The sequence below is a fragment of the Hibiscus syriacus genome, unplaced genomic scaffold, assembly GCF_006381635.1.
Source record: "Hibiscus syriacus cultivar Baekdansim isolate YM2019G1 unplaced genomic scaffold, ASM638163v2 tig00110319_pilon, whole genome shotgun sequence".
NCBI lineage: Eukaryota > Viridiplantae > Streptophyta > Magnoliopsida > Malvales > Malvaceae > Hibiscus > Hibiscus syriacus.
Genome location: NW_024062678.1, coordinates 1,786,637 through 1,847,500, shown reverse-complemented (window position 1 = coordinate 1,847,500; position 60,864 = coordinate 1,786,637). Strand labels below are relative to the sequence as shown.

General features: G+C 32.4%; 1 protein-coding gene and 4 pseudogenes across 1 annotated transcript; 3 read left to right on the top strand and 2 right to left on the bottom strand.

The window, feature by feature from the left end:
* Nucleotides 1-15,059: 15,059 nt before the first annotated feature.
* On the bottom strand, nucleotides 15,060-22,132 carry LOC120117195 (annotated as a pseudogene).
* A 1,124-nt stretch (nucleotides 22,133-23,256) lies between these two features.
* LOC120117239 lies at nucleotides 23,257-24,876 on the top strand (annotated as a pseudogene).
* Nucleotides 24,877-31,521: 6,645 nt separating this feature from the next.
* On the top strand, nucleotides 31,522-35,263 carry LOC120117344 (annotated as a pseudogene).
* A 1,145-nt stretch (nucleotides 35,264-36,408) lies between these two features.
* Nucleotides 36,409-37,846, top strand: LOC120117107 (ATPase family AAA domain-containing protein 1-A-like). The gene is made up of 4 exons (XM_039137443.1): nucleotides 36,409-36,568; nucleotides 36,723-36,739; nucleotides 37,052-37,330; nucleotides 37,599-37,846. Exons 1-4 carry the CDS (start codon nucleotides 36,514-36,516, stop codon nucleotides 37,818-37,820), a joined length of 573 nt encoding a protein of 190 aa, XP_038993374.1. The 5' UTR covers nucleotides 36,409-36,513; the 3' UTR covers nucleotides 37,821-37,846.
* Nucleotides 37,847-39,508: 1,662 nt separating this feature from the next.
* On the bottom strand, nucleotides 39,509-59,425 carry LOC120117194 (annotated as a pseudogene).
* Between the last annotated feature and the right edge of the window lie 1,439 nt (nucleotides 59,426-60,864).

The following is a 60,864-nucleotide window of genomic DNA, read 5'->3' as shown; positions in this document are numbered from 1 at the left end:
ATCAGATCAGAAGTTCTTACTACTGTGTTGGCATGAACACTTTTTAAGACACTATGGACTCCGGTTTATGCCGAGAATCGACTAAACCGTAGCTCTGATACCATTAAATGTAACACCCTCAACCCGTATCCGACCCGGATACAAGTCTGAGGTGTCACATTGACTTTTCAAACTTTAATCTTTTAACGAAAACCAATGAATTTAAAACTTTGATTAAAATAACATTGTCACTGCACACGAGTTAACCAAAATAAGACAAAACTAATCAGAGCATTTGAACTAACACTGTTCTTACATGCCAACACACTACATACAACAAAATACCTACTGTGACTTTACTTCTGATCTGATCGCTGAGTAGAGATAGGTTGATCTGCAAATTCCTATTCTTGATTCTCCTGCTCTTCGAAACCTACGTGTAAAAACACTTACACGCTAAGTCATAGACTTAGTGAGGCATAATTACATCATAAAGAATTATTAAAATATAAACATGTCGTCTACTATCCAAACACAATTATATTATCATACCATCATTTATTATACCACATATGAGCCAATACAAATCGTAATAATACCATATTAAGATACAACTATATACATCCTCGTTATGTCTTATTTAAGTCCATATACACTATTGAGAACCTAAGGTATACGAGTATTATGAGATTGTGCACACGTATGCTATCCCCACAGCTCCATGAATTTTCCGAAGGACCTATCCAGAGGTCATAAAGATCCTCGGTAACTATCCAGAGGTCATAAAGATCCTCGGTAACTATCCAGAGGTCATAAAGATCCTCGGTAACTATCCAGAGGTCATAAAGATCCTCGGTAACTATCCAGAGGTCATAAAGATCCTCGGTAACTATCCAGAGGTCATAAAGATCCTCGGTAACTATCCATAGGTCATAAAGATCCTCGGTAACTATCCATAGGTCATAAAGATCCTCGGTAACTATCCAGAGGTCATAAAGATCCTCGGTAACTATCCAGAGGTCATAAAGATCCTCGGTAACTATCCATAGGTCCCGAAGAACCTAGGTAAACTATCCATATGTTCCTTAGAACATAGGTATACTGTCCATATGTCTCGAAAAACATAGGTAGTTCTTTGACTCTTGGCATACCAACTATACTTACAGTTCTCATAACTCATATCATAGCATTGTCTTTTACCTTATTACATATTCATACATCATATCACATTTTTCTTTTTCTATAGCTCTTTATCACATGTTCATATGATCATCTTATTACCTATACCTTTTCATATAACCATTACATACATACATACATACATACATGTCATCCCTCATATGATTTCATATTCATATTTTGTATATTTCATATTTTTTCTTATGTCATTTTCATACTTCTTATTTCATATTCTTATGAAATCATATTGATCATTTTAACTATTTCACATATTTAACACATTTATCTACATATTTACACAACTCATATATATATATATATATATATATATATATATATATATATATATATATATATATATATATATATATATATATATTGTAACATGTCAATACATATGCTCATTCATACATATAAACCATAACAAACACAGCACACTCACTTCATATACCTAATATAGATATCTCGTAACTCATTCATATATAAGCTCTAATCTGGAACATAGACTTACCACAATCTGCATAGTATATCCCATAATGTATATGGTATGAATTCATATCATATTTAATAATATTGAATGAATCATGTATCAAGATATTAAATCTAAACTTATCGCAGTTCTAAAACTGAATATACTAACATAATCATGTTATGCACATGCACTCACCTTAGCCTTGTTTGAATTGAATCAATTATAACCCTTCGTTTACTTTGAAACAAAGTCACGTTCAATATCTACATAAGCATAATTTTCAAGATGATTATCAGATGCCCAAGTCTTGAAATTAACCTCTAATATCTTACCAATTTAAGGGATTAATAGTTTAGTCTCTCTTCTTTCTTCTTTTTTTTTCATTATGGGGGAATCGGTTCCCCCCTGGGGGTATCGATTTCCCTCTAGCATTCTGGAATTCATACTCGTTTGAGGGGGAATCGATTCCCCTTGAATGGGTACCGATTCCCCTAGCCCAGAAATCTCATTTTGAGCTCGAAAATCACCTTATTTCAGCTCAAACCTTCCTATTTCACTTCCTTTAATACTCCTAACTTTAATACACATACTTAAACTTATTCTTATTCCCTAATCACTTCTTTAACTTCAAATCTAGTCATTCCTATGTAATTGCAAAAATTATACTAGTTTTGCAACATGTTCAAATTCCTATTCTAACACTTCCTATCCCTTAATTGACTTGATGACAAGTCAAATTCAACTTCCAATTCTCAATATAAACTTTATTTCGATATTTCATTCAAAAACTTCAAATCTTTAAATCCTCATAAACTCTTCATTTTGTTGTTTTAAAGCAAATTAATCCTTCCTTAATCTTACTTAGCATCTAATAATCAAAACTAAACTTAAATTTCAGCACATAATTAGCTCAAGAGAAAACTCACCTTTGCTTGGCTTCACACGTGGAGAAGAGAAAATGAAGAAGAAAAGAGAGAAGAGATTTTTCTGGAAAATCTCCCATCCTTATCCATATATATATATATATATATATATCATTTAATTATAATTTTCAAGTCTAATGACCATTTTGCCCTTTAATTCTTTGGATAATTACTATAAACTTTTAGGAAATATTTCCGAACAAATCATTAAACTATTAAACTATTATACTTTAATCACCATATTCTGAAATTTTACACTTTTGGTCACTAACCCGTATTTTGGGATGTTACAATGACAATGTTACCCCCAATTACATTTCTGAATTGGAAAAATTGCTGGTCAAAGTGGTGGCAATTGGGTGAAAGGAATGTCTTAATCAATTGCCATTTAATTAATGTTGACTAGGGTATATATATATATATATATATTGGAATAAATTTAGGGTAAACTACATATTTAGTACCTAAACTATTATTGTTGTTTCATTTTGATACTCAACCTTTTATTTTTTTCAAAATAATACATAATATTTAGTTTAGGTTTCAATTTGGTACCGTCATGGTTAAAACTTAACAGAACTGTCGACGTATCACCATAAGGTAATATCATGTCATCATTGAAAAAAAAATCGTCATGTCATTAGTTCTATTAATTTCTTAACGATGGGTACCAAATTGAAACATAAACTAAATATTAGGTATGATTTTGAAAAAAATAAACTTTGAAAACCAAATCAGAACAAAAATAATAGTTTAGATATTAAACGTATAGTTACCCATAAATTTAAAAGGATAAGTATTAAGTTTTGTCACATTAATCATATAATTTTCTTATTAATAAAAGGTATAATCGAGTAATTTGTTGTTTTCTAATAAGAAAATAATAATTTGCTGTTTTGCTTAGTATCGAGTAGGAGTTCACTTAATCGATTTAGGTTAAATATTTTAATCTTAAAATTACTGCGAAGGAAATGAATTACAAACGGGGTTGGTTCAAGTGATAAACAACTTGATATCATTTAAGTAATTTTTAAGTTCGAATATTTGTGTATGGAGAAAATCCTTATTAAAAGACTTATCTACCAAAATCATTTATACGACCCGAATAAATCCAGATTACACGATAAATTGATTCAAATCCAATACTCACTCCTACCATGAGAGGTGTTACACTTAACCACTAAATTATATTTAACATTGAGACACTGTTTGATAAGATATAAAAAAAAATGTAATCCGTTGGTGGGGGGGGGGAAATCATTATTAATAATTTCAATGTGTTTGATAGTGCATTTTTAAATCAATTTATTTAATTTTTTAAAAATAAAAGTTGCTAAAAAAGTAAATAATGACAGATTATAATATAGAAAATTTTAAATGATAAATTTATTTATTTTTAAAGTATTCACAAGGAATCCTTGAAAAGTCGTTTTTTATCGTTGAATCGTAAAAATTGCTATGATCAAACAATGTATAAGTTTTAGTGTTTATTATGATCAAACAATATAATTAAATTCAATGGTTAATTTGTATTTAAATAATCCTCTTTAACAATATAAGTTGTATATATATACATATATATTTATAATTTTTTCATGTGTACGTAATATTTTTATCATTTGTACGTAAGATTTGTAATGTTATTTAATAAATTAAATGTCATCTAAAATTATATAATATGTTCATAATGTTATTTTTTTAAAGTAGAGATTTTGATGACAAAGTACTGATCTGAGCATAAAAAGAGTCAATAAATTGATGAGAACAAATAATTTACAAAGAGTTATTGTCGGGTGACCAATTGAATAAAATATAAAGTCAAAGGACTAAATTAAAAATATAAATTTTTGTCTAGAAGAAGAATTGAAGCTATATTGATATTCTAAGTGATTGAAGAGTATGTGATTCAAATTTAGTAAAATATGAAGCTAAAACAAATGATGAAATGAAGATACAGGGAATTCATGGACCAAATTACAAACAAAAAATAAAATTATTTAGTCTAAGACTAAAAATACATCGTATTAATTTTTATTTTTCGGTTTTGAACTTTATAAATTTAAACTTGACTTGAACTCGAAATATAAACAAAAGAAATTAAGTTGTGACTATAGGATGATACTTTATTGAGCTCCCTAACTATTAAAAGTTACAAAATGATCTCCTTATTATATGGTGTTGCTTTATTGAGCCCATTGACTATTAAAAGTTACAAAATTGTCACTAATTATTTATATGTTCCAAACTCGTTCTTTTTTGTTAAAATTTTTACAGTCGTATGAGTTGAACGTTAAATTGCTATTTGAGATATGATAAAATAATATTTTAATGATGTCTACTAGCACTAATTTGAAACATAATATTTCAAGCACTAGTTCAATGGCATAATATAAACAGAGAGTCTATCCACAAAATACAACTTAAATATTTTAGGATCAAATTTTATCATATCTTAACCAATATGTTAACATCTAACTTAGACGATCGCCAATTTTTTAACGAGAAAGGTTAAGTTTGGAACATATGAATAGTCGAGTAACCATTTTATAACTTTTAATAGTCAAACGACTCAACAAAACATCATCCTATAGTTAAAGAATCATTTTATAATTTTTAATAATAGATAGTGAACAAAACATCACCCCTATAATCAAGGGACGATTTGTAATTTTTATGAGATGTATGGGTGTGAGAATGGAGACGTGATGTATTTGCATTTAAATTGGTTTTACATAACGTTTTATATTCGATTCATATAAAATTCTTTTACATATTCAAATACGTAATAAAATAATTATTTGGAAATAGCATATGAGACAAGCTGACACCAATAGTTAGTTGATCTAGTGATATAAAATATTAAATCTTTTAAATAAAATTAGGAGTTTGAATTTCATCGTTTGTTAATAGAATAAATTAGATTAAGATGGTTATCTTTGTCTCTGTAATATTGAATCCGAAGAAATTGATCAATAGAATATATATCAAATAATTACACCAATATATATATATATGAGACAATCAGACAAAGAGATGGAGCAGTGGCTGTAGCCGTTGCCATAGAAATCGCTGATTTTCAAAATTATATATTTTTTGTATTGCCGTATCGATGGAGTTGTTTGAGGCTTCTCGAGAGCGCACCTCAATTACCTAATATTTATTTATGTAATAACAGGACCCTTTTAGAAATACATGAATTATTATATTAATATATAAAAATTATTTTTTATATTTTTTAATAATTTGTAGTGATTACAAGGCAATATATGTTCATATTTTTTAATCATTGACAATTCACACACATCATGCAAACACAACTGCTCGAACTCATAATCTCAGAGAACAACACTCTCTTTAATCATTAAAAACCACTTTATGGATTCTTGAGTTAAAATTCTTTGAATTTTTATTTTTAAAAAATTATTACTCATAAAAAAGTGAAAAATATATTTTAAAAACTTTTAATTCAATAATTTATAAATATATATTTTATACAATTTAATTATTTAAAATAATTATAATCAAATTTTTATTATGTTTTAAGATTTTACTTCATATATATATATATATATATATATATATATATATATATTAAATTGAATTCATTGAGTAGTTTAGATTGTAAAAGAAATTGTTGTTTTTTTAGAAAACTCATAATCAAGTAGTTGTATTTGTAAGATATGTTTGTATTCTTAATAACTAAGAAAGATTTTAGATAAATGCTAATATATAATCACTTTAAATTATTTAAAAAATAATATATATTAAATTAAATTTTGATTAATCAAATAAATTTATGAATATATTATAGTTTTTATTAATATGAGGTGAATACGATTTATTATTTAATTAAAGATTTCTAATTATTTGATATTATACACTTTTACACCCTTACTTACGTAATGTTCAAACTCAAAATTTTAAAAATAATAATAATTTTTTAATTACTAATATAGTTAGATTCGCGCATGAATTATGGAAATAAATATAATTGATAGGTCGACATGTTAAAATCATTGCTGGTCTCCACATGATAATAATAATAATATTATTATATTAAGAGGTGCAAATCTCAAATTGAAGTCTTATTGGGCAATTCTTCTTTCAAAAAGTAATTTCCACCATAAATAGCGAGAAAGAGACGGCAGGGTCCCCGCTCCCCAGTTGTGATCTCCCTCGGATGCTATTCACAATAAGAACTCAATGAATACAAAAGTTCTTAAAACCAAAATTATTTCATTAAATTAAATGTTTTTTTGCAACGAGAATTTGGTACAATTATTAGAGGTTGAAGTTTTGGATTCTTTTTAACTACTTTGTATTGATAATACTCAATCCCATATATTATTGAGAATACTATTGGGGATTGATATTTATGATTTGGATTTCTCACTTTCTTGTTGAGTGAAAGAGAATAAGGGGGACTCTCGCGCACCACCGCCGTCTCGTCTCGACTCGAGTTGTGATCGTGGTAATACGTATTTTCGACACGTTCGCGCGGATATTATCTCTTAAGAGAAAATTCTTGAGGAATTTCTCTTTGAAAGAAACAAATGGAAAAATATGAAAGATTTCAACTGATATTTATAGGCTGCTAAGTACTGTTTAAATTTAAATGATAATAGCTGGTTTATGAGAGTTATCATAAATTAAACAACTTTTCCTAAATTAAATCAAAAACGTTAAGATGTATCTGGACTGATTTCTAGCTTTATACAAAAGGGACAAGCTGTTAATATCAAGAGTTACAGGAGTTATTTGATTTAATTTCAGGGGTTACATGATATCATTTCGGGAGTTATAACAGCTTAATAATGATGCAATGAACTTGGACTATTTATGAGTCAGATTCATCTAGACGTTTCAGCTGTTACAAAGAATATATTTAATCCTGAAATTTTATGGACGATTTTAACCCTATTTCTAGCATATAAATAGAGAACTATATTCAGCTTCTCAACTCACTCTCAACATTCAGAATCCACTCTCCAAGTATTTTCTAAATATTCTCTCTGTGTGCTTTCCGACAAGAAGAGTAATACCACCGGCAGTCCACTCCGATTTTGGATGTACGAAATTCGGAGCGACCGTGTTAACCTCGGGAGACAGTCCGTCTACTGCAGCGATTACACACATCGGGGCAAATTCGTTTCTAAGGCAGTGGTTATACCACGACACGATTTACGAATCTGTTCCTTTTAATTACTGTTTATATTTCCAGTCAGTGCTAACGGTGTAGTTTTGCAGTTCATATATACAACACTTTGATATATATATATATATATATATATATGTATGTATGTATTGTAATTACAAGATTATTCAATTAAGAAAAAAATATTATATTTTTAGAAGTTTTAGATTCAAACATTTACGTATGTAAAGTGTATATCGAATTTAATGACAATCACTTAAAATTGTAAAATTAAAAAAGTTAAACATATATTTTTAATAAAATAATTCTCTAAACACTTAAAATTAATTTTAAATACAATTTGGACGTGGTTTTACACTAAATCCTTTTCATTAAAGCTTTGGCATCAAATGTAGCATGGTCGAGTAATAGTCACGCGTCCACTTGTCTCCTTGTCAGTTGCCTGTTGTTACTTTCGAGGTCCACGTCATCCTGGATTCACTTTTCATACACACATTAATTTTACCGGAAGTTATACCATACCATCTCTTTAATACATGATTAAAAAAATATGTTATTAGAAATGTTATTATTTTTTAATATTTTTGGTAAAATATTATTTAAAATATTATTATTTTTATAAGAAATATTATTATTGTGTGTTTTATTGAGTTTGATAATATATCTGGTAAAACGTTACTCAAATATATTTTTTTTATCGAATATATTATTAATCCGAGTAAAACGCCCAATAATAATATATTCAGTAAAAATAATAATATTTTAGATAATTTTTATCAAAAATATTAAAAAAATAATAACATTTCGTGTAGTGCCTTACCTTGTATATTAAACTCCAACACGTGAGATTTCCCTAATTTTACTTTGTTGTTAGTTGTTACCAACTCCAACTTATAAGCTACCAAAAAGGGAATAAAAATTATTATTATTATTATTATTATTATTTGATGTCATTTATTAAAGGGTAAACTACAAGTTTAGTATCTAAACTATTACTTTTGTTTTATTTTGGCATCAAACTTTATTTTTTTCAAAATCATATCTAACATTTAGTTTAAGTTTAAGTTTAGTACTCCACCGGTAAAATTTAACGTTGATGTTATCTTGTCACCATAATATAATGTCACGTTATCATTTCAATTTCTTAAAAAAATATCACGTTAGTAATTCTGTTAATTTTTTAAAGATGGGGTATCAAATTGAAACCTAAACAAAATATTAGGCATAGTTTTGCATAAAAATTAAATTTAGATACTAAAATGAAATAAAATAATAGTTCAGGTACTAGACATATATTTTACCCAATATTAAATCTAAACCTAATTAACTATACAAATTAGGGGATTTATAAGATACTCAAATATACATAGCTTTATCATAATACATTAAATAATACGTGCTGATTAATTTTTCTTACTTGTTATGCTTGAATATCGGTTAAAATCTGCTAAAGTTTTTTCGTATTCTAAAAAAAACCTTTTATTTGATATTTTAATACTTGTATGTATATGTGAATCCGTTAAATGATTTTAGTGGTAAAAAGATATGATTGTGGAACTTATTGAGTGTTAGCGGTAATTAAAAGAAGTATGTTCTCTCTTGAGATTTTGGGTTCGAGCAGTTGCATCTACAGTGCGCGCGCATCGTCAATGGCTAAGAAAGATTCTGAACATATACTACCTTGTAATCACTTCAGACTATTCAAAAAAAAAAAAAACAGAGAGTTATTCTTTCTAAAAATCTCGAGTTCCAATAGCTATATCTATAAAATATATGTTTTGTTAATAGTTAAAAAAAATTCTAAGCCAACTTATATTCCTATCATATTATTTTGGGTAACTATAAGTTTAGTATTTAAACTATCAGTTTGGATCCGTTTTAGTACCTAAACTTTTAATTTTTCAAAATCATACCTTACGTTTAATTTTTGTTTTATTTTAATACCCTATCGTTAAAAACTTAAGGCGTTTAGTACCTAAACTATCAATTTTGATCCATTTTAATACTTAAACTTTCAAATTTTTTTCAAAACTTAACATTATGCTTTTAACGGGGTACTAAAATGAAAAAAAAAACTAAATGTTAAGTATGATTTTAAAAAAATGAAAGTTTAAGTATTAAAATTGATTAAAACTGATAATTTAAATATTGAACGCATAATTTACCATGTTATTTAAAAATAATAAGACTTATAGGTGGCGATGGTGGAGAAATAATCTGTTACAATCGTAACGTTTCAAGTTGAAAAGAAAAAGTCAATCTTTGGAAAGCTGCATTTTCGGTACAAATGCTTTATATATTCCATGATTCAGAATCAGAACTTCTCCTTATTCGCCGTGAAAAAAAGGATGTGAAGGGAACCTTCACTTTTGTTTTACAACATCCTCTTCCTCTTGTTTTCCTCATGTATCATTTGAATACAGTATGGAGAAATTATAAGGGAATAGATATTCAAAATTTTTCTTAAATTCTCAACAATGCATACAGGGGCATATCTAGGTCTAGGCCGTAGTCCACCCTATGTCTAAAACAGGATAAATTGCACTTACTATACATATACATACAATGATGGATGCAAGGTTTGTATAGGGTGGGCAGTGTTTATTCTGGAATTCGAATTTTTTTATATTAATTGTCTATTTTATTATTGGTGTCCACTTGAAATTTTATTTGTGTCCAGCCTATACGAAAAATTTATATTATTAATATATATGTGTCTACTAAAAATATTTCTGAATTTATTACTATATACATACATCCTACAAACGTAACTGCTCCTTATTAGAGTCAACAAGTTTTTTGAACCATTAATTGGATGTCTCAAACTTGAACAATATTTCTTTTTATTATCAAGTCCAAGGTTAATATTTCACTTCATACTTAAATTAGGGATATAAAGCATAACTATTCCTTATTAGGCTTAACAATTTTTTTGAACCATTCGTTGGATGTCTCGTGTTATTTTTAGGTAAACTACATTTATAGTCATTAAAATTTTAGAGAATTTTCACTTTGGTCATCAAAACTGAAAAACTTTCAATAAAAACCCTAAACCAAGTCGTCAAATTAATAAAGGAAACTAACATAACATGTTAAAAAAAATCCTAAAATCCGACAATTGTTTCTCATCCTTTGACCATCGTTTGATCATTTCTCTGGTCGAACAGATCATCGGACTACTTTTCTTCATCTTTTGTTTCATTTCTTCAGTTTAAACTTGAGAAAAACCCTCCAATCTCTTCAAATCTCAATCGGAACTAAAAGTTAAAACTTTATCATCTATCACTACCAACTATCAAATCAGCTTGAAACTTAAATATGCTAATTTTAGTTAAATGAAACCTTCTCATTGTTGGGATTGACCAATAACCGTCATATTCATAAAAAAAATTGATCTTTATAACGGTTGTTAATTTAGAACCTTAGGGATTTTTAGGAGAAGACTTCAAAGTGTTACATCAGTTTTCTTAGTGCTAGCTAGTGGCAGTGAACGTAATGAAAGCAAATTAAAAGTTTAGTGATTCTAATGTAAGTTTTAAAAGTTCCATGACTAAAGTGAAAGAATTCTAAAAATTCAATGACCATTAGAGAAGGTTATCCATTTTTTATAGACATAATCTTAATGTCGGACTAAATACTCATTTTTTTCTATATACTCATTTTTTGGTGTATGTTTGACTAAATAGATATTTTAGTCCTTCTTTTTTTGGGGGCATTTTGACTCCCATAATATTTCATGTTAGACAAAAAAACCTATATTTTGAAGCGTTGAATGTCTGTTGACTAATCGATTACATCTATGGAGGGGCCTTTTTCTCCAAAAATTAAATGTTGAAGGGCCAAATACTCAAAAAATACAAGAATTAAAATGATTATTTAATCAAATATTATGAATATTTTTTATCACTATGCCTATTTTATAAATATATTTGTGACATTTGAAACCATCTTTGAAAGAAAAGAAAAACCACACCAACCCATCCTAGATAATAAAAGGACCAATAAATTAGACTATAACGTGCGCCAATAGATAAAATAAATAAGTGCTCCCATTTGTCAGCATACACAAACCATTACAATTATTTTTATTTTTATTATTTATTTATTTAATTTTTAACTTTAAATTTATTTTCAATAAAATTATAAAAAAAATATTTTAAAAATATTAATTGCATAATTTTTTATATACTTTATATTTAAAATAATTATAAAAAATTTAAAAATTTAATTATAAAAATGTAATGAAAGATAATTTTAATATGATGGAATAAATAATATAAAAGTTGTTTTGCATGCATTTCTTATTTATTTAATAGATTTACGAGCATATATAGGAGTTGTTTATATGAAGAGTTTTTAAAAAAATATAAATTGCATTAATAATAAGTTGATATAGTGAGATGAAGTATTATATTTTAAATAAAGTAAAGGATTCAAATTTTTCACTTTTGTAAATGGAACAAACTATGACATTTGCAAATTGAGAGGCTCCTATTGACTCTATAATAATTGATTTAAATTATTTGATTAATAAATTACATATCGATAATTATAAAAAAAATAAAATACAAATTATGAAGTTGGATATCAATTTTATAGTAGATTAATAACCTGTCTTATATAAAATAATTTACGGCGTTAAATATGAAACAAAATGATGCCTTTAATATGTGAATGCTTTAGGCTGACCGTTCCACGTCAAGCAAAATAAACATAATAAAATGAAGAATTACTTTTTCTACTTAAAAACAATTTCCAAAGTCAACCAATATTTATTACTAATAAACTCTTTAAGTATTTATTACCAATATTTTTCCAATAGTTTGGGGTCAACTTACAACCTCATATACACGAATTTAAGGATGAACAGTAGAATGTTAAGGTATGATTATATTTTTTTTGTAAAATTTTAATTTTACACTTTAATTTATTTTTATAATATAAAAAGATTATAAAATAATATATGTTAAACAATGTTTAAACTAATTAATCTTTAATTTAGTTTAAAGAACAATATATATATATATATTCCTAGGTTTTTCTTCTTCGCCATTTCATTCCTTTTATTAATTTTATTTTGATCGGTAATGGTATTAGTCTTAGTATTAGTTGTCGACCGTCAATAATTTTTTTTGTTTATTTTTTTATATTACAACTTTATTTCTCTTTTGATCTTTAGTTTTTAATAATTCTATCTTTTTGCCAAGTTTTTTCCAATATTTATGTCGCTCTTTTCTACCTTTTGACACGTTTTCGATCATTTGACTCTTTTTTTTTGTTTATCTTTTTATCAAGGCTGGATTTGACAACTCCTAGACTAATTAAGACGACGCTGATTTGTTATTCTGATGATTTAGACCCTCAGATTGGATTGGGATATGTGATTGCGTTCGTAGATAGTTTTCGCATGTCACTTGACTCTAATATGCAGTTTGTCAATGATCTTTCAATAGTTTTCATCCCCTTTTGTGATTCATTGGTCGATGTAGTCAAGTTCATTCGTATCTATTTTTGTTCGAGTATTTCGGTTGAGTTTTTAACATTTCCCTTATATGATCATTGTATGGTTTCAAGTGGTTATTTTCTTATGTTAATGGTTATAAGAAAATATTATAATTAGGTGTTGAATTTACAGTTATGGTTGTAAACATTATTGTATTTTAGGTATTTTTCTTTCAATAAAATTAGGGACTTCTATTATTAAAAAAGTAATATATGTTTATAATTTTTTAATATTAATTTTAATTTGAGGTCAACTTACAATATAAAATACACAATTGTAATGGAGTTTTTTTATGTTGATAATCTATTGTGTAACTTTGAAATTTTATAATTCTACGTTTTAAGTTTCCAATAAAATTTCATAAAATTTCATATTTTTGGTATAAAATCGTACATTCAATTCAATTCATTTCTCATTAAAATTAATTTTCATTTTCAAGGTATGGAGGAGAGGAGAAATGTGATTTTGAACCGATTCTTTTGATTAGGTGGTCCAAATTTGCATCCTTTATGCTTATCTGTTTTAGAGTTATCCACAACCATCCTTCCACAAGGGACCATCCTTTCTGATATTTTTCAGTTTAACCTCAAATGTAGCACCGATTTTTTGAAACAAATATTTATTCTAATATAAATATGCTTGTAATCTTATTATCACATGATTATATATATAGGGTTAGGATCCACTTACATAATATAAAACTCGTTAATTTTACATAAATTTATGTCTGTTGGATGAGAGAAATTATATGGCTGAGATTGACTCATTTTTTCCCTAATGAATATATTTTCATTTTGTACTATTAATCTCAGCCATCTATTTTCACTCATCCAACAGTCCTAAATTTGTCTAAAACAAAAGAATTTTACATTATGTAACAGGATCCTATCCCATATATATATAATATCATTAAATAATGTCCTACATAAGTTATATAATCTGTAGATTGGGTCAGTGGTAAGGGATGATTTCCACTAGAGACATACTCATGATTTTATATTAAAAGAATGAATTCATATATAATTTTAAGATATGAAAATAGATTATTAATAAAATACAAAAAATCTAAATTATATAAAAACTAAATTTTTTATAGGAACAGTAACCTACCAACCCCTTCGTACATCCCTAACATCACTAACATTGTGATAGTATAGATGAAATTAGATTATTAATAGAAAATATAAATAAAATATCAAAAATACTATATGAAAATTTGAAAATTTCATGGTGGACTCCACGTTGCCCCTCGATCCATGCAGATACATGCAGCAGCTTCTGTGGTTGTTATAAACGGTAACCACGAAAAGAAAATGGAACATCAACATGGAATAAATAAAACTAGTAGAACTGTAAAGAACAAATAGAAACTCACTTGAGTCATCCTGGTATGTCTCATGAGAATCGATGTGAAGCTTGAGAAAAAACGTTCTTAACCTCTTAATTGATATTTTTGTTTATGTGGTCTCTCTTTTTTATATCCAAATGAATAAAACTCACACTCAAATACTCAATTCATCATCTTAAATCGACACATTTGATCTTCAGTTGCATCAACAACCACAGTGAACCACCATATCAACATTGTAGATTGTCACGTCATTATTGTGAACTACAACATTAACATCGTAAAAGTTAACGTAATTCTTAACCTAGATATCTTCATCCATAACAAATTATAAACCTTGAGATCTAGAACAAAAGATTTAACACCTCATCCACATGTTAAATTATCTGCATCAAAAACATTGGACTTCGTCAACTTCGAAGTTGAATACAGTTCAATGAACATTAACGGAGCTAATGCTTGGTAGACCAAAAACAAGAGGGATCATCAGCTTTTGTTCATCATGTTGTAGTATAATGGTTTTGCAGCACATACTTTACTACTTCAAAAAACGAAACAACAATCCCGACCGAAGGGCCAGCACGACCAGCACGAGGACTAATTCCTGTAAAAAGACCCCTCATCCCTACATCCAGGTTTACAAAAATAAAGAAACTGTTGCGGAAGACGGCTATCAGATAGAGCAAAATCGCAACTGATAATTTGAGAAAATAAAAATGAAGATAAAAAGAGACACAAAATTTACGTGGAAAACCCCTAAATAAAATAGGGTAAAAACCACGGGCAACGGTAGAAGAATTTCACTATGAGAAAATAAGAATTACAACCTCTCTCGATCTACCAAGGAGAAAACAATGATAATTCTCTCTCGATAAAAAGGAGAAAACAACTCTCAAGAAACTCTCTAAATTCTCTCTAGTATTGGAAGAAAGCTAGAATGCTTTGGGATGATTTTGAAGCTAAATGAGCTAGGGTATTTATAGTTGAAACTTAAGGACTAATCTTATAAATACCCTAAAGTTTAGTGACTAAAGTTTATAATTTACCCATTTAATTTTCAAACATTATTGCACCTAATTTTGACATTGCAATATTAGGTGCCTAACTTGAACCAATTTTCCAAGCTTTGACATTTCAACAATCTCCCACTTGAAGATTTGATTGGAACAATCATATCTTTACACCATTCTTTCTACCTTGTACCATCATGTTGCTTACGTCTCTGACAGGCCACAAGAGGATCGACACCAGGTAAATTTATCAGCGTTGATCGCCTTCGTCATGAAATCTGCTATGTTGTCTTTGGTATGGATCTTCTATATATCTACCGTTCCTTCTTTCACCTTTTCACGAATGAAATGGTACTGAACTCGTATGTGCTTAGTCCTTGAATGAAATGCTGGATTCCTTGCTAGATGCAAGGCGCTTTGACTGTCACAAAACAGAGAGACATACTCTTGATTGTGCCCAAGCTCCTCCAATAGCATCTTCAACCAAATTGCTTTTTTACTGGCTTGTGTAGCTGCTATATATTCTGCCTCTGTTGTGGACGTAGCCACAACTGACTGCAATTTTGAAACCCAGCTTACAGATCCACCAGCAACTTTGAATACATATCCTGTAGTAGATTTGCTTTTATCCAAATCCCCTGCATAGTCAGAATCTACATACCCATTGATTAGTAAGTTTGATCATCTGTAACATAATGCAACATTTGAGGTCCCTTTGATGTATCTTAGGATCCTCTTTACAATATTCCAATGCTCTTTGCCTGGATTCGCCATGTACCGACTAACCACTCCCACTGCTTGTGCAATGTCTGGTCTTGTGCATATCATAGTGAACATTAAACTTCCCACTGCTGATGCATACGGTACTCGAGACATCTCCATCCTCTCTTCTTCACTGCTAGGACTCATACTGGAGGATAATTTAAAGTTAATAGGGAGAGGGGTAGAAATTGGCTTACAATCTTGCATGTTGAATCGTGACAAGATCTTCTTCAAGTAATTCTTTTGTGAAAGCCAAATCTTCCTATTACTTCTATCTCGGTGAATTTGCATCCCTAGAATCTTGTTTGCTGATCCCAAGTCCTTCATTTCAAATTCCTTAGCCAGTTGTGCCTTCAATTCTTCAATATGATCTTTGTTGGGTCCTGCAACCAACATGTCATCCACATACAACAGCAATATAACAAAATCGTTATCACCAGACCTCTTGAAATAAGCACAAGGGTCTGCATTAAGTTTGTTGTATCCAAGGCACATAATGAAGGAATCAAATCTCTTATACCAACACCTCGGCGCCTGCTTTAGACCGTACATAGATTTGTTCAACCTGCAAACCAAGTTCTTCTTTTCGTCTTCTTCAAAACCTTCAGGCTGGAGCATATAAATCTCTTCTTCAAGATTTCCATGAAGAAAAGCTGTTTTAACATCTAGTTGTTCCAGATGTAAATTCAATGTAGCACATATTGCCAAGACTACTCGAACTGTTGTTAGTCGAACCACAGGAGAAAAAATTTCATTGAAATCAATACCTTCTTTCTGAGCATATCCTTTGACCACCAATCTTGCACGATACCTCTCCACTTGATCGTCACCATTTCGCTTGATTTTGAAAACCCATTTGTTACCAATTGGCTTCATTCCTTGTGGTAGTGGCACAAGGTCCCATGTATTATTTTTATGAAGGGCTTCGATTTCTTCTTGCATCGCCATCATCCACAGTGAAGCATCTGAGCTGTTTATTGCCTCCTGATATGTTGATGGCTCACCGTCCTCTGTTAAAAGACATTATGCAACATTTCCTTCTATAACATAATCTGAGTGCCAATTGGGACGTCTTCTCACACGATCTGATTGACGAGTTGTTGGAGCTTCAGAACTCTCTGGTTCTTGTTCATCATGTGCTGGTTCTGCTTCAGAAGAATCTCCTTGTTCAAACTCCTTTTCTACATGTATCTGTGTAGTCTCTGACTTTTCAGCGCTGTCATTGTCTTCTTTTCTTTGTAGCTTATCTTCTACAAAGATAACATCCCTGCTAATGATCACTTTGCGGGCAATGGGATCCCACAAGCGATACCCCTTTTCTCCATCAGCATACCCCAAGAATTTGCATTTTCTGGATTTTGGATCCAACTTTGAAATTTCTTGGGCGTTGTACATCACGTACACAATACTTCCAAATACATGGAGGTTTGAATAATCATCTGGTTTACCAGTCCACATCTCCATTGGTGTCTTCAGCTCTATTGCAGTTGATGGAGCTCGATTCACCAAATAACAGGCGGTATTGACTGCTTCTGCCCATAATGATTTTTCTAGGCCTACGTCCCTCAACATTGCTCTTGTTCTTTCTAACAAGGTTCTGTTCATCCGCTCTGCCACTCCATTTTATTGAGGAGTGTTCGCCACTGTGAACTGTCTTTTGATGCCTTCTTTCCTGTAAAAGTCATCAAATTCTTTGCTTGTCTATTCTCCTCCATTATCTGTTCTGAAACACTTGATCTTATTTCCAGAATCAAGTTCCACCCGCGTTTTGAAGTTTTTGAAAGTTGAAAACACGTCTGACTTCTTCTTAATAGGGTGCACCCAACATCTCCTGGAGTAGTCATCAATAAATAAGACAAAGTATTTTGCTCCACCTAGGGACGTTACTGGTGCTTGCCATACGTCAGAGTGAACCAATTCTAGAACACTTTTGCCTCTAGAATTTGATGTGTTGAATTTCAACCGGTGCTGCTTACTTGTTATGCAATGCTCACACAAAGGAAGTGATACATTTGTTAAGCCTGGAAGTAGCTTTTGCTCCACAAGGACTTTCATTCCTTGTTCTGACATGTGTCCAAGTTTCTTATGCCATAGCATTGTAGAATCTGAACTACATGAGGCAACAGAGGCTTCTGCTTCTAGCAATGTCTCTCCCTTCAGCATGTACAAGTTTGCAACTATCTTTTCACCTTTTAGCACCACAAGCGCTCCACGGAACACCTTCATGATTCCTTTCCGTGTTTCAATCTTGCTAGCATTATTATCCAACAATCCGTAGGATAATAAATTTTTCTTTAGACCTTTCATGTGCCGCACATCTCGAACAACTTTAATTGTTCCATCATACATCTTCAATTTGATGGTTCCCACACCAACGATCTCTAAGGCATGATCATTGCAACTATACACAGATCCTCCTGAGACAGGTTCATAATGATAGAACCATTCTCTTCTTGAGGTCATGTGATATGTCGCTCCCGAATCAATGAGCCATATATCTGCAAATCTTTTTCTGCCTTCCACGGTGGTTGACGCTTCACAGCATAGAGCATCTCCATCATCTGAAGTGTTTACGGTATTGCCTTGTGGATTGGAGTTTTTATTTAGACTCCAACAATCCTTCTTCAAGTGACCATTCTTTCCACAGTGGTAGCACTTTAAATTCTTCTTGCTCCTCGACTTCGATCTACCATGTTTATGACTGCTGCTTTGGCCACGTTCTGTTGATATCCCTCTCATTGTTGTCAACGCTTTTGCTTGTTGCAGATTTACTTGTCTGCCTTCCTTGTTCTTGCGCCGATTTTCTTCTTGTAGAACAGCAGCTGCAACGTCATCGAAGACTAGACTGGTGACATTACTGTTTGTCAAGTTGATGATGAGTTGATCGTACGAATCCGGTAGACTTTTAAGTAGAAGTTCATCACGTTCTTGTTCTCCTATTTTACAGCTTAAGGATGTAAGCTGAGAAAATAAGGTGTTCAGTGTATTTAAGTGCTCCGTCACTGAAGTAGATTCTGGCATACGGAGAGTGTACAATTTCCTCTTAAGGAAAATTTTATTGTGCAGCGATGTGGACTCGTACAATTTGGTGAGATGATCCCATATCTCCTTAGCTGTCTTCTTCTCCTCGATGCTTGACAATACTTCATCTGCTAATGCTAGATGAAAGTTTGCCATATCATTCCCGTCCATCTCGTTCCATTTGATGTCATCTGCGAAATCCACCGGTCTTTCATTGATAGCCGCTAGACACCCGTCTTTCCTTAGGATGGCCTTCATCTTCAATTTTCACAATGAGAAATTTCTCCCATTGAATTTTTCAATATCAAATTTCGTTGCCATTGCTTCGTTTACGGATAGCTCCCACTATTTCAGTATCGTGAATATTTCTCTGGAACCTTCAAAGAATGGGTAATAACTTCTTACTTTCTTATGTTGGAGGATCCACCTTTTGGTGGCAATCACAAAGACAATAAGCAGATATTACACACTCTAATCTAGCTCTGATACCAATTGTTGCGGAAGACGGCTATCGGATAGAGCAAAATCGCAACTGATAATTTGAGAAATAAAAATGAAGATAAAAAGAGACACAAAATTTACGTGGAAAACCCCTAAATAAAATAGGATAAAAACCACGGGCAACGGTAGAAGAATTTCACTATGAGAAAATAGGAATTACAACCTCTCTCAATCTACCAATGAGAAAACAATAATAATTCTCTCTCGATAAAAAGAGAAAACAACTCTCAAGAAACTCTCTAAATTCTCTCTAGTATTAGAAGAAAGCTAGAATGCTTTGGGATGATTTTGAAGCTAAATGAGCTAGGGTATTTATAGTTGAAACTTAAGGACTAATCTTATAAATATCCTAAAGTTTAGTGACTAAAGTTTATAATTTACCCATTTAATTTTCAAACATTATTGCACCTAATTTTGACATTGTTGCACCTAATTTTGACATTGTAATATTAGGTGCCTAACTTGAACCAATTTTCCAAGCTTTGACATTTCAACAGAAACCTTGATTGAAATCCCTCATTCCTAATTATACAACCAGAAATATAATCAAGCATGTTTTATCCCAATCCGATCAACATATTAAACATTATAGTTTTTTCAAGTATAGTGTTGCATAGTAGTAATCAAGCTGAACTGATTCGATAGCATTGTCAGGCATGCGACAGCATAGACACGCCTACATCTTGTGCCTTAGTGCTACACAACATTCTTCACAATAGAGGTAAATGCTAGACAACATTTTCCACAATTGAGCATGGACTCACAATTTTCTCACTCGAGTTTGGGTCTATAAGACTGAAGAATTGCAAATAGTCACTATAAATTCGTAACTCACTTATGTAAAAATATTAATATAATATTTAAATTGTAAAAGCTGAATAAGATCAAAAGTTTCGAGAGTGGAGTTTAAAATACCCAAACTAAACTCATTACTTGAGTAGTTCAAGCTTGGTTCACTATAGCACGCCCCAGTATAGCTTGTGAGTACGTAGCTTCACTTGTGTACGCCCCTAGAATGCTGCCTAAAAATAAGCCTACCTAGTAACACCTTATATTCAAGAACTTCCAATAATCTCAAGCCAATGGCCAACCAATGGTTCATGAAAACTCTAAAAGAAATGGGAATGTCGACATCTGAGGTTATGAGCTAGTATCATCGATAGATTTACATTTAGAATTTTAGGACATAGCAGAAAAAAGATAAAAGCAGAAGAGAATATATATATATCCATATTATTTGGGAAACCAGAAAAAAAGGGACCAGATACTGAGGAGATTAACTTACAACTGCTCTGAGGGTTTGTTCCCTTGACATGGGAGAGGAATCCTATAAGGGTACTAAAAACTCCAGGAAGCTTCTTTCAGATTTGTGTGTTCTTAAATGCCTGTGATTGAAAAGAAAATTGAAAAGGATTAGACACCACAATCAAAAAGGTATTTACATTTTTAGAGAAGCACAAAGGGAAGCACCTAACAGAAAACACTCAGGTCATGACAAGCGCTACACACCGACCTGGCGAGTTATCTTGTTGAAGACATCTAATGTTCCTTTGTACCGAAAGCAATCAGGAGGACATATTGCTACGGTGTCATGGACCCCAGCACGCGTGCATGATGGAGAACATCTTAAATCCGCGAACATCTAATCCAAAACATTTACAGATAGCAAAATTTAGCACAAATCTAACACCTAAATAAAAGGATTAAAAGAAGACATAAAAATTCCTTTATAATAGAAATGCACTCATACTGTGTTTGGCCCAAAATATGCCATTTGACCAATAGGATTACTTAGCGGATGCGAGTAAGGCACTCCAGCAGCCTGAGCTTGCAATCTTGTCTGCTAATTACAAGGAGGGGGAAAATATACATAGAAATGTTTCAAAACGACATTGAAACAAGGAAAGAGTCTATGAACACTTGAATAACAAACAATCAGGCAACCAAGAAGTGAATTTAAAAAAAAGAAAAAGAAAACACGTATTGATTATCATTACCTTGGCAACATCGAGAGTATTAACGATGATAACGGATAAAAGGCAGCACCGGCGGCAGAGAAAGCTCGGTCTCCTATTCCTAGATTGGAATTGGACGCATCGTCATTCTTCTGATGCCGAGGAGCACATAATTCACTCCCGTGTACATCAGTTATCTTTGATTCCGTGATGGACAAGCCGTGACTGTTGATTTCAAGTCTCGAAGATTTGGTCAGAACTCAACCACTGAATCTCTGTTCGTTGCTCTGTTTCTGCTACCTCCATTTCTTTCTTCTTCTCCATCCGCAATAACTGTGAAAGCAGAATCAAAGACGAACTGATTACTAGATAATCAAAAATCACGCCATTTCGTTGACTCGTACGAAGCGAATACAAGATTACAAGTTATGCAACAAACCCATGTTTTTTGTATCAACAAAACAATCCGTGCTTCATGGAATCCATGCCCAACAAATTCTAAAACCGATATCAGTCCAAGTCTGAACCCGTAATAATTCGAGCTCAGCTGCTAATCCAAGATCAAGTTCGACATAAATGTGACCAAAATTAAAAGAATGAATTTATAGTTATTACAAACAAATATTGATAATTATTTTAAATGTCTGCTAATGTTTAAAATAAAATCAGATATAAATGAATAAACGTTAATTATTTAATGTATTTATAAATATTTTATAATTGTATTGAAATTTATCAATCATAAACATAATAATAAATCTTTATGTTAAATTAAAAAGTAAAATAAATTTACGTTTACAATGAAATATTGATAAATTAATATTTTTTAATAATATAATTTATTTTTTAAGACAACATTAGAAGAAATCATTATTAAAAAATAACAATTTATTCATTTATTATATTTAAACCATTATTATAAAACTAAACATTATTTTATAATGAAACTAAAAGTTTCAATAGATAAAATACGATAATTGCATGAACCAAGCGACTTTGATAGTAAATAAATTGTTGTTATTTATTGAAATCTCGGGATTGAGCATAAAAAATGTCAGAGTGAGTGCAATTTACCCGGAAATAAATTGCTAAAGTTTATAAATAAATGATATATTAATATAAAATATATCAATTATTTTTTATTATAGGAAATAAATAATATAATTAATAAAATAAAAAATAATACATGATCGAAGAAAACTTGTAAGTAGTAATATTGAACTACATTTAAATATTAGATTATTAATAATATTATTATTAAAGACTAAAGAGGTATGTATTTCTTGTTTTGTCATCGAAAGCTTGCAAGAATATACTTCATATTCCCCAAATTTCTTGTTCTGACACCAAAACCTTGATATCATCGTTTCTAGCGTTGGTGTGTTATCCCTTTATACAGTTTCCAGTATAAAATGAACCAACAGAGCCGCACAATCAGCAATCAAATAAGCAATGGCCTCAGGCAACAATCTAGCAGTGCTCGAAGCTCTCGACACCGCCCGGACGCAATGGTACCATGCGAAAGCTATCGTGATCGCCGGCATGGGATTTTCACCGATGCTTATGATCTCTTCTGCATCACAACCGTGTCCAAACTCTTGGGCCGCCTTTACTACTACGATCCTCATGCAAACAAGCCGGGAAAGCTCCCTCGTGACATTAACAACTTGGTTACTGGTGTAGCCTTATTTGGAACTCTTAGCGGCCAACTGGTGTTCGGTTGGCTTGGTGACAAACTTGGCCGCAAGAAAGTGTACGGGATTACTCTCATCCTCATGGCCTTTAGCGCCATTTGCTCGGGACTATCGTTTGGAGCCACCTCTGGTTCTGTGATCGGAACCCTTTGTTTCTTTAGATTTTGGCTTGGTTTTGGCATCGGTGGTGACTATCCTCTTTCTGCTACAATAATGTCGGAATATGCTAACAAGAAAACTCGTGGGGCGTTCATTGCGGCGGTTTTCGCCATGCAAGGTGTTGGGATTATATTTGCCGGCTTAGTTTCCATGATTCTTTCAGCTGTCTTCCTTAAGCTCTTCCCGGCACCTACTTTTATACAAGATCAAATCTTCTCTACTCAACCAGAAGCAGATTATCTATGGCGGATTGTGCTCATGTTCGGTGCTTTACCAGCTCTTTTAACATACTATTGGCGGATGAAGATGCCGGAAACCGGTCGTTACACAGCTATTATCGAAGGAAATGCGAAACAAGCAGCGGCCGATATGGGTCGAGTTCTCGACATCGAACTCGACGTTGAATCGGATAAGCTTTCGCAATTCAAGGCAGCGAATCAGTACACGTTACTATCACATGAGTTCTTTAGACGCCATGGGTATCATCTTATAGGTACAATGACCACATGGTTCCTGTTGGATATTGCTTTCTACAGTCAAAACCTAACCCAAAAGGACATTTTCCCTGCCATGGGTCTCACCAAGAAAGCTCCGGATGTGAACGCCATTAGAGAAGTGTTTGAGACCTCACGTGCCATGTTCGTTGTTGCTTTGCTTGGTACATTCCCAGGGTACTGGTTCACCGTACTTTTCATAGAAAAAATTGGCCGATTCATCATCCAACTAGTCGGATTCTTCATGATGTTCATCTTCATGCTGATTCTTGGCGTCCAATACGGTTACCTCAGTGACCATAATAAGTTTTTATTTGTTGTTCTTTATGGGTTAACTTTCTTTTTTGCCAACTTTGGCCCCAACAGTACAACCTTTGTGCTACCGGCCGAGCTGTTCCCAACCAGGGTGCGGTCCACTTGTCATGCGCTGAGTGCGGCGTCGGGGAAGGCCGGCGCCATGGTTGGAGCTTTCGTGGTACAAACATATACATTGGACGAGGATGTTAAAAAAATCAAGACTGCCATCATCGCTTTGGCCTTCACAAATTTATTGGGGTTTTGTTTCACGTTCCTGGTCCCGGAAACCAAAGGACGGTCTTTAGAAGAAATTTCAGGTGAGGATGGTGGTGGTGAAGGCGGCAGCGGCGGCCAGATTGAGACTCAAATGGCCGACACCCGACCGGTTGCTATGCAAGGAAACGGTCGATTTGAAGAGATTTGAAGGGTGAATAAAAGACCTGTTGAATAAAACCTGCAACCGTTGTTATCCAGATCAATACAGTACACCGAAGAGTAATTCCTCCTTATACCTTTATGTAAACGTTAAGCCAAGATTTCATATATTAAGGGTAAACTGCACATTTAGTACCTAAAATATTACTTTTGTTTTGTTTTGGTACCCAAATTTTATTTTTTTCAAAACCATACATAACTTTTAGTTTATGTTTTATTTTTGTACCCCACAGTCAAAAACTTAACGGTGATATTCATTGTCATCATAAGAGAATGTCATGTTATCATTAGAAAAAATAAAAAATAACATGTCAATAGTTATGTTAATTTTTTAATGGGGGTACCAAATTGAAACCTTAACTAAACATTAAATAAAATTTAGGTATCAAAATAAAATAAAAGTAATAATTTAGATACTAAAAATATAATTTACTCTATATTTAATTATCTGATAGAATATGTATAACGAAATGATATATATTAAGTATAGACATGTAACATAAAAATTATATGTAATGTTCTCTTGATATGTCTATTTTTAATAGATTCTCGTTAAATTTTAGTGAAATCAATTTTTATTAAAAATAAAGTATCAACAAATAAAAATATTTTTATAAGAAATAATCTTAAAATATTCTTAAATTGGAGTAATTATAATTATGTCTATAACAAACGAGTATTTTAAATGTACTAATTTCCACCAAAACAAAATTATCTTCAAATGGCATTACATTCACATGGACATGAGTAGTATGCTCTTGAAAGATATAGGGTGATAATCTCTTACCAAACGTACAATCATTGAGTTCGTACAATATACTATATAAATGAATGATCACTCTGAATTTCCTTTAACAACCAAGAACTTAATATTTATGTGTTTTAACTTTGATGTGTTCATGTTGTTATTGAAATAAAGGATTATAAATTTATTATCACTAAATAACTTTAGTGGTCTTTCCATTTCATCCAAATTTAACAGCTCGCATGATAAATGTTTTTATTCATATTTCAATAAAATTAAGGTCTATATACTCGATGATCTCTAATTTATTAGACCTTTGATATACGAGTAAGTAATTTTTTTTTCTAAGGATACCAAATGAATCATTTAGATGTTATTCAATGATTCATACTCAAATTACTTAAGTATATGAACAACATGCCAAAATCGTTTGCATGTCCTTAATTTTAAAATCACTCTTAGATCACTAATTTGTCTAGGCTTGTAAATGAACTGAACGTTCAGCGAACCGTTCATGAACCGTGCGGCGGAAAGTTCGTTTATTTATTAAATGAACGAACATGAACAAGATTTTGTGTTCGTTTAATTAAATGAACGAACATGAACATAGGTCTCGTTCGTTCATTTACGTTCGTGAACGTTCGGTTATGTTCGTTTATATGCGTTCAGTTATGTTCGTTATGTGCGTTCATTTATGTTTAACATAATATTCTTAAATCAATTTTGGTGACCAATTTGTATGTATTTTAAAAATATTAATTAATATGATATTTTGATAACCAATTTTCCTTCATTAACCTTCGCTAATATATACATATTAGGATATGGTTGTGATGTCTGGATCGAAACAGAACCAAGTAGTGAGGTTACCTTCAAAGTGATTTTCATTTGTTTTCCCGCTTAATATTGCAAATAATTGAGACTCCCTGCTTAAATGTAATCAAACGCAATTATTGAAGCTTCAAGGACAGTGTGAGAGCAAATGTTTATTCGTTTCTACTGAGTGAATCACCTTTCGTTTTGGAAAGTGCCAATTACTCTCCTTTTCGACATTTCAAAAAGTGAAGTGCGGAGACTTTACTTTCCTTAGTCGTCTTTGCTATCATGTCATGTCGGTAAAAGAAATGCATGGGCCATGCACAGGCCAATCACTACCTGACGAGTTGCATTTTTAAAGAAAAATTCCTCTTTTCTTACCAATCCACTACTAAAGAACAATCGAGAAAAGACAAATACCCATTATTTTTATTCCATGTTTGTTGTTTAATGTGAAATTTTGAAAACCTGAAGCTGCCCTCGTATTGCTTCTCTCCGATCATCTCTCTCTAAAAGCATTGTAATATTCCATAAAAATCAAAGCCTTTCCCCTCGTTTTCATCTCTGTATTGCTTCTCTTCGATTATCTCTCTCTGCTCTGCTCTTTGGATTGCTTCTCCCCGTTCCTCAAATGGTATGAACTCTCGACTTTTACGTATATTTCAATTCTGTAAAACTCATCGCCATTTCAGGGGGGAAAAAGAAGGAAAAACTTTTATTATTTGATTATTCATGATTCATTGTCCCTCTTCTCCTTGCCTGAAAGCCAGTTTTGGATGTCGAACGCTGTACGGTGATCCTCAACATGTTTAATCTGGTTGATATGAAAATAGATATATCATATATCCATTAATTTTTTTTTTTGCTTTCATTTTACTTGGATTCGTAGAAAGTATTCTGGTTGCTACTGCAAGTTGGTTTCATTCCATTGCCATTGTGTTTGCTTTACATCAATTTAGTTGTGCTGTTTAGTTGATATGCTACTGTTTTAATTTGATAATAGAAAAAAATCCTTTTATTTGCTAATGCTAACATTTACTCATTGTTGTACCACATATGTCTGATTCGCCACTTGAATCAACTGAATTTGAATCAAGTACCAACACTCCAACCATGGAAAGTACATAAAATCCAGATGTTTTTATTACAGCTGATAACGAAGAAGTAGATGCAGCAGCTACAGCTAGTGTAGAACACGTTGATGCAACCAACAATGAAGAACCAACTCCATTCACTAGAAAGAAGAGAAAGAAGACTTCGGGAGTTTGGGAACATTTTCCGGATGGTAAAGTTGCATGATGGAACTGACTTGTGTGAATGTAGCCATTGTGGAGAAAAGTTTAAGAAAATGAAATATGGAACCACCACACCGTTGCATAGGCATATTGGTGATTGTCCAAAGTTGAAAGTGGTTAACATAGGTCAATTAAGTTTAAAAGTGCAGCCTGGCAAATCAGATTCTTCATCTATGTTCGAAATTGGAAGTTTGACAATGCAAAGATGAGAGAGGTTATTTCCCATATGATCATGGTTCATGAATTACCTTTTAATTTTGTGGAGTATGGACTGTTTAATGTGGTAATGAAAGAAGCAAATCCAGGATTTAACAAGATCTCACGTGCTTCTGTTAAACAAGATTGTATTTCCAGTTATGAGATTGGAAAGAAAAGAGTTCAAAAATTGTTGGATTCTGTCAAGCGTGTGAGCATCACTATAGATATGTGGACATCGAATCAAAACATCCATTACATGGTAGTTACATGCCATTTTGTAGATTCTGATTTCAAGCTTCACAAACGCATATTAAGTTTGTTGACGTGCCTCCACCGTATTCTGGAGTATGTATCTATGATTCACTTTTTAAGTGTCTAAAGGAGTGGAACATTGAGACAAAGGTGGTGACTTTGACAGTGGACAATGCTAAGACTAATGATGCGGTGGCTAGAAAATTGATGGAAATTTGAATCTTCAGAAGAAACTTGATGTCGGTTGAAAATTATTTCATGTACGGTGTTGTGCACATATTCTTAATTTGTTAGTTCAGGATGGTCTTGGAGAAATTGAAGACATAATTCATAATGTTCGTGAGAGTGTGAAACATGTCAATGCCTCTCCGGGTCGATTGCCTATTTTTAGTGAACTCGCCAAACAACTTTCAATGCCAAAAAAGCACTTGATTTTAGATGTTAGTTCCAGTGGAATGCTACATATGCTATGTTGTCTACTGCTTTAGAGTTCAAAGAAGTGTTTGTGAATTATGCCGATCGAGAGTCTACATACAATACTTTACTGAGCGAGGAAGACTGGAAAAAGTTGAAGAGGTTTGCTCATTCTTGGCACTTTTCAATGAAGCTACAAAAATCATTTCAGGTATAACTTGATTTCTTTTTATTAATTTTTAATACAAAGAATTTACTACTAATTATTATTTTAATATTAGGTTCCGAATATCCTACATCCAATTTATTTCTTAGCGAATTGTTTGGATAAAAGAAGCATTGGATGCAGTAGTTTTAGGAGGAAGTGATTACATGGTAGCCATGGCTATGAAGATGAAGAAAAAATTTGACAAGTATTGGGGTACTTGTAACTTGTTAATTTCATTAGTGCCATTTTAAATCCCATGTATAAATTTAAGTTGTTTGAATTTTATTTTAATGAATTTATTTGAGTTCTAATTGATGTCATTCTCTTTATCAGGTATAAAATGAAATTGCTTGAGTTTTCTTTCCATACTATTTATTCAAATGATGAGGCTTCGAGAGAAATGCAAATAGTTCGATGTATTTATATGAGTTGTACCAAGAATATGTTGAGGCTCATAAAGCAGCAAATGTTGTTTCATCTACTGATGGGAGTCAAAGTGTTAGTATTGGTGGTACTTCTAAGAGTAGTGTTAGCTCCTTATTCAGTCAGTTTGGTAAAGGTATTAAAACTGGCACAGCTAAATATGACCAACATATTAGAAGTGTCGATACTTTTACATTTGTCAAGTCAGAATTGGACACTTATTTGGAGGAAGAGTTTTAATTGGTGAGTCTGGTGTATATTTTGATGCCTTGGGATGGTGGAAGGAGAACAATCTTAAATTTAACATTTTGTCAAAAATGGCTGCTAACATATTGGCAATTCCGGTCACTACTGTTGCTTTGAATCTGCTTTCAGTGCTGGTGGGAGGGTTATTGATCCACATCGATCCTCTTTAGGAACTAAGATGGTAGATATGCTTGTTTGTGGAGCTGATTGGTATCGTCAATACTATGGGTTGGAGAAAAATAAAAACAAGGTATTTTTATGTTTTAAGTTTTATTGAATTTGGTTTTACAATGACTAATATATTTTTGGTTTTTTGATTTGTTGTAGCAAAACGAAGATATCATACACGTTGAGCTTCCTTGAAAATAAGGATGAATGAATTGGTATAACTTCGTTAATTTAGTATATTTTCATCTTTTGTTATAACTCCTTTAATTTAATATAATTTTATTTGTTTGATTTTGCTCAGGATGGATGATGAATTAACGACTGATCATGAATGCAAGTTGAATATGTTACGAATATTATTGAAGTTATTTGTATTTCAAGAAGATTGATCGAAATATTTGATATCTTCAATCATTCATCACTGTTAATCAGCTCTTACGTTATTATCACTGTAGATTTGTTGATTGCATTGTCGACTATTTTTCATGAAAGAACAATGGAAGGTAGGGTCTCTAACGTTTATGTTCGTGTTCATTATGTTCGTGTTCGTTTGTTCGTGTATTTATTAAATGAACGAACATGAACAGCTATATTCTTAATGACTAACATGAACAAAAAAAATTTGTTCGTTTATGTTCGTGTCGTTTATGTTCGCTTATTTATTAAATGAACGAACATGAACGTTTACAGGCCTAAATTTGTCTCTTAGCAACAACTGTATCACTTGGTTACTCCCTCTAAACTTTTGATATTTACCATCAATCAAATTAATCTCAAAATCAAAACGAGAAATTCATGGTAAATTGAAATACCATTTGATGAGAGCCATGTTTACGCTTATAGATGGATTTCATTAATATGATATCATTAACTTTGTATCATCATGTATAAATTTTTTATTATATCATATAAATCGTCTTATCAATGTTCATATTGAGAAACACAATCTTAACATCTATTTTATACAATTCAAGATCAGATTATGCTGTTAAAGTCGTTAAATTCCTAAAAAAAAAGAACTTTTGATGCAAATGAAGATAATTTCTCATTATAATTGATATATTCTTATGTGTAAAGCCCTCAACCAAAAGATGTGCTTTAAGGGAATGCTATAGCTACAACTCTTAATAGGTGATGGGTTGAGCTATACATATCCGTGTTAGTGCCGATTTAAAGGCGACGAGAATAGACTCTTCACAAAGAAAAAGAAGATGAACTTCGACTAATGAATGGCACAATTTGTCAAAAACATTGGTGCATAGAGAATCCTTATATCTTATGATATTTCATGATAATGATGATAGTGAGTTGTTATAAAATAGTGTTTGTAATACTTGATTCTCGATTAAAATAGTTCAATTTAATATCGAACATCATATTAGTCATTGAAGTGACATGATTTAGATTCATTTTTAAAAATTGATATTTAAAGAACTTTTACTCATAATTTAATGGTTAATAAGAAATTAGATGGTTGAAATTATTTTACGTGAAAAAAAATTAGGCCAAAGTCTTTATTAGTTATTGTCGATATTCTTAGTCGATGGCAATTATTGATGACTTTGATTTGGTTACAATTTTTTTCACCATAAATATTAATCTGAAAGAAAATTAAGATTACAAGACTAAGTTGATTTTTTTTAAAAAAATTTACAGTTAAATTACATGCTTCATATCACTATAATAATGATACATTTTTGTATAAAATTATATTTTAAGTAAGGAAATTTTGGAAAAAAATCAAATATTTTAGATTATAAAATATAAATTGAAATAATAAATTTAGTTTCATAAATTATTTTAATATTTTTATTGAATTGATATTTAAACCTAGTGGATTCATTCTGAAATCTCTGTGTGAGTGAAAAGTTATAGAGTTGGAGTGTAGAGAGAGACAAATGAAATAGACTGATTACAGCCCAAGCACCATAAGGGGCACTCAGTCAACAAAGCTAAAAAGATAAGGAAGCACGAGAAGGGGTAGGTCGGCCATCTCAAAACTTCGATGTTCCCCCCAGCCAACAACAGCCCCACCGGAATCAACCACTTCGGCGGCGGCGGCGGATTTTGGTCGACTCTATCGGTGCCGCCCTCAAAAACTGCCGTCGCCGTCACCGCTGTTGCGGGCCTCGCTGTGTTTGCTGCCGTTTTCTTCTCGACTACTAGGTAAAATGAAATTTTTATAAAAGAAAGAAACCGATCCATCATTCAATGCTTAACGGTAAAAATAATTTCCGAAAACCCTAGTAACGGTATAGTAACGATGAATCAAATTCGAAAAGATGAGAGCTCTTAGGCGAAGTCAGACTTCGTCTTCATCTCCGATTTCACCATCACCCTCCTCGTCATCGTCATCTTCGTGGATTCATTCGCGTTCGGTTCTATTCGTTGTTACTTCTTCACTAGTTTCTTGTTCTTCCTCTGATCGGTGAGTCCTGGTCTTTATTCTCCCCCTTCCCCTCGAACACTTGTTGGTTTCATTACTCTTGTTAGATTTTCGATTCAGATCCCGATCTCCTTTGTTTAAGCTCGAAACTACCTGTTTCCTAATTTGCTCTGCTTCCTTTTTTTTCTTCATTTAGATTCTTACTATTTCCCTTCAAACTTCTTTTTGGCTAATTAGGTTTTAAGCTTCTTTCTTAGTACTTTCAGTCATTATTGCTTCATTTGGTGCTTGTTAATTTCAAATTCTAATGTTTTCTTTGCTTCATTTATTATTACTGTTATTATTATTTAATCTGTGTTAATGCGACTTGGAAACTTTTATTATTACAATTTTTTGCATTATTTTCTTTTATAGACTACAAAGACTGCCTTTAGATTGCTTCAATCTGTGACTTTAATGTTGCAATAATTGAATATTAACACACTCACAATCAAATGAAACAGATATATTTTGAAAGAAAAAAAAAGAAACTCTATTTTATGACGTAAAATCAGATAATTTCTCTCCGTTTTTTTCCCAATCAGCAGCTGGATAAAATTGGCAAATTAGAGGGAGATCAAGAGTCAATCATGACTTACAACTTTCTTTTTACCGTCCCAAGCAAAATAGAATTGAAATGTAAATCTTTTCCTTCTGATGGATCCTCATTTGGTGCAGTCCAGTATTCTTTGCTCATGAGAGTGGTATCTGGTGTAACGCATGATGAGGGAAAAGGAGACAACCTCTTGGTATCATGATGGTTTTGAAATAGCTCTCAAATCACACTTTCTAGCAAATTTAGTGATGATTTTTATTTCCATGAACCTCATTATGTGAAACTCAGATAAGAGTTCTATTATCAATAAATTGTTTCCCTTGACGTTATAATTTTGTTTACTTATGTTATTTTTAATCACATATTCTTGCCATATTATTATTAATTTCTCATGTTCTATTTGTAATTTGACCTTTCCAGTGGTCGTCTCAGATCACCCTGGTCCGCCGTAGAAAGAAACATGCCCTCTCGCCTCAACAATGGAGAAGTTTGTTTACACCTGATGGTCGACTCCAGGATGGTGGAGTCAAGTTCTTGAAGGAAGTTCGTTGTAGAGTGAGTTACTGCTACAACTAACCAATTGATTTTCTCTTCTATATGTTGGTTGAAAGGCTTAATCTTGTACACCATTGATGCAGGGTGTTGATCCTAGTATTAGGGCAGAGGTCTGGCCCTCCTTGGAGTGTAAGTACGCGGAACCTCTGTTACCCTTGTTGTACTGCTTCAATTGCTGTTCTTTACTCCCTCAAGCTGACATCACAGGAAGTTTCTATTTTTTGTAGAATAGTTTTTGTCTGGGGTAGCATCTTAACCTCCTCTCAGCCATGAGTTTTCAATCTCATATCATGACATTTGTTTTGTTCTTTTCTCCGTAACAGCTATGAGTTAAACAGTTCCAAAGAAGAAAGAGATGCTGTTAGAATTCAGAAAAGGTTAACTTTCCTTTTTCTTCCTGTATTTTTTACTTTGTTATTCCTTGTAGCTATACCAGTCAAATGCTACCAAGAGTATCCTCTTTGGTTTGTTTCTTCACCCTTTGTCAACCTTTTGATGCAGAAAAGAGTATGAAAAACTCCGCAGAAAGTGTCGACGGATCCTAAGACATGGCAGTGAGAGTTTTAAGTTATCTGAAACTGGTGGAACTTGTCAAAATGGAGACGGTGGAAGTCTTATTCAGGAGACAGACACGTCTAGCTCTGAAGATGCTGTTAGTGCCAGAGAATCTCTCTCTAGTGGGGAAAGGAACCCGGTTGCTGAGTTCTCTGATGAACCATCGAGTACATTGTTGGAAGGAGATGATAGTTCAACAAGAATGACAAATGATAATGTGTCAGCACTGAACAGTGACTCATCAGACTCCGACTATTCAGAAGACCCTGAAGTGACTGAGGGTTCTCACTCTTCGGATGATAGAGAGGAACCCGGTTGCTGAGTTCTCTGATGAACCATCGAGTACATTGTTGGAAGGAGATGATAGTTCAACAAGAATACAATGATATGTGTCAGCACTGAACAGTGACTCATCAGACTCCGACTATTCAAGACCCTGAAGTGACTGAGGGTTCTCACTCTTCGTATGAGAGGGAAATGACCCTGACATTGCTTCGGGAAGGAATGTTCCTCTCTCTAGCACTGAGGGATATCAAAGCTACGTGCAACTGAAGATTTTTCCACCTGGCAGCGAATCATTCGTCTAGACGCCGTTCGTGCCAATGCTGACTGGATGCCATACTCTCCTTCTCAAGCTTCAGTGCCAGAGAAGGGCACGCCATGCTGCTGAGGCTGTTGGGTTAAAGGATTATGATCACCTAGAGCCCTGCAGAATTTTCCACGCTGCACGTTTGGTTGCTACCTTGAAGCTTACGCATTTTACGACTCAAAATCGGCTACTGCCAGGGCATGAGTGATCTCCTTTCTCTCCAATAATTTCAGTTATCCCCGAGGATTACGAGGCTTTCCGGTTTTCGTAGGTTTCATGAGAAAGCTCGACATAATTTTAGGCTCGATGAGGTGGGAATCAGAAGCAACTCGATATTGTTTTCCAAGATAATCAAATGCAAGGACTCTCAGCTTTACAGGCATTTGGAGAAGATGCAGGCAAGGATTGCTTTTTTGTTTACAGGATGGTGGTGGTCCTTTTTAGGAGGGAATTGACATTTGAACAGACTGTGTGCCTTTGGGAGGTAATGTGGGCAGATCAGGCAGCCATTAGAGCCGGGATTTCGAAGTCGGCATGGAGCAGATGAGGCAGAAGGCACCACCAACAGATGATTTGTTGCTTTACGCAATTGCGCTTCAGTGTTACAGAGGAGAAATGGATCATTGAGAAGTACAGCAGCATGGATGAGATTTTAAGGGAGTGCAACAGTATGGCAGGGCAACTTGATGTATGGAAACTCCTTAACGATGCGTATGACTTGGTGGTAACTCTTCATGACAAGATTGAGTCGTCCTTTTGATCACTCACCATAATTTTTTTCATCACAATTAATAATTTTTTTCACATGTTGGTCTAGTGAGAGATATTAGATCTTTTAAGCAAGAACAGGAGATCGATTATGATGTTTGCGAATGGAACAACTGGATTGGGAATGATCTCTGTGAAATTTGATCCTAAATAGTCATCAATAGATCAATATCGATAGTTAAATAAAATATATTTATTAAGAATTTTATTAAATATGTAATTATAAAATATAAATATTATATTATTAAAATATAATAAATATATTTTCAATTTTTTTATAATTATAATTTTTCAAAAATATATTAACATATACATTAATATTAAATAAATAGAATTAAAAACTAATACCATTTTATAACAATAAAATTAGTAACTAATATTAAAGTAAGTAATTATTAATATTTATTAAAATTATTTATAATATATTTTAAATATTAATAATATTTTGTGAAATGATAAATAATAATTATTTTTAACTTATCATATATTATCGTATTCAAATCAAATATAATTATATTAATTATTTAATAGTTAAAGTTTATATATATATTTTTTAATCTTAACCTAGTATTAGATTTGACTTGATGTTTAATCATTCTCTTTTCTCAATAATCTGAGTTTAAATTTTCATTTTCATTAATAGATAACTTTTTAATAAAATATATCATTAGATTTCCTGTCTTAAGTTCAATTTATTATAATTTGATGGTTAATTCTCCTAATTCTCTCTTATTTTTTTCCTCTAATTAGATGAAGATTAATTGGATATTAAATTAAAAGAATTAAAATTATAAGAAACTTTCCGATCGAATAGTGATATGTACAAATTAAAAAAATTAAGATCAAATTGATAGAAGTTTAACTTTTGATCCTAAGGTCATGCTAAGTGTTTTTGTACCATCTCTTTTTGACTGAGGCCCAAAATGTTTTCTTTAATCACAACTACATTTTATACATTTTCTAATGGCTGTAATACCTATGCAAGTTTGTTTATTTTATATGTCTCAGATTGAATTGTTTATTTAGGGGTTGTTTGTTTATTTCATAATGATTAAGCGCTGAATGATTCAAATGCTAGAGGCTCTGTATGAATTAGCTCTGAATGTGACATGTTGTTTGATAATGACTCTGAATCATTCATAATGTATTTCTGTGTTGAATCATTCAACACTGTTTTGTTGAATCAGTCAGCACTGTATCATTCAGAGGTGCGAAACAAACGCGCTGAAGATTGAACGGTTCAACATTCAGCGCTGAATCGTTCCATTAAGAGGCAAACAAACAACCCCTTACTCTTGTATATTTGCAGTGGCTGCCATATTTAGCTTGGCCTATAAACTCCAGCCTGCTATTATATTTATTGATGAGGTCGACAGTTTCTTGGGCCAGCGACGAAATACAGATCATGAAGCAATGACAAACATGAAGACTGAGTTTATGGCTTTATGGGATGGATATACCACTGACCGTGAGTATTTTTCTATCTAAAAGGCTTTTATATAATACCATCAATTCTCCAATAAATTTCTGTATTCTATTTGTTTTTTGACGAAGAGCTCCCTGAAGAATGTTATAGGTATTGTTATTAAATTTAAAACTTATAATTATATAATATTGTGCAGAGAATGCACGAGTTATGGTTCTTGCCAGGGTCGTGGCTGGGGGCGCAAACTGCGTGACCGCGCAGGGCCCCCCAAAAAAGGACCCCAAAAAAAAATATATAGTGGTGTTTTACCAATAAACGCCACTATAGATTGACCTATTACGACGTTCTTTTAAAAAAACGTCACTATTATTGCGGCTTTATTGATAAAACGCCATTATAGATGGATTTATTGCGGCGTTTGTCAAGAAAACGCCACTATTATTGCCCCGAAATCGAATATATCTAGAAAATAGGGGCTCCTTTATACGAATTTGTACAGGCCCCGAAAACCCTTCCACGGCCCTGGTTCTTGCTGCAACAAATCGTCCATCAGAACTAGATGAAGCAATACTCAGACGTCTCCCTCAGGCTTTCGAGATTGGTGTACCTGACCGCAGGGAGAGGGCTGAGATTTTGAAGGTAATTTTGAAGGGTGAGAGGGTTGAACCAAGCATTGACTTTGACTACGTAGCCAGTTTGTGTGAAGGTTACACAGGTTCAGATCTTCTTGAACTCTGCAAGAAAGCAGCCTACTTTCCTATCAGAGACATACTAGATAAGGCGAAGAAAGGAAAACCATCTGGAGTAAGTATATTTTGAGTATATATGTATAAATTCTCATACATCATCTTAAAATTCTATTGTGAAATGAGAGACCGAATCTAACTTTTTCTTGGTCAAGTGCATGATTATAGTTGGAATGAGAGATTCTAGGAAGATCATGTTTGTTATACATAAAGCAATTTGCAAGTAGAATTGATGAGAACTTGGGAATTTTAGATCTAGCATTTTTTTAAGGTACATTATCATTCATATCAAGGTTTTTATTCATCTTCCATTGTTTGTTTTTCAGGCTCCAAGACCATTATCACAGAATGATTTGGAGAAAGTTATCGCCACATCAAGGAAGACGGGGGTTGCTGCAAATGAATATAGCAGATTAAGTTCACAATTATCTGGATGGTCAAGGCAAAGTGAATCAAATGATTATCAGGTTCAAGATGCAATTAATGAACTCTCCAAGCTTGTAGTTTCTCAAATTGTTAACCTTCAATCGGATTCCCAGGATACCTGAAATTTTCAGTTATGTTCTTGGATGCTGCCACGCTATCGTGTTCGAGCCTGTGAAGGCAATTTTGAAGCGGTTTTTAGTCATTAAGTTTAGGCATTCCAATTGGGTTTTGGATGCAGCAAATTCTTTTCCCCAGAATATTAGAAGCTCAGCAAATTCAAGGGTGCTTGTGGAAGTTAGCAAGTGAAATCTTTTATTTGTGTGTTATTTATAAATTACCCCAAGCTTAATTGGGATGTTATCTGGTGGATCACGTGTTGAGAGTGGTCTAGTTATTGAGATCTCTATGATCATATGTAATAATAAAGGTAAACCTTTTATTTTCGAATGCAAAATGCAAAGATTTCAAAAGATTCATGTAAATATGTGAAGTCTAAAGAATTTTTTTTAATAATCTGGGTGATTACAAGGTATTAACTATTCATAATTTTCTTAATTAATTGTTAATGTACGCACATTGCGCATTTGTTCGAACTCAAGACCTCTAAAGAAAATAATGTTCTCTCGTATCACTTTGCTCACTTGATGGTATGAAAGTTTGATTGAAAAAAGGTAAAGTACATTAATAATCCGTTGATTATAGAATATTGTTTTATTGAGTCATTTAATTATTAAAAGTTATAAAATTGTCTCATGATTATAAGAGTTGTTTGGTAGGATTCCTCGACTATTCCTTATGCTCTAGATTCATCATTTTTCATTAAAAAATTGACGGTAGTCTGAGTTAGATTTTAACTTGCTGTCTGAGATATAATAAAATCTGATCTCATAATCTCAAACGACTATCATATCTTAATTAGCATATTAATGTTCAGCTCAAACAATCATTATTTTTTTAACGGAAAGGACATGTTTAGAACATAATAAATGATAAAATGATCATTTTATAACTTTTAATAATCGAGAGACTTAATAAAGTAACTCTCGATAATTGAAGGGACATTTTATCCTTTCATGATTAATTCATAATCAAAATAATAAAACAAGAAAACCGCTTGTTTTGGACTCCTAAGGCCTAAACCTTTTAACTTTGAAGATAAGGTAAGGCCCATATTGGAAATATGTTGGACTGTTGAGGTTTGGAAATGCTTGCCCAAATTATACTCGAGTCGACTCAGACCACGTGATGCTGACGACGAACTTGGTAGTTCCGGACACCCACCCTCATGTGGTATCCGATCTCAATCTTTGCTTTCAGAAACTATTCAACTCATCCTCAATTTCCACACTTTGATCTCATCGTTTCCCCCCAGAACCTTGCAAGAATTGAATCGTATCAGTGTGGTAACTTCTCACTTTCATTCGTCTTTTTTGGCTAATTCGACTGGATTTCCACTTACACTCCAAAATGCTGTTTATTCAATGTAATTCGGAATTGTTCTTTCTTCTTTTTAAATAGAATTTCCTGATCGGAGCCTTCAAGCCGGCATGTAATATCTACATCACATTTTCCGATGGAAAATCTCGGAAGCAGGTATTTCTGTGGGCCGTGTCAGGTTTAGTATCAAATTGTGATTATTAGTTGTTTTTCACGAGTCATGGTGTTGAATGTGAATTATTGCGATGTGATTAGGTTCCGATGAAAAAGGAAAATGGCAAAACGGTTATGGTTCCACTTTTCCAAAGTAAAGAAAATGTTGCTGGGAAGGTATTTACGTACTTTTAAAAGATTTTAAGAGATTAGGATCAGATCATTGAAGTCTTATATTCATAGCTTTGGTGTTGCATTTAACTTTGAAGAACTTTCTATTTTCTGCTGCCTTCAGATTTCCATAGAACCACTTCAAGGAAAGACCCCCTTCTAAGTGGAAGACATTTTTGTACCCATTGAGCACCAGCAAGTAGGCTGCTATGAGTGATCTGCCATGATTGTCAAAAGCAAGCGTTTGTATCTTTCAATTCAGAAAAGTGTGGCAAATTAGTAACTTTGATTGCTTGGATTGGTTGAAACTGAAAAAAGCATCATCAATTCATTAGGCTTCTTGAGCTTCATTTTTAGTCCATGTCAAGATTTACGTTAGGAAATTGTAAGTGGAAAGGAAAATAAAATGGGATCAACATAGAATAAGACATATTGAAGAGGTGATGTTACATGATATTTTATATATCCCAAAATCCAGTATATATCAAAACAATTTACCAATATCCCTGCAAAAGGATTAATCTCTTCAAAATAATTCTCTAAGACATTCTCTACTGATAGACTTAGATATTTGGTAATCAATAATCCTTATTCCATAAGATTTCTTAAGTAGATAACTTAATCACCAACTAATCTTCAACTAGTAGAATTATAACAAAATCCAACTCGATATCAAACTAGAATTTGAGTCGATATCTAACAATTTATTTAGTTACCATCCTATCCGTGTCTCATTTAAATGCCACATCTAGCTATCAAATTTGAACCACATTAACAAGAATGAACATTATGTATTTGGTTTATGGTAAAGTGATTAAACCAATATAAGTAGGGATTTAAATAGCGACCAGGTAGCAAAATAACGTAGCGGTAACAGTGTGCAGCAAAATTACACTAATAACAGTGGATTGCGGCCGCAATTTAATGAGTAGCGGTCAATAACGGCAATAGTAGGTTGCTATTTCTGCTAATGTTCCACTATTCTATTTTTTTTTTAAAAAATATTAGCTCTTCTTTTAAAGAAAATCAATTCCTTTAACAAAAAAATTTATGATCGCAATACCCACAATAACATCTATTATGACCGTAACTACAATAAACGCAATGCGACTGAAAACAATGTCGCAACCGCAATTTAAATCCCTGAATAGAAGTATAACACTATTGATTGCACCAGCACTCTGAGCATGAAATACACACTTTATCTGGCAATTAGATCCTTGGTAGTTTTAAACATGGAAGATTGTAGCTTGTTTGATACTATGATTCATAATATAAGCTCATAATCAATGCCTTAATAACTGCATACAATTCAGAATGCTGTAAATACCTTGTTTGTTGACCTTCAGGGAGATTTTGGGTTGGCTTCATTGTACCACCAGTTGTGCATGCCACTATTATCTTTGCATCCTTACCAAATTTTGATTCCACACGTGCTCAAAACACCAAATACTTAGTTCCTTGATAATTAGGAAATGGTGGTAGACAATAGAAGAAACATTGACTCTACTTTGAATGAACTCAGGGTTCTCTTCTGTGCCAGAAAAGATGCAAAGAATGCAAATGCTGCACCCCTAGCAATGTACCATGCCGTCCACTTCTTTATAAGTCTATATATTTGAATATTAACAGCACCTGTTGGATGACCCTGAATCAACAGCATTAAATTTAGAAGCAGCACTTTACTATTCTGTTCCTGTCATCATGGAAGTTAGAAAATGAACTGTTTGCCAATCATTCATCTTGCGGTTTGCTTTATCCAAGTTATAATGAGCTGACTGACCTCCTTGAATTCTGCTTCGTGTCGGACATCAAGAATCACAAAGTTATTCTCTTTTTGAAGGCGAAAAGCTTCCTTTGCATCCACGCTCCCTACCTGCATGGAACAAATATGCGTTGTTAGTTTCAAATGGTCCAAACTAGTAAAGGGTAGTGTCCTTAGCTTGTGTTGTCATCCTTGTAGTTCTCCTGTCTATAGGGAAGAATCCAGGATTCCAATTCAAGGAAGCAAAATATAATTAACCATAAATAATGACGGGTAAAGTATAATTACCATAGAAAATAAGGGGTAAAATCAAAATAAATTAAAATTAGGAGCTTTAATTTAGAATTTACTCAGATTTTTTTTAATAATAAAAAAATGAGGGGCGTACAATTTTAGGATCTACACTCAGGGACAGGACTAAATTTTAGGTTGACCGTACGGACTTAAGAAAATATATTAAAAAATTAGGAGGGTAAAATTAAAAAAAAATAATCAAGAGGTATGAAATCAGATCATAAAAAAACCTAAAGTATATGTCGACTGATCCCAGCCCCTCCCTCGGTCCTTTGTCTAAACTGATTAAGTCCCCCTTTCAGGGAAATATTTTTCTATATTCATGATTAATCGGTCATGGATGATCTTAATAAATTTCCATCTTTTTACTTCCATCTTCTATATGTAAAATCATTAGGGAGCAAATTATGAGAGTAAGGATTGTTGATATGCAGGTGCATATGTCACGTTATATATATAAAATCATTAGGGTGCAAATTCTAAGAATAAGGATTGTTCATATGCATGTGCATATATCATATTTTGGAAAGATAGCGAACGTTAATCCTACAACAGAAGAAAGAAAGGTCACAGAGTTTATAAATGATAGCGTTGTACATCCTATCAGACATATGATATCATAGCGATATTTTGAAGGCGTCATGGTAGTATTGCACATCTTATCATATATATATATATATATATATATATTGGAAGAGAATAATGACCTATAACACACACTAAGCTTGAAAGTTGTTTTTGCTTTCTATCTCTCCTTTTTAAATAATGGGTGATTCTATGTAAAGTGAGTGAGTGATTGTGTAATATCTCAAAATCGGGGTTAGTGACTAAATTGAAAGATTCTAAAATTTAGTGACCAATCTCAGAAAATATTAAAAGTTTAGGAATTTAAATGAAAAGTGTTGATGTTGGATTTAATAACAAAGTTTGAAAGTAATAAGGGTAAAATGTTCTTTTCTAAGGAAGGATTTTATTTCTCCCTTTATATAGGAGAGCAACACGTGGTAATAGAGAGAAAGGAAAGAAAATTCTGGAGATTGTTTTATCTTCTTCCTCTTCTCTTCTTGTAAGCTCCATGACAAAGGTAAGTTGGTTCCAAGTTGATTAATTCTTTTGTTTTAAAGTTGGTTTTGATTCTTAGAGTGATAGAAAAGATTAAGGAAAGCTTAAGATGGATTAAAACTCAAAGATTATCAAGTTATGAGAGATTGAAAATAAGAGGTTTCAAATTAAAATCTTGGAAAAGAGTTAGTAATTGAAGTTGGAGGTTAAATTTGACTTGTCAAAGGGTTAATTAAGAAGTTAGAGGTGATAGAATTGAATTAAGAACACATGGAAAATTTGATGAAATTCTTTGATTCAAGAATTATAGTGAATTATGAGTGATAATGAAGTGTTATAATATTATAAGAAGGTTTACATATGTATAGATAAGTTGTAAGGTATAAGGAGGGATTAATAAGTAGAATTTGAGGACAAAGTAAGAATTTTCGAGCTCAAAATGTAATTTCTGGGTTGTGTGCATCGATGCATCTTCAATGTGTATCGATGCACTCTCAAATAAATGAACATCGAATGCCACTAATGTATTGATGCATAAGGAGTGCATCAATGCACCCCTTAAGATTAGAACATCGAAGGTGAATTGTGTACCGATGCATGTATAGTGCATCGATGCACATGTTAAAGAATGCATCGATACACTGTAGAATATACCGATGCACTTCAAGGGAAAATAGAATTATACCTTTCTTTTGGTCTAAGAAATGATACATTAGAATATATCAATGAGATACTGATATGTATCAATGAATGATTATATAGATATCGAGCACGAATAAGTTCCGAAATGATTATCAAGTTAAGATTCGATCGAAAGAGAGGAAATCATAAAAGTGGATTGGAACTTAGTGAGGCTAAGGTGAGTGCAATTTTAATTGTACTTATATTATTAAACGAACATTGGCTTGCGATGAGCCAGTGACAGAGTTACTATGGTAAGAAGTAACTTCTAAAATGTTATGTGATTATTATGTGGGCATTAGTACATAGAAATGGATGATCTTATAGGTTACATGATATGACATGCGAGTTTACATGAACAAATGAGAAATGATATAAGTCATATAAAACGATCTACGTGAATACATACACTTTGATATATGTGATATTAATATAAGTAATTATAAGAATATGTAATATAAGTGTTATATGAAATGTGACTATGTGATATGAATGTGATATGTGAACATAAGTGACTAACTGACATGAGCTATGTGACTATATGAAAGCAATAACATGTGACATGAAATACCTGATAAGAAGATATGATACTTTGTAAGGATATTACATGGTATAAAATAAAAGAGTTATGAGTTATATGCAAATGTGATATATGTTTACACATACATATGGTATGTGACAGAAGAGAAAGAAATATGTGATCATATGAAATGTGATAAAGAGCTATGTGAAAGAACAAGTGATATGAAATGTATAAATGATAATGCCCATGTTATGTGATATGAGAGCTAGGGGTATAGTTGGCATGCCAAGAGTCGAGGGTTTACCTATGTTCTACGGAACATATGGACAGAATTACCTATGTCTTTCGAGACATATGGACAGTATACCTATGTTCTAAAGAACATATGGACAGTTTACCTAGGTTCTTTGGGACCTATGGACAGTTGTCGAGGTTCTTTATGACCTATGGATAGGTCATTCGGGACATTTATATGAGTTGTGGTGACAACATAGTGGTGCACAACCTCAATGTACTCACATACTTTATGTTCTCAAAAGTATACATGGGCTAATACATTGAATTTAAAGAGAGTAAATAAATCAATTGATATGATACGATGTGTGTTCAGTTGTTAACTGATATATGTGTACCATAATGTGTATAGAAATATTTAGTATATGTTTATACGATAAAAAGAATTAATGACATGTGTACATGGGCTAATAAGAGATAACATTGAATACAATGTATGTGATATATATATATGTGTGTGTTTTGTGATATGAATTATATGATATGATATATGTGTGTTAGGGATTATTGTATATGTTATCAGATATATGATATGAACATAATGGATCATATAAATAAGATAATAGAAATATGAATGGTAATAATATGACAATGATAGGAAAAAAAGATAATTATATGCATGTGCGGATTTAATATATGAATGAATATATGTTTAGGTATGATGTGATATCAATAATTGTTCATGCATGATTACAAGTTATAGTTTACATTATATGTTTATTTCCTCACTAAGTCATAGACTTAGCGTGTGATTGTTTCACACGTAGGTTACAGAAACGAGAAGAAGAGTAACTAGCAATGTGGAGCAAGACAGGTCAGTTCTCCTTACTGAAGGTCAGATCAGAAGAGAGGTGAATAATATGCATTTTAATATATAAAGTTCTAGTTGGCATGTACTCAAAAGAATATAATGTATAAGCTCTGAGTAGTTCTGTAAACATTTTGAATAAGTTATATGTTATAAAAGTTTTAAATTACTTACTATTTTATACAAGTAGATGTTTTAAAAAGTCAATGTGACACCTCAAACTCGGATTCGGGTCGGATACGGGTTGAGGGTGTTACATTTAATGGTATCAGAGCTAAAGTTTAGTCGATTCTAGGCTTAAACCGAAGGTAAAAGAGTTTTTAAAATGTGTACATGCCAACATAGAGTGAAAATTTATGATCTGATAGTGTAAAGAGTATGTTGTCTTGCTAATAGAATAAGATTTGTATGATATAGTATAAATGGATTATAGAAATTGTTGAAGTGAATCGATAGTTGACAAATCTGATGGTGATAGCAATTCACCTGCCCTGATCAGGCAGGATGAAGAGCGGAAACCTTAGAAAGTGTCTTATAAGATTAAATGTTGATTTCAGAAAGTTGAAATCATATCTAAATAATGATAAAAAGTTTTAATTGTTTTGAATCAGAAAGGTGATATGGATTCATTTTGTTATTTTGTAGATAAGATAGAATATGGTGAATAAGTGTCACCATAAGAGCTTAAAAAGATCAAATGATGCAGTGAGAATTGATAGTAGAGTTCAAGAATAAGTGTATCAGTGACAAACGTATAAGATGTATAAAGTCAGAGCTTATGAGTTTAAAAAAAGAGATAGTATTGTGTATAAGTAAAAGTGTGTATGTGATAAGGGTTTGCATTTAAGATGGAAAGAGTTAGCGTTGGCTAACCAGAGTATGTGATAAAATGTACCGGAATTTTAAGATTATAAGATATTGTCAGGTTATGATAACCAAATATGATGTGGATTTGGATATGGTGGTGTATTCTGAGTATGGAAATGTAGGGTAGTAAAGGAGATAAGGATTCATATGATTGAGGAAAATACAAGTATAAGAGATTATAAAGAATGAGGTTTGTATAAGTAAAATTGATTATCAAAGTTATGAAAAGGTGATAAAGATCGGTAATCAGATATAAGTATAAGTGATAGGAAAAGAGTATGCGAACATGAAAAGAAAGATATGATTTATGTATAAGGAGATTTCAATTTTAAATGAATAAAGGAATAATGGAATAAAGAATGAAAATGATTGAGCTTAAAAGATCATATATAATAAAGGTTATATGGAAATGTAGATGATAAGTTCGATATAGAAGTACGAAAAATATGCAGGGTAATGTGAAAAGATTGTTTGATTCCGTAAAGTATATGTTTAATAACATTTGAAGAGATTTAAGGTTGTGTTCTTAGTTAAAGAATGATGGAATAAGAGATTGGTTATTGTTATAAGATAATTAAAGGTGGATTTATGATGTGAGTGATGAAAATGGATGTTACTATTTACGTAATGAGTAACATTATATGGATTTTAGAAATGTCAAAGGAAATACAGAATTAAAGGAGAGAAAAGACATGAATGGATTGAGGTTACTGGTTATTGTGTATATGATAAGTGACAGTAGATGAATGTATAAAGGAAAAAGGAATTTAAAGAACTAAAGGAAGGAAATGTTAAGTAAATGAGGCAACATGAGAACATTAGAAGGTATGTTCTTATTGGTATGTGCAATGAAAATTCGAGGACGAATTTTCTTTAAAGGATGGGAGATTTGTAATATCCCAAAATCGGGGTTAGTGACTAAATTGAAATATTCTAAAATTTAGTGACCAATCTCAGAAAAGATTAAAAGTTTAGGAATTTAAATGAAAAGTGTTGATGTTGGATTTAATAACAAAGTTTGAAAGTAATAAGGGTAAAATGGTCTTTTCTAAGAAAGGATTTTATTTCTCCTTTTATATAGGAGAGCAACACGTGGTAATAGAGAGAAAGAAAAGAAAATTCTGGAGATTGTTTTATCTTCTTCCTCTTCTCTTCTCGTAAGCTCCATGGAAAAGGTAAATTGGTTCCAAGTTGATTAATTCTTTTATTTTAAAGTTGGTTTTGATTCTTAGAGTGATAAAAAAGATTAAGGAAAGCTTAAGATGGATTAAAACTCAAAGATTATCAAGTTATGAGAGATTGAAAATAAGATGTTTCAAATTGAAATCTTGGAAAAAAGTTAGTAATTGAAGTTGGAGGTTAAATTTGACTTGTCAAAGGGTTAATTAAGAAGTTAGAGGTGATAGAATTGAATTAAGAACACATGGAAAATTTGATGAAATTCTTTGATTCAAGAATTATAGTGAATTATGAGTGATAGTGAAGTGTTATAATGTTATAAGAAGGTTTACATATGTATAGATAAGTTGTAAGGTATAAGGAGGGATTAATAAGTAGAATTTGAGGATAAAGTAAGAATTTTTAAGCTCAAAATGTAATTTCTGGGTTGTGTGCATCGATGCATCTTCAATGTGTATCGATGCACTCTCAAATAAATGAACATCGAATGCCACTAGTGTATCGATGCATAAGGAGTGCATCGATGCACCCCCTTAAGATTAGAACATCGAAAGTGAATTGTGTACCGATGCATGGATAGTGCATCGATGCATATGTTAAAGAATGCATCGATACACTGTAGAATGTACCGATGCACTTCAAGGGAAAATAGAATTATACCTTTCTTTTGGTCTAAGAAATGATACATTAAAATATATCAATGAGATACTGATATGTATCAATGTATGATTATATAGATATCGAGCACGAATAAGTTCTGGAATGATTATGAAGTTAAGATTCGATCGAAAGAGATGAAATCATAAAAGTGGATTGGAACTTAGTGAGGCCAAGGTGAGTGTAATTTTAATTGTACTTATATTATTGAACGAACATTGGCTTGCGATGAGCCAATGACGGAGTTACTATGGTAAGAAGTAACTTCTAAAATGTTATGTGATTATTATGTGGGCATTAGTACATAGAAATGGATGTATGTTCTTATAGGTTACATGATATGACATACGAGTTTACATGAACAAATGAGAAATGATATAAGCCATATGAAATGACCTACGTGAATACATACACTTGTGATATATGTGATATTAATATAAGTAATTATAGGAATATATAATTGTTGAGTTAATCGATTGACGGAATCGGCCAAGAGGGGGTGAATTGACAATTAAAAATTTGGTGGAAGCTTTTGCAGAAAATTGAAAGTAATTGCACAACGATTTAGAGTGGTTCGACTTTCTCAACCAAAGTCTACGTCCACTACCTTAGCTATCCACACCAAGGATTTTCCACAAATTCACTAATTTGTCTTTCTTTTGAGGTTAAAGAGTAACCTTACAAACCCTCAAGAATTATACCCCAAATTCTTGAGAACACTCTCTCCCAAAGAGAACAATACAAATTTGCAAACTTACAAGGAAATCCTCACAAGGTAGATTGTTTGCACAATTCTAGAACAAAGAAAAGAACACTCAAGAATGAATACAATTGAGTACAAGTAGTGTTCTTGAAAGCAAAATGAATATTGAATGAAAAATAAGCTTGAAATGCTCAAACTTGAGGTTTGATGCTTTCTCTTTGATTCTCTCTTGATTCTAGTTGCTTGATGTTTCTTGTTTTTGATTAATGGCTTCTAAGCTTGTTTAAATACACCTTCAAATGATTCTAAACGTTGGGGATGATTAGCAGAGTCAATAAAGCCGTTTAAGTGTGAAAACAATGAATATTTCAGCTTGGAGCGTCGGGGGAATCGATACCCCCTCATGGGGAATTAGTTCCCTAAGTGTAAAATTAAAATATTTCGACCGTTGATCAGGGGGGAATCGGTACCCCCTTGGGGGGGGAATCGGTTCCCTCCGAGCATACTGGAATTTCTCGGAGCTAAACCATTCAGGGGGAATCGGTACCCTCTGAGCAATCTGGAATTTTTGGCTTTGAAATGGTTCGAAATACTTTGTAAAATTATTTTGAAATAATTTTAAGATTAAAACTTAATTTTACACTTGAGTAAGGATTAAAAATGACTTTTGAAAGATTTGGAGTAATATTTTGATATTCGAATAATTATATCGAATATACTTAGAAAATCTTTTTGGAAAATCTTAAAATTCATTTATCTTAATTTATTATATCGAAATATCAAAATGTTTTCAAATCTCCCCCTTTTTGATATAACAAAACATTTTAGTAATTTTAAGATTTTGAAATCAAGTTTTGAAATTACTCCCCTTACTCTAACATTTCTCCCCTTTAAAACACTTTAACATTTTTCCCCCTTTTTGTTAAATCAAAAAGACTTTTAAAATATTTTAAACAAGGTTTTGAAATCATTTAGCAAAGTGATGATAAATATATATATATAGCTTAAGCTGCTAAGATCACAATCAAGAGAAACGTTAGCCATTAGTTTCATAATCAATATTCATAAACAATGTGATATGGCAAAATTGGTCATATATCTAACATGATGTAAATGATGCAATAATGAATAAATTTAACCAAACCAAATATATATAAGTTCAAACATCATAAATTCAAACAAATTCAAAGTAAAATAATCCACAAATTCAAACATTCCAAAATATCCAAAATGTTAAAACAATAAGTTTGAAGTTTTGATCCAATAAAACTAAACAAGAACAGGGCCTAATCGTCCATTGGTGCATCAGGAGGAGATAAATGGGACCAAATATTGGTCACATCACGTGAAAGTGCATCGACCCTTTTGCCCAACGAATCAAAAATGACGATTCATCGTTTCAGTAGTAGCGGTCAGATTTGAATTGATAGATGCAAGCCTCAAATCAATGTTCTCCATAAAAAGATCGGAAGTATGGAGGCATTTGATACTCTGGACGAGGTTGTTCCTCTGGAGGTGCTTGTTCCTCGTACTGCTCTGGCTCATTGTCGGAGTCGTTTTCTTCCGGAGGTTACTCACCGGTACGAACCCCAAAGACCAATTTCTCCACTGATATTACATCCCGATTTAGTTAAAGAAAATAGATTGATTTGGTTTTTGAGGGGAAATGAAGAATCAAGACCAACTCTAAGCCCAGACTTCTTAAACAAATTACTAAAAATACAACCGTAAACTAAAGAAGAACATAATTTCTTATTGGGAACAAGATTTACAGTTTCGACAAGTTTAGCAAAAATAATCTGTGGAAGGTTAATTTTGAGATTATTTTGGACATAATGAAGCCAAAATAGATCTAAGGCTCGAAGAGTAGAGTAACGGCCTCCGGATGGTCGAAACCACCAAGAGATCATTAGGTGAAGAAAACGATCATGAAGATCTAGAACACTTGCACTATCCCTTCGCTTATATTGAGATCCTACCGTAAGTTTTTCATTGTCTAACCCTTCATTATCTAATCCTAATGCTTTGGCAATGGATTACGAGTCAAGATGAAAGAATCGTCCTATAAGATAGGATCAGATTCCTATGGTTAAGGTTTTCTCTCGGTTTTTAATACAAATGACAATAGAGTAGAAGATACGAACAAGTTAATGGTAGACAATTGGTTAAAGCTCGAAGAGTTTGTCAAATTTCCACTCATGAAGAGTAGGAAGTTGATGGAAATTGATGTCTAACATCGCTTGAGGAGATGGGATACGTTCTTCCCGGATTTTATAGTACTCAAAGTATTGACAAAACCTATAGTAGAGATTTTGTTTACGACCGGGTTTATTGAAACAAGAATTGCTAATGGTCATGTTTGGATCATCGGGATTAGGAATAGGAATTTGTGGGATAGGTAGAGGATTTGGAGGTTGGCTAGAACGACTAGAGAAGACCTTAGAACGTTTATGAGACATGGTTTAAGATAATCAGAATGAAAAGATAACCTGCATTTTAAAAAAAAAACATATGTATGCAAAATAATCAATCCCAAAACTCAATTGAGTCTTCAATATTTCAAGGTTCTCTAAACCAATCCTAATGGGCAAAGTTTTTGAAAACTTATTGAAAAATAAGGTTTTGAAAATCAATATAACAACGTAATTCAATCAAAACACAATAATTTGAATTTTTTTATTTCGAAAATTTCAAAGAATTTTGGAAAATTCTTGTGTTTTTGATGAAATTAGTTGTAAAATCTAGTTTCTAATCACTAAACAATCAATGCTCGATCTAAAGTTCAACCTAGAACTAATTAAAACTAGTTCTAAAATCAAAAATTGATGAAATAGTGGTTTTAGAAAAATACCTTGAAGAATTTCGGATTTGAGTGAGATTAGATGAAGTTTGCACGTTTTTGATGATTCCAACAGGTTTAGAAGATGATATTTGAAGAGAATTCCGATTAAAAACGATATTTTGATGAAATATGGAGATAGGGTGAGTGTAGAGAGGAGAAACGGCGTGAAGAGAATATTTGAGGGTTTGAGTTTTTGAGTGTTCTGCCTGTGTTAAAAACCAGAACCTCAGGGGGTATCGATTCCCCTACAGGAGGGAATCGGTTCCCCTTCAAAGGGGGAATCGGTTCCCCTTCAAGGGGGTATCGATTCCCTCTGTACTAAAATGCTAAAATCTGATTTTTAAACACTCAAAATTCTAAATTAATTTTCTCTAGTGGTATTGACAACTCATTTATTGAAAATTAATTATGTTCAATCAATCAAATTTATCATTAAAAATTATTTGAACATAAAGTTAATTTTCACCAAAAATCATAAACTCCCCCTAATTAAAAGCAATGAATGCAATCAAAAATTACTATTATATGTATTTTTCATTTATTCTTAAAAGTGCTAAATTTATTTTAAACACTAAGTGAAGATAGGTTAGTTAAACCTAATTCTCTCCTAAGTGTCCAAAAACGTTCATTGTCTAAAGGTTTTGTAAAGATATCCGCTAATTGATACAAAGTATCAACGAATTCTAGAACTATATCTTCCTTAGTGACATGGTCTCTAATGAAATGATGTCTTATTTCAATATGCTTAGTTCTAGAGTGTTGGATGGGATTTTTAGTGAGACAAATAGCACTAGTATTGTCACACTTGATAGAAATGGTACCTACTTCAATTCCATAATAAAAAAGTTGTTGTTTCATCCATAAAACTTGTGCACAACAACTACAAGCTGAAATGTATTCGGCTTCAGTGGTAGATAATGCAACATAATTTTGTTTCTTTGAAAACCAAGAAATCAACATATTTCCAAGGAATTGGCAAGTACCGGAGGTGCTTTTCCTATCTAATTTGTATCCTCCATAGTCCGTATCAGAAAAAGCATGCAAGCTAAAGCTAGAGTCTCTAGGATACCAAAGTCCTAAACTAGGAGTGTCCTTAAGGTATCTAAAGATTCTTTTAACAGCTAGTAAATGTGATTCCTTAGGGCATGATTGAAATCTAGCACATAAGCAAACACTAAACATACTGTCCGATCTACTTGCAGTTAGATAAAGTAAAGATCCAATCATTGACGTATATAATTTAACATCTACACATTTATCTCCTTCATCTAAGTCAAGCTTTGTTGAAGAGCTCATTGGAGTGTCATGAGGCTTGTCATTTTCCAGTCCAAACTTCTTGAGCATATCTTTGACATACTTAGCTTGATTGATGAAGATGTCATCTTTTCTTTGCTTGATTTGGAGTCCCAAGAAAAATGAGAGCTCCCCCATCATGCTCATTTCGAATTCGCTTTGCATTAGCTTAGAAAATTCTTGGCAAAGAACATCATTAGTAGAACCAAATATTATATCATCAACATAAATTTGAACTACTAATAAATCTTTACATTTATGCTTTAAAAACAATGTAGTGTCAACCTTCCATTTTGAAAAATTTTTTCAATTAAAAAGTTTGAAAATCTTTCATACCAAGCTCTAGGAGCTTGTTTTAAACCATAAAGTGCTTTTGTCAATTTAAGAACATGATCCAAAAATTTTGAATCTTCAAAACCTGGAGGTTGTTCCACATACTCTTCTTCTTTTATAAAACCATTTAAAAATGCACTTTTAACATCCATTTGATATAATTTAAATTCATGAAAACATGCAAATGCTAATAACATTCTAATTGCTTCCATCCTAGCTACGGGAGCGTATGTTTCATTATAATCTATGCCCTCTTCTTGAGTATACCCTTGAGCAACAAGTCTAGCCTTGTTTCTCACTATATTTCCACTCTCATCAAGCTTATTCCTAAATACCCATCTAGTACCTACAGTAGATTTATTACTAGGCCTTTCAACTAATTGTCCATACTTTACTTCTCTCAAATTGATTTAACTATTCTTGCATAGCCATAATCCAATGTTCATCGTTTAATGCTTCTTTAATATTCTTAGGCTCTATGCATGAGATAAATGCAACATAATTACAAATATTTCTAAGAGAAGATCGAGTTGTTACCCCTTTGGATGGATCACCTATAATCTCACCATCCTTGACATAGTTGTACTCTCTTGGATAAGATACTTCCCTTTCTTCAATGGTTGGATTCTCGAGAGGATCATGAGTTTCCTCATCTTTCGTTTCTTCCTTTGATGATGGTTCTCCAACGTTATGTCTAACGTCATTTGTATTTATAATACCTATATCATCATTCAAACAAGAATCATTCATTGAAAGGAGATTATCATCGAAAACAACATGTATAGACTCTTCTACAACCAAAGTTCTTTTATTAAATACTCGATAAGCTTTAGAATTTAAGGAATAACCCAGAAAAGTTCCTTCATCACTTTTAGCATCAAATTTGCCAAGATTGTTTTTATTTTGTTTAAAACAAAACACTTACATCCAAAAGGATGAAAATAACTAATGTTAGGCTTTTTATTTTTGAAAAGTTCATATGGAGTTTTCTCTAAAATAGGCCTAATAATTACTCGATTAATAATATAACAAGCGGTATTTGTGGCTTCCGCCCAAAAATACTTTGGCAAATTGTTTTCACCAAGCATAGTTCTAGCCATTTCTTCTAAAGTTCGATTTTTCCTCTCAACAAATCCATTTTGTTGAGGGGTTCTAGGTGCTGAAAATTATTGCTAATACCATTAGAATTACAAAACTCAGTAAATCCAAGATTTTCAAACTCAGTTCCACGATCACTCCTAACACTAGTTATAGAGTAACCTTTTTCGTTTTGGATTACTTTTGAAAACGTGATGAATTTTTCTAATGCTTCATCTTTAGTACTTAAGAATAGAACCCAAGTATATCTAGAATAGTCATCTACCAAGACAAATGCATATTGTTTTCCACCCAAGCTAGTAGTTCAAGATGGCCCACAAAGATCTAAGTGGATCAATTGTAATACTCCACTAGTTGACACATCATTAATGGATTTAAAAGAAACTCGCTTTTGTTTTCCTTTAGCACAAACATCACAAATTTTATCATTATCAAATTTTAGTTTAGGCAGCCCTTGAACCAATTCTCCTTGAACTAACCGTTGCAAAACACTCATACTAGCATGTCCTAGTCTCCTATGCCATAACCAACTGTCATGCTCGTCTTTTGCAACTAGGCATAAATTATTCACATTAATAGAATCTAAATGCACCATGTAAATGTTTTCTATTCTATGACCAACAAGCATAATCCGATTAGATGCAATGCCAAAAGCTTTACAACCATTAGTTTCAAACATGACATTGAATCCTTTATCACAAAATTGATTAATACTCAAAAGATTATGTTTTAATCCATTCACATATAAAACATTTTTAATTTGTATGGAAGAGGTATTACCTATTGTACCTATACCTTCAATGTGACCTTTTGAATTATCACCAAAAATCATTTCTCCTCCATTTTTGGCGTTAAGCTCTATGAACCGGTTTTTGTCCCCAGTCATGTGTATCGAGCATCCATTATCAAGGTACCATGAATTTGAATTTGTTTCCCGTGCCTTGTAGCAATGCTCCTTTCCCTACAAACATAGATTAATTTTTGATTTTTGGTACCCAAATTCTTTTGGGTCCATATTCATTAGTTTCCAAAATCCTAGTCCCCTTAGGTATCCATTTGTTTAGGATATCTTTATCTTTAGTAGTAATGAGTTCTTTAGGAACCCACATACTTCTAACGATTTTTCCATTAGAGGTTCTTTGGTGACCTCTATGATTGTAGTTTTTAAAATCTTTTCTAACAAAGTTGGATTTTGAATTTTCCCATTTTTCAAAACATTTTGTTCCAACTTTATCAAAAGAAGTTTTAAGATCATCAATTTTCTTTTGATGATCATCATTGACCTTTGAAAGTAAATTTTGCAAATCCAAAATTTTCTTTTCAAACTCTTCTAGTTTGATTTGCAAATCTTTGATTTTACTTTCAAGATCGTTGTTGGTTTTGGATATGAGTTTGTTTTCAATTTTCAATTTTGAAACATCATTTTTATATTTTAAAAACAATTTCTCATAATCCGAAGCCAACCCATTATATTCTTCTAATAGCTCATCATAGGATAAATCATCAAAATCAGATGAGTTAGAGATTACCTTAGAATCTTCCCCGAATACCATCAAGCACAAGTTTGCTACTTCTTGTTCCTCTTCATCGAAACCTTCTTCATCGCTCCATGTAGCCACATGAGCCTTGTGCTTATTCTTTGATTGACCATTTCTCTTCAATTGTGGGCAATCATATTTGACATGCCTCAGCTTTTTGCATTCATAGCAAATGATCGATTCCGTCTTTTTTGGTTCATTTTTTAGGCCTTCATTTCATTTGAATTTTCTTCTTCGGTAAGGTCTCATCATTTTTCTGAATCGTTTGGCAAACAATGTCATTTCCTCGTCATCGTCATCTTCATTCGAATCACTCTCATCTTTTGTGGATTTGAGAGTAACTCCAATGTTTTTCTTCTTCTCCTTCTCCTTTGGTGTCTCGTCAATCTTATCGAGGTCCACCTCATCTTCAAGCATCATTTCATAAGTGAGGAGAAATCGATTAATTCTTCAAGAGTTAAGGACGTTAGGTCCTTAGACTCGATGATTGCCATCTTCTTTGATTGCCATGATTTTGGAAGGGAGTAAACTAACTTCCTCATAAGCTTTTCATTTAAAATGATCTCTCCATATGATTTGATACCATTGACAATCATTGAGAATCTATCCTTCATAGCTTTGATATCTTCATTTGGTTTCATCCTGAAATTTTCATAGCTATGCGTTAGAATACTAATTTTAGATTTTTTACCTCATCGGTACCTTCATGAGTGACTTGAAACTTGTCCCATATTTCTTTGGCGGTTGTACAAGATGAAACTCTTCCGTATTCATCTGGTCCAAGAGCACAAAATATGATATGAATGGCTTTAGAGTTGAGCTGGAACAATCTTGTCTCTCCTTCACTCCACATTCTTGGATGAGTAAGAGGCTTGATATATCCGTCTTCTACAACATTCCATGCTCCCATGTCACTTGCTTGAATGAAGTACATCATCCTATTTTTTCAATAGGCATAGTTAGCCCCATTGAAGAAAGGAGGCTTGTTGACGGGCATCGAATCGAGACCGGAGTCGAAGTTTTAAGTGGAGGCCATTGATGACTTTGATTATCGATATAACTCTTCCCGAATCAAATCAAGAGGAGATTAAGCCTCAAATGAGTTAGGCTCTGATGCCAATTGTTGAGTTAATCGATTGACGGAATCGGCCAAGAGGGGGTGAATTGGCAATTAAAAATTTGGTAGAAGCTTTTGCAGAAAATTGAAAGTAATTGCACAGCGATTTAGAGTGGTTCGACTTTCTCAACCAAAGTCTACGTCCACTACCTTAGCTATCCACACTAAGGATTTTCCACAAATTCACAAATTTTTCTTTCTTTTGAGGACAAAGAGTAACCTTACAAACCCTCAATAATTATACCCCAAATTCTTGGGAACACTCTCTCCCAAAGAGAACAATACAAATTTGCAAACTTACAAGGAAATCCTCACAAGGTAGATTGTTTGCACAATTCTAGAACAAAGAAAAGAACACTCAAGAATGAATACAATTGACTACAAGTAGTGTTCTTGAAAGCAAAATGAATATTGAATGAAAAATAGGCTTGAAATGCTCAAACTTGAGGTTTGATGTTTTCTCTTTGATTCTCTCTTGATTCTAGTTGCTTGATGTTTCTTGTTTTTGATCAATGGCTTCCAAGCTTGTTTAAATACACCTTCAAACGATTCTAAACGTTGGGGATGATTAGTGGAGTCAATAGAGCTGTTTAAGTATAAAAACAATGAATATTTCTGCTTGGAGCGTGGGGGAATCGGTACCCCTCATGGGGAATCGGTTCCCTAAGTGTAAAATTCAAATATTTCGACCGTTGATCAGGGGAGAATCGATACCCCCTTGGGGGGAATCGGTTCCCTCCGAGCATACTGGAATTTCTCGGAGCCAAACCATTCAGGGGAGAATCGGTACCCTCTTCGGGGGAATCGGTTCCCTCTGAGCAATCTGGAATTTTTGGCTTTGAAATGGTTTGAAATACTTTGTAAAATTATTTTGAAATAATTTTAAGATTAAAACTTAATTTTACACTTGAGTAAGGATTAAAAATGACTTTTGAAAGATTTAGAGTAATATTTTGATATTCGAATAATTATATCAAATATACTTAGAAAATCTTTTTGGAAAATCTTAAAATTCATTTATCTTAATTTGTTATATCGAAATATCAAAATGTTTTCAGCAGTAATATAAGTGTTATATGAAATGTGCCTATGTGATATGAATGTGATATGTGAACATAAGTGACTAATTGACATAAGCTATGTGACTATATGAAAGCAAGAACATGTGACATGAAATACATGATAAGAAGATATGATACTCTGTAAGGATAATACATGATATAAAATAAAAGAGTTATGAGTTATATGCATATGTGATATATGTTTACACATACATATGGTATGTGACACAAGAGAAAGAAATATGTGATCATATAAAATGTGATAGAGAGTTATGTGAAAGAACAAGTGGTATGAAATGTATAAATGATAATGCCCATGTTATGTGATATGAGAGCTAGGGTTATAGTTGGTATGCCAAGAGTTGAGGGTTTACCTATGTTCTACGGAACATATGGACAGAATTATCAATGTCTTTCGAGACATATGGACAGTATACCTATGGACAATTTACCTAGGTTCTTCGGGACCTATGGACAGTTTCTGAGGTTTTTTATGACCTCTGGATAGGTCCTTCGGGACATTTATACGAGCAGTGGTGACATCATAGTGGTGCACAACCTCAATGTACTCACATACCTTAAGTTCTCAAAAGTATACATGTGCTAATACATAGACTTTAAAGAGAGTAAATAAATCAATTGATATGATACGATGTATGTTCGGTTGTGAACTGATATATGTATACCATGAAGTGTATAGAAATGTTTAGTATATGTTTATACGATAAAAAGAATTAGTGACATGTGTACATGGGCTAATAAGAGATAACATTGAATACAATATATGTGATATATATATGTGTTTTGTGATATGAATTATATGATATGATATATGTGTGTTAGGGATTATTGTATATGTTATAAGATATATGATATGAACATAATGGATCATATAAACAAGAGAATAGAAATATGAATGGTAATAATATGATAATGATAGGAAAGAAGATAATTATATGCATGTGCGAATTTGATATATGAATGTATATATGTTTGGGTATGATGTGATAGCAATAGTTGTTCATGCATGATTACAAGTTATAGTTTAGATTATATGTTTATTGCCTCACTAAGTCATAGACTTAGCATGTGGTTGTTTCACACGTAGTTTACAGAAACGAGAAGAAGAGTAACGAGCAATGTGGAGCAAGACATATTAGTTCTCCTTACTGAAGATCAGATCAGAAGAGATGTGAATAATATGTATTTTAATATATAAAGTTTTAGTTGGCATGTACTCAAAAGAATATAATGTATAAGCTCTGAATAGTTCTGTAAACGTTTTGAATAAGTTATATGTTATAAAAGTTTTAAATTACTCACTATTTTATACAAATAAATGTTTTAAAAAGTCAATGTGATACTTCAGACTCAGATCCGGGTCAGATACAGGTTGAGGGTGTTACATATTGTATGTATAACTGCAGATACATGGAAAAGTACAATTGAGCATGGGAGAAGCATACCCTTTTCTCCAAGAGAAGTTCCCTCTTAACCTTCCATTCTTCTTCAGCTAATCCCTCCAAAAACAAGAGTAGAAAATCCAAGTCAGCAGCTATGCCTGAGGTTCAATTGACTAATCAATCATCTTATAAATTAAGATTGTATTAGAAAAGGAATACCTGGTGACTTTGCAGGCTTTTTTGCAGCACTTCGGATAATTAGACCACGGCGGTTACGGGAAGCTAGTCTTTGCTTAGATGACTGACCTGATCTTAGAGTCAAAACGCAACAACAGTCTGTGCAAGAGATAGTCAATAGGGAGCTCCTTAAATTGGGGTATACTGAAGAAGATGAAGTTGGGGTTGGGGTGATTGAAGCAAGTGCAACCATTTTCTTATTAGAAAAGATCAATTGTAACATTATATCAACGGCATAACGATCAAAATATATTGTTAATGTGACACTCTCGTATATATTCAATTATTAATGCGACACATAATATGTTATTATTTTGGATGACGAGACATACATTATATCATCATTTTAAGTGACATGACATATGTCATGTCATTATTTTGAATTATGTGGTACATACTATGTCAATAATTTAACATATGTAAAAATATCACATTAACAACATGTGTTGATCGTTAGTCAATTAACATTTCATGTCATTATTTTGAGTTATGTGGTACATACTATGTCAATAATTTAACATATGTAAAAATGTCACATTAACAACAAGTTTTGATCGTTAGTCAATTAACAGTTTTTATCCAACATGATTTATTTTGACTAAAAATTGAAACGTTGTAACATGTGTTGATCATTAGTTAACTAACGATTTTCATCCAACATGATTTATTTTAACTTAAAATTTAAAATATGAAGGACTAAAATACTTTAAAAAGAATAAAAAACATATTGATAATTTATATAAATGTCATGAATAATTTTATTAATATTCCTTGATATTTTGTCATTTTCATGTTGTTTCAAAAGAGATGGATGTTTGTGCTAGAAGTGGGGGGCATTCATTGGGATTTTTCTGTTATCATCTTTTAAAAAAATATAGGTTTGTGGTTCATATATGGAGGTGTTTGTCGCAGCTGGATTTCTCTCATCCACTCACAATCCAAGCTGCCTTACTCTATTTTCATGTTGTTATTATCTTCAGTCATAGGGTAAATTACACTTTTACCATTCAAGTTTGTCATGTTCCTATTTTGATCACTTAGGTTTAACATTTTTTAATCTGACTATTCAACTTTCGAATTACTCATCAATTCATCATTGAATAGTTAATGATGTTATGATAGGATATCTAATATTTAAAAAATTATGAGAATGCCCAAAAAATTAATTTTGTGAAAAAAACCTAAATCATAATAAATATTATTTTTTTCATATTCCCTTTGATTTTTTGACGTAGGAGTATATTCGTCCAAATCTAACAACTTAAAGATGGAGATGGATGAAACAAGCTACATATATTGATTTCTATAATCATCGTTTTCTATCTCAAGCCAAACCGGGCCTCAAACCCAAACCAAACCAAAATAAAACCCAAAACTCAACCCAAATGCCTAAAATATCAAACCTAACCCAGGGCACAAACTAGACCCGACCCAGGTCTAACCCTAGCCCTAGGATAGCCACCCAATTATCCCAACCAGTAGCTTCCATCCTCTTCCCCCAATCAACAGTCGTTGCTCTTGTACCAAACATTGGAATTGCCTCCTCGACACACCAAGCTCCACTCTACACAATCTCAAAGATACAAGAAAAACAAGACAAAAGTTATCATTTCTTTTTTCTCTCAGTAAATGGGTATAAAAACCCCAAAT

Excerpts from the sequence above, each read along its gene's own strand:
- LOC120117107 (XM_039137443.1), top strand. The coding sequence starts at position 36,514 with ATGACAAACATGAAGACTGAGTTTATGGCTTTATGGGATGGATATACC. Across the intron at positions 37,331-37,598 it reads AGAAAGGAAAACCATCTGGA|GCTCCAAGACCATTATCACA; the intron begins GTAAGTATATTT and ends TTTGTTTTTCAG.